A 71,259-nucleotide genomic window follows, 5' to 3' on the forward strand; every position below is an offset into this window, starting at 1 on the left:
TCCCTCACCTGTCAGATATCTCGGAGGGCTTCAGAGCCCCATCAGCTGCCTCACAAATGCTTCTTACTGACAGAGCTGACAGCCGGGCAGATGGTTGAGTCACATTTACTGACACAGGCAGAAAGAGGGAGAGAGAGGGAGAGAGAGAGAGAGAGAGAGACGGTGAGTGTGTATGTGTTGCTGCTAAAAATGACAAGTGTAGGTTCATTTGCATATCGCTCTCAGGCCTCTGCAGCTCTGTAACAAGATTGGTAGCCTTGTTAGTGTGTGTGTGTTTGTGTTTGAGTGTGAGTGTATAATCAGATTCTCCATGCCTCTCTGGAAAGCACACACACATAGACACACGCACACAGTTTATCCTCTATCTCCCCCTCCTGGTCCCTCAGAGTAACTGCAGCCCTCAAAGACATCAGCTGCTTTCAGAACTCGGAAGAGAAAACTGTAAAATTTAGATGCTTCAAATGTCCGCGTCCGGCTACAAGCTACCCAAGATCCACCGGGTCAGACAGGCAGACAGACAGTGATTGATGAAGCCCGAGGGAGTGCAAGACAGACAGATAGACCTAGAAACAAACAGGACAAAAGAGAGAGAGGACTGAAACCATGGTCTTAATGGACTGCTGAGTGACTGACCTTGATTCCTAATGGACACACACACACAATGCATTGACTTCCATTCATTCCCCAAAGGCTCAGTCCAGCCTGGACCTAAACCCAAAGACAGAAAAACGGACAAACAGCTGGACAACAACTGTACTGAAGACAAACTAAAGGACACAAATTTGTCTAAAACTAGACAAAATGACCCCTCTCAACCGGTCCAAGGTCCACACACACAAACAGGCGTGTTAGTAACAGTAATCCTTCATGTGAAAATGAAAACAGTTCACGATGACGACGGAAAACCAGTAGAGCCAAGAATTATTTAACAAGTGCATGAATTTACTGACAATTGTTTCACATTTCTGTCAGTGCTGCCGAGAGACATATCACAATAATTCTAGGGCTGTAATGATGAGAATTGCAGTTCCAGCCCCTAATGGTAAAACTAATCACTAAAATAACAGTGAAGCTGATTACTTATGACACAAACTGATCTGACACAATGGACAGATTATGAGACAATAACCCTGGGCACAGTCACAGGGAAAAGGCCCCCCGCCCCTCCAACACTGGATCATCTACAAACGAATCTCTCTGAGGCTATTTTGCGTCTCTTTTTATTCGTTTTTAGCCTCTTTAAACTTGCTTTGAGTCTCACTTTATTGATTATGACTCTCTGTGGTCGTTCTGGGTCTCCCTGTGGTCCTTTTGTGCCTCTTTGTGGGCACAAAAATCCCATACTCAGGAGTTTGGACTCCCGAGTTAACGTGAGTGTGAACTTGCTGCACTCTGTATTGGGGGGGGGGCTACAGTTGACTGCAGCAGAAAACAACTCGGTGCCTCCGTTTCTAAAATGCGCTGTTGGTTTACGGTTGCTCTGGCACATCAGAGGACATGTCGAAATTTTCTCAGCTCTTTTTGTCTTTTTTGTCTCAATGGGCATTTACACTGACTCGGTTTGTGTGAAAAAGGGGGTTTAGGGTGGACCAACATTTTCCTCAACCAAGGACAGCCTGCACTGTGCTGCTAAAATGTTGTTTCCACTACACCCTCTTCTACCTTACTCAAAAGAAGGACTTAACTGGCACAGACACAAACACATCAGTGAGATTTTGAAGGGATAAAATAGATCAGAGGAAATAATGGAAATACTCTCATCTCTCTCTCTCTCTCTCCCTCTCTCTGCAGGTTTCAGTGTCGGACCAACTGCTGGACTGTTAGAGACACACTGAGACATAGTGTGAGTGTGTGTGTGTGTGTGAGCAGAGAGAAGGTGTGCATTAATAAGTGTTTTGTGTTAGTGTGTCCATGCTGGGCTTATCCAAGTAGAAAATGAGTGTGTACGTCTGATGCCAGCAGCTCGGCTGTCCACCTGGACGCTGCCCAGGGCTGCGTGTGTGTGTTACTGTAGTTGTGTGTGTGCGTGCGATTGTGGTTGTGTATGTCAGGCTGTAACAGACAAGGGACAGTAAAGCAAATCCTGACACTGAGTCTGTTTTGTACTGAAGCATTCATGGATTTTGGTCTCAACCACCAGTTCTATTTGTTATGGTGACATTTCACTCGCCCGCTTCATTGTTGAGATCCTGAAAATGCGCTGGTGTGTTTACAGCAGAGTCCGGTCGGGAAACAACACAAGCAGGCTGTAAACAAACACTCCTTTGAAGCGTTTTGCCTAAGAGACTGAAAACTGAAAGTACCCAGAGTGTGATGTACTGTAATCCACTGCACCTAAAATCTACAACCTGACTGAGTAGGTTAAGCAAAGCAGACCAAATGATGTCAGCATATATACACGTCCTACTATAGTGTGCGAAAAAGCAAACGACCGAAACAATCGCTGCACATGTACGTTACATTTAATGCTCCAACAGTGGATCAAAAGCAGCTCTGCCACATATATCGGACACATTAACAGACAGTTTGGGGAAAACTGTGTCTCTGACTTTCACCTTGATCATCTCTTTCTCCCGATGTCGCTGCATCCCAAGATCAACAATTAACCCGGTGAGTAATGAGTAATGTTTTGTTGAATGATTAAACAAGACTAAGAGCCTCCAGCCATGCTAGCAGCGCCGCCCTCTTTCCTCACCCGGTACGGGTCTTTCATAGAGGTCATTTGTGTCCTGGTTAAGAGGGCAGAAGACAGGGTTGACGAGCACCGATGAATCTCTATATCTGTGGCTCTTCTATACATGTATGTATAGTGAATATATTTAGTTTTGTGTTTTGTGGAATTACTCTATAGAATCACTCTATGCAAAACATTTTTGATTCATTTCTGTGATATTTACTGTAAGGTAGCACAATTTATGCAGTAACGACATGCCCTTCTTTTTATTTTAATGGAATTTTGGTTTATGCCAAATGAATACAGGAAATACATTAATAAAACATACATCAAAACAATGGTGACCCGCATTGTAATGTTGTTAGAGTTTTTTTAGGTCACTGTGTAATGAGTGGCAAAGTTTTCTTGTTGGGAGACAAATGTTGGCAATGTTCAGGCACAACTTATAGAAATATGGATGAAGTGTTTTGGTTTGGCATCAGTGCACATTGGATGTGAGATTAGCTGCTGTAATTAGTGCACATAAAAAAAAAAAAAACTGCTCTAGCCAATGGCGTTGGAGTGACACCTTCAACCGCAACATATTCGTGTAATGTTCGGGCGTCCAAATACTTTTGGCCATGCAGGCAGCACTGCAAGACTGCAGCACTGTGTTGCCTTGTGATACACTATTTCCACACGCTTAAAACACACACATTTAACCGGATAAAGTCGGAGCGATATACACAATGACACATACACACAATCAGCAGTTTGTTCCACAGAGTCATGCTGAGAGAGAGACACAGACACAGACAGAGGAAAAGAGAGAGAGAGAGAGCGTCTCTTGGTGAAATGTGTCAGAGACGATAGGGATAATACATTAAGCTGAGGAAAATGGATGTACACTCACACACAAGCACACAGTAACAAAAAACGCACACACACACACACACACACACACACACACACACATATACAGTAACACACACGCACACACACACAGTAACACACACATAGTCAGGTCTGCTTCAATAATCCTGAGGACAAAGATGAGCAGAGTTCTGACATCAGCACCTCTTAAAGGACAGAGTGTGTGTCTGTGTTTGTGTGCGTGTGCGGGTGTGTGTGCGTATGTGTCGGCTGAAGAGGAAATGGTTTGGACGTTCTGTGTTACTGTGTGTATCTTGGAGTGTGTGAGTGTGTGTGTTTGTGTTTGAGCCATTTTCTCTGCTTCTTAGTTGAAAAGCTTAAATCGCTGGGATGATGTCATGCTGTCCCACACGCGCAAGCACACACAGACACACACTGACTGTAACATCCTACACAAAAAACGCTAATGTGCGTCACTAGTCCGTTGATTTTTACTGTATTTCATTTAAAACCTTTTATTTGGTACACCTGCACAGTCTAATGCAATCCAACTATTATGAATCCTATAATGTCCAGGTTTTGTTGAGACTGTCATGGAAGTGCAGTTCAGGGGCTGCAACTAATGATTATTTTCGTTATCGATTCATCTTCTGATTATTTTCTTGAGTCATCGTTCACTCATAAAATATTTAAAAAATGGTGAAAAAATGCATAATTCACAATGCCCGAGCCCGAGGTGACATCTTCAGATGTCTTGGTTTTATCCCACCAACTGTCCAGAACCTAAAGATATTCGGTTTATTGTCATATATGACAAAGAAAATCTGTAATTTCTCACATTTGAGATGTGTTTCTAATACATACACGAGGAGGTCAGAATATTAGAAACACTTCTCAGTATAACGCAGTTCAGCACAACACCACCTTCTGCTATGACCTCAATAATAAACATATGATTGAATTTACAACAGCGTCAGCAAAATCTGAACATTAGTAACAAGGTTGGATCACCTACAGTGTCCAGGGGCCCCAAACGCCATATTATTCGGGTCTACAAAATTTGATTAGAAATTTGCACCACTCAAGGACAGTATCAGCTATAACAGGTCCTCCATCCTCTATCTTGTGGCCTTGGTCTTGTAGAGGGACTCTATTTTTCAATTTGCTCATCTGTTGTAAAGCCGTGTTTTATCAAATTGCTTCAGTTTTGTCTGCGCGTCACGTAATAAACACACGCAACGCATACATCTAGGCTTCGGGTGTCACAGCTAATTCAATACATGGATTTTTTTCAAATTAGCTTGGCTACTTCACAATCTTTCCCTGTACCCCCTGGCAACTGCAGTAGTACCCCCTGGGGTAAAAGTACCCTTGTTTGGGCATCACCGAACTAAAGGATAAACTGAATAATTTACAGAGAATTGGAAGACTGTCCAATAAAAATGTCCCTAACATGTACAATATCATTCGAGCATCACTCTCCAGTTTTCCATTTCCAACCCTGTCTGGATGAAGGTGGCGTGTTTGTGGGAAGGACACTCCTGTCGAGCAGCAGACAGCAGAGGTCTGGCTGCAGCTCAGACTTTCTCTGTTGCCTGAAAGCAGACAGGTGCTGGTCCCTTCTGGACTCGCAAGGTAAAAAATCTGGGTCATGAACCCGACACTGTTGTCATCAGCATGCTGTGAAAACCTCCCCTCGGTGTCCATGTTTTCTTCGGAGTGGATTCTCAAGGAACGTTTTGAAGCCTGAACAAAGGAGAGTTTGGATGGAGCGCAACATATGTAATACTACTACTAATAATAATTATAATCAAAATAATAATACTATAAGCGTTTTTTGAGAGGGGACTTGAAGCTTGATACTGCCTTGGCAAGTTAACAGTCTAGACAGCCTTTCTTGGCTCATAACAGTTGTCACTAACAACAGAGTAAATTCATAACAGAAAGTAAGACTAATAAATGCAATATTACTGCTGAAACTATGCGTCGATAAATTAATTAGTTGATGGACCGTAATTTAATCAGCAACAAATTTGAAAATCAATTGGCGGTAGAATCAATCTTTTAATCGAGAAAGACAAAAAATCTCTAATCAAAAGGATGATTCGCTACTTTTCTTTGTCTTCTGCGACACGACAGAAAACTCAGTATCTTTGAGTTTTGGAACAACTTGGGTTCTGGAAATTATGATGGACCTTTTTCACTCTTTTCTCACATTTAACAGTGCAAATGATCAGTTAACTGTCAAAATAATCAGCAGATTAATCATTAGTTGCACCCTGATTCAAAATTTTTATCATTAAACAGAAAATGGAAAGTTTGGCTCATCTCAAACAAGATTAATGTCAGAATAAATTACCAAATCCACCAAAACACAGATTAGAATGAGTAAAACGAGCTGTTGAGTGTGGAAGATAGTTATACCCAGAATTAAAATTAAAAGAATAAATGAAAATCTATTTAGAGAAAATGGCAATTAAGCTAATATAATATAAGAAATGTTTCTCATTAACACACATGTCACTATTTTCTGTTGCATTGGTGTAGATGCTATTTTTCCACCTACATCTCCTGCTGCACCCCAGGAGGACAAATTTGAATTTCGTCTCCTGAAGTTCTTCTTTTTATTCAACTCGTGTTCAGATTTAATTTCTTATCTTCTTGGGGAGAGGAACTGTTGAAAAACCCATCGAAACATTGTATGATATCAAGCTATACAAATAAACCTGACATAGTACATTTTACTACAGTAGTATACAATAGTACACTGTGTCTCCGATGGTTTATCTATCTATTATTTACCTGTTATCTATTTTTACTCCCCTTGCCTTTGGTTTTTTGATGTGTTCTTCTTTGTACTGTATACACTCCCGTTTTTACATGTTTTGCTGCACAGCTCTTAATATTTAACATTTTAATATGGTTCTTTTTTTCTTGCATCCCACTGTGAAGGACTGTCAGTCCCCCTCCTATACTGGACTAGGGCTGCAACTAACAATTATTTTCAATACTGATTGATCTGCTGATAATTATCTCAATTATCAATTAATTGTTGCCTGGTGTAATGTCTTCAAATGTCTGTTTTTGTACAACAAACTTTCCAAAACCCGAATATACTGAGTTAAGTAACATTTTTGACAAAGAAAAGCTGCAAATACTAACATTTAAGAGGTTGAAACAAGCAAATGTTTGTGAGACAATGTTAAGACGTTCACGGTCCCCAGAGGATAATCCCTAATGATTTTGCTACTAGAGCGATAACGTATAGAGTGTGGGCCCCTAACACTTCGTAAGGAAAATTATTCCATCACATTGTGTCAAAAAGCTGGTGGGACTATGAAAAATAATGACGGTAGGGTTTTAAGGATAAGCTGCAAGAGCCTCGGTGGCTACAATAAAAACACTCCACATGTATATAATTATTAATTTTATTAAACACTTGGTTGTTTTTACAGTCTGTCTGAGTCCTTGGGCTCACTACTCGCCATCCAGCATCCCTGCGACTGCAATGCCTGTCATCTTTTATCACGTTGTTACATTAACAAGAACAGAAGTGATAACACAGTCTTTCTGGGGGACTGGCTGGACACTGGAGAGTCTCACTACTCTCAGATCAACAAACTGTATCCATCCCCAGCATTGCAATTAATCCTTAAACACCTGCCCCACATTTGGGTTTTGGTCTGCCAACACTAAAACAAATGTGCTATTTTTGATCGTTAGACCCTAGTGATGATATCTGGACATTCAGAACCAAATATCCTCACGTTGTCAGTTTGTCTGACTGCTGCGAAAGCAGAGAGACACCATATTTTTATGGTTTAAGTTGACTACTCTGTTTTGCATTATTATTATGACGTAAAAGGATACTCTAATCTACTGATACACGTGCTACATGTTGATCTTCATGTAACTTTACTTGCTGCTAGCAGGCCATTTTGTGCAAGACGAAATGAGAACACATATTTAAGTGTTTTAAAGGGTTAGAAGCAACCGCATCTCTCATCTGCCTTTAAAGTGCAGAATGTGTCCTCATTCTGTGGCAGCATTCATGTACAGTTTGTAGAGTTCAAGCCTTTTAAATGTGAGCTAAAAATGGTTTGTTGTAACTGACACCGCATGCAAAAGGAGAATAACTATCCCTCATGCAGTTTAGGTTATTGATGACATGTCTGTTTTTGTTCATCAATACTTTTCCAAAATCAGGTTCATTTATATGTTGCTTATTTTCTATGACTGTATATTTCCAAACAGATTTGCAATTTATTTGCAAGAAGATAAAGATAATGAATCTTGTTGTCTTGTAAAACGTTAAAAGTATGCTTGACAGGTTCATCTTCAAGGATATTTTCTCGGTATGTATTCATATGCAAATCATTTTATCCATTATTCAGTGAATCATTTCAAATATAATATGTCAATAAATGTTGTAGTCCATTAATTTCCCAAAGCCCATCTCTTATAAATCCAGTGATATTCAATTAAATATCATCGAAGACTAAGAAAACCGGCAAATATTTACATTTCAGATGCAGGAACGATCAACTGATTATTTTGATGGATTATCAAAGAATAATGGCTGATTTATTTTCTGATGATCAATTATAATTGTTTCAGATCTGAAGGATTTGATCCATTTCTATACTTGAAACAGTGGTAAGAGTGGTCATACATCCTGCCAAGTTTCTTCCGTTTACTTTTGATGAAGACAGCTTATCCTCCTCCGGCACAACACTTTATTTGTCTTTTTATCTCTTTAATTCATTAGCTACGCCTCTCCACTGTTTGACCACTTATCTTATGGAAAAGAGCTGCAGGACATGTGGACCAAAATCCATGTATAAACTGATTATTAACATTTACAGGCGCGATGCTTTGTAGAACACATGAATTGACGACTCTAACTTTTGCTTATGACTCACTAGATGTTGAGAAACTAGGGTGTGAGCCTTCATTATTTCATGTCATAACAACATCTATAAGTGCAGACATGATAGCCCGATTATAAAGTACTTGTTAATGGCTTACCGACATTTATAACAGCATTATTATTGAATAGAAACACACAGCCATGTTATTACCCAGACGTTAGATTTAAACGGCACACTCTTGCAAGAGTTGTTGCTAAAACATCAGAACGGCAACTTCTGCATTTAAAAATACCATAAAAACAGCTCTTACGTCAACATTTCACATTTACCGTGTTGTTCCCTCAAATCTGGACTATTTTAAGTTCACGTAGATCAACAGCCAGCCAAACTCTATGTATAAGTCAAAAAAATGGCCTGCAGTTGTTAATGTTAACAATAACTTTATATCTGACCCCTTCCTCAAGGTCAAGAAACACTGGACAGGAGACCTGGCTGTGGACATATCTCCCGCACACTAGAAGTTGTACAAGAAATTGGGTAATAGGTTTATTCAACTAAATATTATACGCAGATGCCATCAGACACCACAACAACTATATAAATTGAGCCTAATGCCAGTAGATTCTTGCTGGCGATTTGAAGTAAATGGTGCCACTATTCTACGTACTTTTTGGTCTTGTCCAACACTTTGGGACTGGTGGAATAATATCCAAGAGATTATGTTTGAAGTCTCTCCTCCTTCAAGAAGTGACGGGATTATTCTGGCTCTTGCAACAGCCAAACGGATACCACTGAGACGCTGCATAAAGAAACGCCCACCCCATTAAAAAGAGCGGCCCACAACAGTGGCACAGTTGGCTGCAGGTGAGAGGGTAAAAGACTGAATAAGCTCGATCAATACGATGTTTTCGTGGGGCCCTTTCGCCAACAGGCTATCTGTAACTGAGTGGTCAATTCAGCAATCCAGTGTTATCAGGGGACTGTTGTGCTTAACCTTGAAGAAAGTTTCAGTGGTCTGTGTTTTATTCATTCATTTGAAATTTGATTTGCCTTCCTTATGAGCGAGTGGATATTTAATTTCGGTGGCTCTCCGATTAATTGAATCGATTCCCGTCTGTCTTATTTCTGTATTTAAGCTTTCGATAAAGTGTTCATAACAAAATAAATAAATAATGAGTTTTATAAATAGATTTGGGTCCAGATGTCCTGGAGCCCTTTTTCCAGAAGATAAGTGGTCAAGCAGTCCGTGGGAATGAATTAAAGAGCTAAAAAGACAAAGTGTCGTGCTGGAGGAGGATTTTCCACAACCTGGCAACAGAAAAAAAAGTTGTTCGTTTTAATGCCTTAGGAGGCATTATTACTTAATGATTAATTAACCACCAATAAGTCCAATAATTACAGCTTATACACCCTTTATAAATGGTGCCTGATCAGAAACACCTCACAGTGAGGTACTAGACCACGAAATACTCCACCACGGAGAATAACACACAGGATTAACATGCAACAAAACCACACCGTACCGTGCCGTGTTACACCGGTGAAGACACTAAACGGTGCTGCTATGTGCTGCCAGAAAACGTTAGAGTCACAGATTTTTAACGGCGGTGAGCGGAAACCAACGGTGCTCGGGTCTGTTTGTGGAGCACCGACGCTCAACCTGTCAACGTTTAGTGCAACCGTCGGGAGCTGAAGGGTCAGAGATGTTACTGTAACACCGGTAAACGGTGGTCGTTGCCCGCACACACACGCACACACACACAAGGGCAGACCCTCGGTTGACCAGCACCAACCGTTGGCTCCTTGCCCGGTTTAACCGTTGGTTAGCCTGTTAGCAGCCCTGCTAACTTCGCTCCGCTGCTCGGTAGCCGGTCACCGGCGATTGCCCTTAATGATAAGCACGTTAGCAGCACACACCGTCAAAAACATAAATAATAATAAATAAATAAATATTAATAATCACTGTAACGTCACTGTAACCTCACCCGTTGCGTCAGATTAAAACACACACATTAAAACACACACATTCAGACGGTATCCGTAACCAACTTTAAGTAATTTCAGGACAGTCACAGTGTGCGCGAGCTCTACCGGCGGCGCCAAACCACTCTGCACGCGAGATTGCACCGGTGATAATTAGTACACGCGCTCTCTCTCTCTCGCTCTCTCTCTCTCTCTCCCAAACACACACACACACACACACACACACACACACACACACACACACACAGGTATGTACTAACACACTCACACACAGAGGTGGACACATTCGCCGGTTGCGGTTACAACCCGTACGGCTCGGTCCGGTCCGGTCTTACCTCCCTCCTGGTCCGGTTGGAGACAGGCCGGGATGTTTTTCTTCCAGCCGGGCATGATGCACCTCAGGGAGGATAGGGAGTCCAGGGCGGCCCGCTAGCAGACACACACCACCAGCAGCGGGAGGAGCAGCAGCGGCGGCGGCGGCGACAGCAACATGGCTAGTTAGCTTTAGCCTCGGCTGCTCCGCTACACGGAGATCCACCTCCCCCTGCGCTCTGAGTCTACCTCACTCTACCACCCTCTCTCTTTTTCAACCTCACACGGGCACGCGAACCTCTCTCCCTCGCTCTCTCTCTCCTCTTCCTCCTCTTTGTCTATGTCTCTCTACCCCCTCCCCCCTCGGTAACTCAACCCCTAAGGCCGAGCCTCGCTGTGGTCTCCGGAGGAGTGGGAGAGCGAGGTAGAGTGGAGGAGAGAGAGAGAGAGAGAGAGAGAGAGAGAGAGAGAGACGTGGGGGTGGGGGGGTGTGATGTGACGTGATGACCGTGAAGGAGCCCGCGCGGCAAGTGGGGGTTACGGGTACGGGTCGACCGCGAGCTGAAAATACACACAACAAACCTCCCGCTTCCCTTTCCCGACAAACTGCGCTCGAATCGCCGCAATGGTTCGCAAACATCGCCCGTCTTCGCAGCCGTTTAAGCGACTGGCCGGATAGACTCACGCCTCCCGCCTTCGTTCATTCATAGTAGAGAGAGGGAGGCGGCAAAGAGAGGTATCTTCTGGGATCAATAAAAGCCTCTCAGCTAAGCTTCCTCCCTGCTGCTGACATAAGGTGAAGATATGGGGATAAATCACTTCTAACTGTTCGGGGGATGCTGAAGGTATCCACCTTGTGTTGTGCGCATTTTCAACTTTCAAAGCCCCGAAAAATTTGAAAAAGTCTCGAAATATCATTAAAAAAAATGTTTCCATGCTAAGTTGGCGTGTCACCAAAAGAATAAAGTGCAATGGAAATCAGTTAGAATTCATGAAATATAATGAGAAGACTTGAAACGAGCATTACACCATATTTCCATCAAGTTTTCTACGTGTTTTTTCACCGTTTGAGGTTTGACTGGAACCCTTTTAATTACGTTATCTAGTTGCGTCCTCTTCTTCTGCAACGGTTCCACGTCACCTGCCTCGGAGAATCAGCACCAATAGCCGTTTATCTCAACAAACCAACTCCTAATATTTGTGTATTGGTTAGTGGATGGAAATGCGTATTTTCTTTCAAGCATTTTCTCGAATTTCTGTTGAAATTTGTGCAACGTTTGGATGGAAACCAAGCTTGAGACAAAGAAATCCAATACATACTGTGAGTGCTTTAAAATACAGTTAGAGATAGGTTCATCTGGGCCTGGCGCCATCCTTTCCAGTTCCAGCAATGACAAAAACAAAATAGACAAAATGCTTTATAAAGACACTTTGCAGATCCCGTCAAGCTACGCTCTGCTGACGTGTGTCGCAATAATAAGGAACCTGCAGACATATTAACCTGAAAACCACACACACACAGGTATTAGAAGTCTGGTTCCTGTCCTGACTCGCCTCTGAGGAATTCACCCCCTTAACCCCACCCAGCTGTGGATTAAAGGGGAATTTTGCTAAATTTCAGTCTTTAATTTTTCAAGTTAAAGCAGAGAACAAAGCAGTGGAGGTGAAGCCCAAACTGAAATTACAGAATAAATAATAAATAAACAGTCTATGACTGACAAACAGGTGACAAGATTGGTTGTTTACTGTGTGAGGCTGCTATGACGTCCAATCTTTGACTTTTTTGTCACTAGTCCTGATACAGGATGATTTTCCTCAGCATTCAACTAAGCAATAAGCAATAATTAAGCAATTTAAAGAGTTTGCAGATTGGTGTCTTTTTCTAGCCTTTTCAAAAACCAAAAACACAAGAACAAATGTGTAAGGAATGGATTTAACTTTGTATTTATCTTCTCTAACATAAGCTGCTGATGTTAGCGTATCCGGGCAACTGGCTTACTACGCATCTTTAGCTTCGAAGCCAAGCAGAATATCATGAACTGACAACATTGGTTTGTGGGATTACAGGTTACATCAAAAAAAAAAAAAAAAAAAATGTTCACGACTAGCACATCCACTGTGTCGAACGTGGTCCTGGATGCTATCAGAGTTTAGGCTAACGCTAGCTGCTCTGTCCTGCTCTTTAGTGGACTTGGACAAGTTCACACAGCTGACGACTATGAAAGCAAGCAGCCACACAGGGCCGTGTTACAATGAAATTAAATTCAAATCTGATTTTTTTTTTCCATCATCATACCCATAACACTGAGACTAACTAGCTCTACTAGCTTCTACACAAATCATCACCTGGTGAGGATAAGGACTTTTAGCCTCAGTCCTTTATCATGTATGTAGCCATCAAGTGCATTGAGACCCCAATTATAAGACTGTAGTTTTAAAATGAGTCAGCTGGTGGCATTAAAACATCTAAAATTACCTAAATTAGCTAACTAGCAGACTGTAACGTGTGCAATGCGACAACAAAATAAAAGATTTTTTGACATATCAGTACAGGATTTTTTTTTTTTAGGACGACAAGATTATTCTGCTGCTAAAAGACAGAAGATTAAAATGTAAAAGTTGGTAAAACTGGTTGTCACTCACAGAGGCAGAGCCACGTGTTTAACAGACTGGATTCTGTTTGGTGTTTTACATCAGACCGGACCCGATGAGAACCACCGGTTCCAAAAACAAATACGATCGAAAACCCACTGGATCTAAAACATCAGATAACCACGGCGATTAACTGACAGCCTTCAAACATGACGAGCAGCCGTTTTTCATCCCAGTGGAGCTGTGGAGAGACGGGTGGAGGAGGAAGAGGAGGAAAAGAAGCAGTGAAGCGGAAGAATGAGTCTCTGCAGGCTATGCAGGAAAAAAAGCAGACTGACCTCAATATGGAGAGAGAGAGACTCAGTGTGAATCCCTGCATCTTCACAGCCATTTTGACCAAATCGACACCAAATTACTATTATTATATCATTAAGTTGTCTTCATTTTGTCCACTGGTGGATTCATTTGTTAATTGATGATGTGTGGCCCAACACTGTTGAAACCCGCCCGATTTTACTTTAAATTCTAGTTAGGTGCCGACTTTTCAAAAAATACCAAACTTTTCCAAAAACACCAAAATATTTCAGAGCTAATTTTTTCTAAAACTAGGGATGCACAAGACATTCAAATTAACATTTGGTTCGAATGTGATCTTAAAAATTCCCTCTCGACCTTGGATTCATCAGTTGATAAATCTCACCTCAGTGTCCACACAGTAGGTGTTCTGAAGCTGTCAACCCCATCGCATGATCTTCATCAGCAGATGGATTTGGCTCTGTTGTCATCGAATTTCTATTTTTCCTGAGCACTTGAACTTAACATGTGAACTTCTCGTCCATGTTTGCTTAAAAGCTGAAGATCATTCAAACTAACCTTAAGTTGAAATGTGTCCACCAATGTTTCCGAGGTCAAGAATGAACTTTTAAGCTCGAATTTTAACCAAATGTGTGTTTAAATGTCTCGTGTATCCTTTTTTCTCCGAATCTGCTTTGAGCTAATGCTAACATGCTCACAATGACAATGCTATTGCTAAGCAGTTGTAATGCTGACCTTGTTCCCCACGAAGGGATACTTCTTATTAAAAACTGGTGGAGCAACAACAGCATTTGACAGACGCAAAACCAGAAAATTATCCAATTTTACAATTTGACATAATGCGCCATTTCACATTTTCCACAGTTTAATCCGGGTGAGAATCTGACAGAGCACATACCTGCCCTGCTCAAATTGCTATTATGCTGCTGGAACAGCAAAGTCACACTGGACACAAAAAACGCCTTCTTCCACAGCCATTTTTTTCCCAGAGAAAAACTCCACGTTAAATCTGATTATTTTTACCTGTGGTTTGGTTTATGATCATATCCCACTGCTGATGCACAGAGGACTGTAATCTCCAGATCAGATTTATGAATTTGTGCTTCATTCATGGTGACCGCAGCTGCTCTCTTCTTTAAAAGAAATACTAACTTCTGCAACTACGAGCAAATCACGAGAGCAGTATTCGGAAAAAATATCAAACCGCAGCGTGGAGACAGTTAGTCCGCCAGCAGGTTGCCCCAAATGATTTCCCAAATGATTTCGTCATGAACCAAAATATTGAACAAACTTAAAAGTGTTGACCTGATGATGGCTTTAGAGGAAAAGTCAGAGGATCAGCAAAAGTTATTACGGTTCATCCTGTATGAACATGAATGCGGTTGAGACACTTCACTCAAAACCACAAATCTCACGGTGGGCCTAAAGGAAAGGGGTCAGTCAGGGGGAATCATCAAAGTCGGTAGGGTTCCCCCTCAGGGGACCACGAACGACTGTTCAAAATTTCATGGCAATCCATCCAGCAATTGTTGAGATATTTCAGTCTGGACCAAAGTGGTGGACTGACCGACCACAGACTGAAGCTGCCGTCGCTACAGCCACGTTGCTATTGTGGCTAAAAATCTGACAACAATATAATGGCCACTAGCTTTTTTTTTAAGTTACTGTGTGTCTGTGAATATCTCTATCTGGAATATAAAGTCTTGAAAAGATTAAGTAGGAAATGATGTGAACACAGTAACTCTGATCACTCTCAGTCAGGGTGTCAGGGTTTAAAACAGCTGACATCAGCCTGCGGAGCCACAAAAGGGTCCAAACTTCAGACAAACCTTTAAACCGAGTTGGACATTAACATGTTACGACCTGCGACTCCACTCTGCCTTTTCCTGCTTTTTGTGAAGTTCTCGGAGATTTCCTTGCAGCTGTGTCCGAGCCAAGGCTGTTCTTCTTTCGCTGGCCTTGTGTGATGCTCAGCGCAACGCCCCAAGCTCAGTTTTAACCTTCACTTATGACAGCCCATCTGTTAGTTTGTATTAAACACACGCTGCACGCGGACGCCTGAAAACTACCCCCCCCTTCGTGACTGCCGAGCGTTCGCTCCAGAAGCTGCTAAGAGCAGTGGCTCTCAACCTTTTGACACGTACCACCCCCTTCTGAGGATGAAAGGAAAAGCGCGGAAAGAAATAGAAATTTGTCTCTTTTTGTACAGTATAAAGCAATAAAGCAAGAACGTAAGCAAAACAGCTGCAGAACATCCGATAAACAGGCCACAAATCACATTTAGAAAGGCGCATGCAGATAGAGTGAGTAGCGGAGAGACAAGAATAAGTAGAAAAACTGTGCAATAACTTGAAACTAGGAAGTGAAACACGGTGCAACGCCTGAGGCCAGTGAACATAAATGGGGTTTTTTATAGGCACTGGTGTAGAATCTGCAAAAACAAATCTTATTCATGTGAGATACTGAGAGGTTTAGTAGTATACAATACAATATATAGTAATACACTGCAGTGGAATATACTATAATATAATAACAATAAATAAATAAATTGATCAATTAAAACTAGATCAGTATTTATAATAAGCATGTGTGTATTACTATATATGTATAATATAAATGTAATATAACAATATAAATAAAATAAATGCTAAAATATGTATATTTTTTGTAGAAATAACCCACTAAAAGCCAAGTGAACTGAATAAATTGCCCAACACACCTGATCATGAATCAAATAAGATACAAACTAAACCTCATATGTTCAATTTAAAATCCCACAATATTGTTTCAGATTTGAAGAATTGGAATTTTCTCGCGCCGGGCTTCACAGGGTTGACCAGCTTCTTTCGTAGCTACGGTCGCACCTTCATCAGATTTTTCATCATCATCAGCGTCTCCATCATCGTCGCCGTCATGATCACGGTCGTTTCCCGAGCGACGTCTGAGGAAGGCTGTGTGTGTGTGTGTGTGTGTGTGTGTTTGTGATGCAGCAGCAGCCTCATTTCATAGATTACTGTCAAACGCTTGTCAATGCATTAAGTCTCTCTCTCACACACACACACACACACACACACACACACACACACACACACAGATATCCTAGTTTTACTTCATTCGTGGGGACCTATCGTTGACACACTGCATTCCCTAGGCCCCTAACCCTAACCTTCACCATCACAAGTGACCCCGACCCTTACCCCGACCCCGGCCTAAACCCGATTCTAACCTGAACCCTAAAACCAAGTCTTAACCCTCAAACAGCCATTTAATCCTGTGGGGTCCAGCATTTTGGGCCCGCCCCCCTCCCCCAAAAAAAGCTGTCGGACCCCACAAGTATAGTGGGCTCCCGGTTTTTGTACACGTCGAATATAGTAAAACAATCTCCCGCACACGCACACACACACACACACACACACACACACACACACACACACACACACACACACACACACACAGACTGGAATCGAAGCATGCATATGTCAGTGGCTGGATTATGTGTCAACACAGAGCGAGCGCCTGGGGGTTTGTAAATATCCCACTCAACTGATCTGTGACTCATCCCACACACACACACACACACACACACACACACGCACGCACACACACACACGTCCTTGTTTTACTGCATTCGTGAGGACCTGTCATTGACGTGATGCATTCTAACCCCTTACCCTAACCTAGTACCAGGTTGCTCAAACTAGTCCTCACAAAGATAGCCATAATGTAACACACACACACACACACACACACACACACACACACACACACACTGAATGCATTCAACCAGCATAAGTAAACAACTATAGCATCCTGAATATCCCCAATCTCTCCCCTGAAGGTATGAAATTACAGTGTGTGTTTTAATGTTCCCGTGTGTGTGTGTGTGTGTGTGTGTGTGTGTGTGTGTGTGTGTGTGTGTGTGTGTGAGGGGGTGATTCATTATTTAGCAGGGGATAATGTGCCCAATATAGCTCTAAGCAGACGCGGGCATAGAGACGTGGAGCTCTGCGCGCTTGTGTTTGATTCTCTCGCCGCCAACAGGAAGTCGCTCTCTCTGAGGCGTCCGAGTAAGAGACACCTGCCGCAGGTGGAGGAGGCGATGGTTCACATCGGGAGGGAGACGAGCGCGGTTTTTCCTCCGAGGAGCTTTTAGAAAACAGCAAAAAACGACACAAAAGAAATTTAATAAAAAGGCTGCAGCCTCTGTCTGTGCGCGGGGCCACAGGAAGAGGTCAGGCGCACCTTTCACGTTGTTCTCTACAGTCATTCATAGACCGGGATACTGGGGGGGGGCAGTTCTAGCATCTCCCGACGACTCGGGGACGAGCTCAGGCTCGGAGAGCAGCAGGGGACAGGAGCTCAAAGCGCGTGCACGTTCACGTGCAAGTGCACGCACTACTTCTTACACTACGTGCGCCGAATGCAGCGGCGGAAAGTCCGTTTGCCCAAGTGCCGTGCTTAACCTTCCAAAACACACCTGTGGGACGCGTTGGCCTTGTTCCTTCAGCTGTGTTGCGGTCTGTAGCGGACTCAGTCCTCACACAACCTGGACGGATTCTACCTAGTTTCAAAGCTCCGAGTCTCCCGACTCCGTCCGTGCAAAGCATTTTCGGATCCTCGCGTCACTGCAGCGGCCGTTTCTCATGTGAGAGCCGCTCCTTACCGTCTTCGGTCATTTGAGAGGGAAGAGACGCGACCCAGCGCTAAAAAAACTCCTCCGCATTTCCACCACAACGCTCTAATAAAACAAATAAAAAAAAACGCGCTCAAGCTTCGGTCCAAAACAGCCCAAATTCTGACCTTCGACCCCGCAGCGTCCAGTCCTGCTAACCCCGCCCCTCTGCGGAGAGAACGGGATCTCCATTCAAACACACCAAACTCCGCGCCCCAGGATGCGACATTCGCTGTAGAAGGAGAGAAGGCGGCAGCAGAACCAGAACCAGAAACAGAACCACAACCACACACACTTTACCTCAAAAACACAGACTAGCAGGAGGGTGAAGCAGCCAGCAGCAGACACAGCAGCCCGTCAGCCCGCAGCCGGAACACACTCCCTGAGCGCAGTCTGCTAGCAGGAGGCTAACGGCTAACACCGACATGGCGAGCGCCTCGTACCACATCTCCAACCTGCTGGAGAAAATGACCTCCAGCGACAAGGATTTCAGGTAAAAATAAAACCCTGGAAAAACAAACTAACTGCCCGGCTCGCATTATTATAGCTCAATCTGTTTTTATTAAATGTTAAAACAGTGGCTGGCGCTGTCAGGCCTCATGGTAACAGCTAGCCTGCCACCTGTCTGATCATCGTCACATCGCTAACCAGCTAGTTAGTGGTTAACGTTTGGTTTAAACTCGACGACAGCGTTAGAAACCAGCCACTGACGACGCTAAACCGACAGGTGAGTTGCCGGTGAACGCCGCCGGTTAGCGGTTAGCTCGCCTGCTAGCTGGTTAGCTCTAACTTCTGTCATGCCGCAAGCTAGCGTGATGTCAGCTAACGTCTGAATGTTTACGGTGTCTGCTGGCTATAGGGATTAACATGAGAAGTTAGCATCACAGCTAACTGCCTCTCCAGCCAACAATGATGTGGTGTGTGGCATGTTTCTGCTAACTAGCATGTTTTTAGGTGGCGGTGGGGGCGATGCTGGGGGTGTGGTAGCGTTGGTAGCACAGGTAGAAGCAAAGGTGAACCCTCCTTCGTTAAGGTGACAATGTTCGGGTTTTATTGAAAGTGTTTTATAGGAGCTGCTGATTCAACCGTGCGATCACCCTGGAGGATGTAGTGTGTGAGTGTGTGTTGCTGTTGAACTGTGCTGCATGTTACACGCGGGTGTTTGTGTTATGAAATAATAGAAACACCTGTCGTTACAACACGTTACACCTCGGCAGCGCCACAAACTGCAGCCTCCGGCAGGACCGTAAAGTTGAATCAACACCTCTTGATTAAGCATCTTTTTTATTTAAAGGAAAGGTTAACATTTCATAACATTTAACAAAAAAAAAACCTCTTAAACTTTACTAATACTAAAAAGGTTTTAACTTTGATATCCACTCCATTAAACTAATTTGGATATCTGCAGCCTCATGTTAGCTTCAGATAAAGGACTGTCCGAGACTGTGGATTTTGTCATCCATCACTTACAAGTGCATTAGGAAGGGATTGTTTAATGGTCAGTGTGAAGAGAAAGGATTATAGCAAGCAAAACCAGTTTTAATGTTCACATGGAAACCTGAAGATCAGATGAAGACAGACGACAGACTTAAAAAATGTTAACCTTTCCTTTAAATAAGAAAAGCTGCTTAATCTCGCACACCTTTCTCCACCTTTCTCTATTAGCCTGACTACGACCCTCATCCGGACTAGTTAACCGTCAGGTATGTTTAATTTGCAGCTTAGTGGGTAAAGGACAGGAGTCTGTTTGCCACACAGTGTACTGGAGTAAAAGCTAAAACATACACTCAGTTGTCAGTTTCCTGGGTGCACAGGGCTAAAACCAACGCAGGTTAATGCAACAGTCGTGCAATGAATCCTCCTTCGTGAATTTCACAAGGTTCAGTTTTTGTTGAAAGTCTTCTTCTCATTCAGAGAAGTGTCGATTCGGCTGGATGGACGTTTTTGTTGGCTGTAGTTTTTGTTGCTGCTGAGCTGCATTGCATTTAACTGAGAGACGTTTCTAATGGTCAGTCCCCCCTCACTGATGTACAGCGCTGTGCAGAAGTATTGGGCACTAATTATAAAGTGAGGATGTTTTTCAAAAATAAAGCCACGAATAGTTTTTATTTATCAGTGAACTTCACGCTATGGCTGCAATTCACGATTCATTATCTACTTATCGGTTTTTTTTTTTTAATTATTTTCTTTACTCGACTAGTGGCTCTGTATATAAATGAGAGTAAACACTGAATAAAGCCCATTATAATTCTCCACAGACCAAGGTGACAAGAGGTGTTGATTCAACTTTACGGTCATGCCGGAGGCTGCAGTTTGTGGCGCTGCTGAGGTGTAACGACAGGTGTTTCTATTATTTCATAACACAAACAACCGCGTGTAAAATGCAGCACAGTTCAACAGCAACACACACACACACACACTACATCCTCCGGGAAGATCACACGGTTGAATCCGCACCTCCTATAAATGAAAGTAAATATTGAAAAATGCCAAGTATAATTTCCCACAGGCCGAGGCGATGTTCTCAAATATCAAAAATATTCATTTTACTATCACGATAATAAATATTTTTACCATCATGCCTCCCTTTAGTGTGTGTCGGGTGGATAAGAATCTAAACATCTAAAGGGCCTTAGATCTGTGTTCAGTACTGTAAATGGAGTGGATGGGTTTTACTAGGTTGCTTTAGTGTTTGAGTTGATTTTTATAGAAAATAATTGAACTCGTTGGCTGCCAGGAAAGTACTAATCAATTTAAGAACTGATGGCATGATTTGGTAAATAGAAGACCTTTGTTAGATCATTATGTCGCTCTGTTAAATCGAGTTTATTGAAAGTTATGTGAACAGTGTGTGGAACTCTGACGTCTGCCTTCAGTTTGTTTTCTGCTCCAGCACCTGTCAAAGGTTTTTGGATGTGCACACTGGAGCTGAAACAGTTAGCTGAGTAATCGCTTATTTGATCGATAGTGAATTCGTGTGTGACAGCTTGGATCATCTGCGAATCCTTTTGGTCACTTTTAAGCAAAAATACCAAATAGTTGCTGGTTCCAGCTCCTCAGATGTTAGGATTTGCTGCATTTTTTTTTTTTTTAAACTGTACAGGAAAGTAAACTGAATGTGTCGGACAAAACAAAACATATGAGGGCGACGGAAATTATAGTGAGCATTGTTCACCACTTGCTGGGGGGGGGGAAATTAATGGATGAATCGAGAAAATAATCAACGGGTTTATGGATGGAAATGAAATGAAAATAATCATTGCGGCCCTAGTGGGTGCTCTACCTTCTTTCTGCCCTATGATTTGGAAAATGATCAGCAGGAATTGGAAGCATGTGTTGTTTCTATTTAATGACCTAAAACGTGCAAAGCCACTGGCAGGGTGCTTAGACTGGAGACACTTGACGGAGCTCTGTTAGGAAGGATAACGTGTCAATGTGTGATTTATCAGAAGATACAGAAGAAGGCACCATTGTAAGTATTACTGGCCAATGATTTCACGTTGCAGTTCGTTAATGCTCGTCATGATGATGATGATGATGATATCCCATCATGTTGTTGTTGATGCCAAACGAGCTGTAATGAAAAAGGAAACAGTTGTTTTTTGAAATTGTTTAATGCAAACGAAGAGTTGAGTCTCCTGTAATGCGAAGTAGAAGTGTTAATAGAGCTGGAAATATTAAATGATTGGCAGAAAACTAATCTGCAGCTAATTTAATATTGATTCAGCCCATTTAAATTTTTTATGAAGCATAAATGCCAAATATTCTCTGGTTTCAGCTTCTCACACTTGAGGATTTGCTTCTTTTCTCTGTCTTTTGTGATATTAAACTAAGTATTTTCGGGTTTTGGGCTGTTAAAACAAAAAAGACATTTGAAGACATCAGGTTGGGCTTTATGAAACGCTGATCATAAGAAATTATGTTGTCGTTTTTCTCACTATTTCCTGATGTTTTATAGACTAATCAATCAGGGCTTGTGAGTTGTAATCCTGGTAAAATCAAAGAAGATAACCAAATAGAGTCGCCCCAAACAGTTATTTTCATTGTTGATTTAAAATGTCACCTTTTTCCTGACTATTTGACTAATTTTTTGGTCTATGAAATGTCGGAAAATACTGAAAAATGCTCATCAGTGTTTCCAGAGCCTGACCTCATTGCTTGCTTTGTCCAACCAACAACCTAAAACCAAATGATATTTGATTTAATATCATATACGACCAAGATAAGCAGCAAGGGTATTTTTGGCATTTTAATGTTTTTTTAAACAATTAATCAATGATCAGAGTCAAAGAATTAAAACGGAGGCAGTGAACAGCAGAATTAGCTGGTTACATCCTTTAAAAAAATTTTTTTTAAATCCCTCATTTAACATAGATTCCTGCGCAAACCAGCCTCCTTTCTAAGCTGCTCGAGGAGAGCAGCCCCCTCGGTATGAGAAATCCTTGAAATCCTGGGACTTGTCAGTGTCCAGGCTCGTTGCTGTGGAAATTGCTGCTGACCTTGTGCAGGCAGAGCTAAAAGAGTCATTTCCCGATCTGAGTGCTTTAATATAGAGCGTGCATCAGCAGATGCTCTGCAGGAGAGATAAATACTGCTTCTGTTTAGGTGATGTGTCTCTGCTGGTGAGTTCAGTGCATGTTTCCCTTAATGCAGAGAGCTATTCAGATGTCACACACTTGTAAATTGGTTCTCTAATTTCGATGTGTGCTCTTTGCGGGCTGTGATACAGAGTAAAATGTAAATGTTGGATTGACATGGTGTCATCAGATATAACTCTGTATTAAAGCAGCAAGAATTTGATGAGGATATTCTCAGAAAGAAGTTTTTTTGTTTTCTGTTTTTTAAAAAGGCATCTAAGATTGATCCAGATTCCCAATTTTTTTTTACCACCCTCTAAACAAAAAGGACAGTGTTGAGAACCACACAGAACATTTAAATAAAGGTCAGCTTGAGGGCAGAAAGCACTCAGTATTTTGGTTGATACACATTTCAGAGGCTAAAAGCCAATAAAATAAATGTGGCAGCAGTGCCGCTAAAGTGGAAATCATCTTTTTGCCCTGAGCTCAGGCTTTCAGGCTGTGTCCAACAAGCTGTACACATCAAATGCATCGGATGGTGAAGGTTAAGCTGAGCAGATGCTGTATGGGTTTGCATGAATCACCCTTTGTATGTGGCCAAGACTTCTAAGCTCAGACCGACTGTGAACACTGGACCACGACACTGAACCTTCCAGCAGAGCAGAGGAACCTAAATTCCTCTTCAAGACTCTCAACATCATTGTCCATCTTGTCATCATCCTTTTACTTTAATAATTCCTAGTGTTTCCATGTTTGTTGTGTTTCTGTAGTGGCTGTAGTTACACTGTCGCCAAGATTACATGGATTTTCGTTTCCTTGACGTTGTGGTTTCTCTGCGAAATTGTCCGAACGACATGATCTGTGTGGTTGTGTGCCGGCATCCGGGAGAAGCGGGATTGCAGCCGGATTCAAGACTCGGCTAGCCACATAAAATACCAGTCCAGTAATGTTATTACAAGTCTTTACGGTTCAGAGCAGGTCTTTTGACAGCAGCCATGAGGGAAATGGGACCATGGAACTGCTCAGACTGAAGACAGTTGACCAAATATTCTGACACGTCAGTTTGAAAAAAAGAAAAAAAACAGCCAGTTGTCACACGGCCAGATTGTTAATTGTTTCGGGCTATTTAACCAGGCGTTGCAACCGCCCTCAACTTAAATCGAGCTGAAACCATTAACTGACCTTTCAGTCGACAGAAACATTATTTCCACCTATTTTGATAATCAACTAATCATCAAAGTAATTGTTCAAGAAAACTCCCGACTCCTAAAGAATCTGCTGCTTTTCTTCTTTTTTCCACTGACCCGGTTGATCAGACCAAACAAGCAATCTGATACCATCCCCTTTGGCTTCAGGAAAAAATGATGTGCATTTGTGACTATTTTCTGGCTTTTTTAATTGAGAAAATAATCGTTTACTTCGCACAGTGTATGTCCGGCACTTTGTTTCGAGTCCATGTCAACACATTTGGTCACTTTGGCTCAATGTCAATCGTGTCAATTCTGAGATTGTGTATGTATCACCACAGTGAATTGACTGTTTTGCTTTGTTTTTCTTTCTTTCTTTTTCCCTCCAGGTTTATGGCCACAAACGACCTGATGACGGAGCTACAAAAAGATTCAATCAAACTGGACGACGACAGCGAGAGGAAGGTCAGTTCATGCTGGTTTATACTGGTTTGTACTGGTCTATAGTGGTTTACCAAAGATGAGTGTTTCGAACTGTTTGTGTCTGGTACTCTGGTCCGTGTTAAAATGCTGTACGTTTGTCTCCAGGCTGACATGACCAATGAGAGTTTTTAAGAGTTTTAGTTTTTGAACAAATCCAGTGATTGGTTGATTGATTGACAGGTGGTGAGGATGATTCTCAAACTATTGGAAGACAAGAATGGAGAAGTTCAGAACCTGGCAGTCAAATGGTAAAAACACGCGCTGAAAAATTCACATCTGTTAGGTGTGTTTGTTTCATCTTCATTTATTTTAATTGACCATATTTTAATGAGCTATTTATATGAATTGTGTTTCAATTCATATTTTTGTTGCCTAAGTGAATTTAATTTAATTAAATTTTAATTTCTTCATCAGTTTTTTTGTTTATTTTCTTCTTAACTTCTATTTTTAATTTCTGTGTTCATCCTCATGGTATATCTGCTGTTTTTTACTGTGTTATTTCAATTCCTTTTTAAACCTCTGGGTGTATCTGTAGCTTCCTTTGACCCTCAGTGTGTATTTTTAAACCGTGGGTGCGTTTGTTTTCGTCAGCCTGGGGCCCCTGGTCAGTAAGGTGAAGGAGTACCAGGTGGAGACGATCGTGGACACTCTGTGCACCAACATGCTGTCGGACAAAGAACAACTCAGAGACATTTCCTCCATCGGACTCAAAACTGTGATCGGGGAGTTACCGCCCGCCTCCAGTGGTAAAGCTACTTCAAATACTTCAGCTGTCGCCACAAATGTATACAATGTACACTACTCGAATGGCACAAAAACTACAAATATTACTGCTGTTCGCTGTAGGACTGCCACCATCTTCTAGAGTTAAACACAGTAGTACAGCCAATACTAAAGTATACTACAAAGTACCGCGATGCCATGTACTGCCACCTTCATCCTGTCCTGTCTCATTCTTTAACCCGCCTGTCTGTGTCTCTTTCTGCCTGTCTGCGTCTCAGGCTCCGCTCTAGCTGCCAGTGTTTGTAAGAAGATAACGGGTCGTCTGACGAGCGCCATCGCCAAACAGGAAGACGTGTCTGTCCAGCTGGAGGCGCTTGACATCATGGCTGACATGCTCTGCAGGTACGGGACCCGTCGGTCCGTCCGTTACACAACTACAGAACTGGGTTTATTGTTGGGTGTGTTTTAGAGCTTCCAAACAGGGATGCTGCTTTTCAAGCTCGATTATTTTGGCCAGAAATATCATGATATAAACTGCAGCCTCCAAACTGATCATACAGTTGAATCAACAACTCTCTAAAACAGTTTCGACATAGACAAAAGATCATAACCTTCATGATGGGAGGATTTATTGGGTGTTGTATTAGACTGCATTAGTATGAACTAGGTGTACCTAATAAACTGCCAACTGGGTGTTCACCATCATGTGTTGGTGGGTTTCACAAGCCACGGTAGCTACGGCCAGACGGAAAAGCGCCTGGTTTGCTGATCCTCCTGTGTCTGCTCTCTCTAGTGGCTAATTAAAGATGAAACCGCTAATAAAGTCAGGGGCGTTGCGCTGCGTTCACGGTGCCCTATGAAAACAACGGCGGCTACTGTAATAATGGCATCAGAGATGTTGGTGGTGGTGTTGCCGTCTGAATGTTTGGCTACAGTATGTAATAAAACTGGCGTACCGACGCGCCTCCGCCATCAAACTGGATATTTTTGTCCTTTTAATTTGGTCTGAAATTAAATAAACCAAAACTGACCGTCTACTTCTCTGTTCCTTTTGCAGACAGGGGGGTCTGTTGGTGAATTTCCATCCCTCCATCCTCAGCTGTCTGCTCCCCCAGCTCACCTCCCCCAGACTGGCTGTCAGAAAGGTACGTCTCACCTCTTAACCCTTGTCTCATCAGATTAACCTGTGATAGGTCTTCAGCTATTTGTAGTTGCTGCCTTGTGACACCGGGAATGTGAATATTTCAGAGGACCATCATGGCTCTGGGCCACCTGGTGATGTCCTGCGGGAATCTGGTCTTCATCGACCTGATCGAACACCTTCTGACCGAGCTGGGGAGGAACGACAACATGTCGACCACCAGGACCTACATCCAGTGCACAGCCGCCATCAGCAGACAGGCCGGACACAGGATTGGTGAGACAGGGCAGCACGTTAGCCGGAATGCAACAGAAGAGAGAACTTAAAATGCGGGAAAAACACAAAATTCACATGAAGCCTTTCAAAACGTCAGTGTTTGCTCATCGTGTACTAACGGTGACTGTCCACCACCTCTGACCTACTTCTCTGTCCGTCCGTCTGTCTCCAGGAGAGTACCTGGAGAAGATCATTCCTCTGGTAGTGAAGTTTTGTAACGTTGACGATGACGAGCTCAGAGAGTACTGCATCCAGGCCTTCGAGTCCTTCGTGAGGAGGTAATTCTAGAGGCGACACCTACCAGAGTCCGTTACGGTCGCGCTTGTTCTCGTTTTGTTTCATCCTTTCCTTGTGGTTTAAGGTGTCCGAAAGAAGTTTACCCCCACGTTCCCACGGTCATCTCCATCTGCCTGCGCTACCTGACCTACGACCCCAACTACAACTTTGACGATGAAGACGAGGACGACAACGCCATGGACGCTGAGCAGAACGATGAAGACTACCAAGGTACTGAAATATGAGTATTGGTTAAATAGTTGTCCGTTTAATATCTCGGGGTGGATCAGTCCATTGAGGGTAATATTGAAGAAAAACGAACAGGACGGATTTGTGGCAAAATTGTATCTTCGTATGACTTTTGCATCAATTATGTCGATGTAGTTTTGAAATCGAAAATGGAATATAAAACAACATTTACTGTGATAGATGGATTTTACCCATATTTCCCACCCCTGGTCAATCGAGAACAGATCAGGCCAAGAAAATCCAGTTCAGACTGGTGAATGAAATGAAAACTCGTGAAGTACCAGAGGATAAATCTTTTCGATTTTGGTAACAAGATGGCTTCCATGTTATCTGAGCATATTATTATTATTTTTTTTTTTTTTTCTTCTCCAAGTATCTAAGAACAGCAAAGGTGTGACCCTCGAGATTTTTAGTCTTTTTAATCTAAGTTTTATTCCAAATTTTAATCTGTGAAGGGGCTTGAAGATTACAACGAGAGTCGTGACGATCTGTCTGTTTGTCCCTCCGTCTGTCCAGGCAGTGACGATGAGTACAGCGACGATGACGACATGAGCTGGAAGGTCCGACGGGCGGCGGCAAAGTGTTTGGACGCCGTCGTTTCCACCCGTCACGAGATGCTGCCGGAGTTCTATCGCTCTGTCTCTCCTGCGCTCGTCTGTCGCTTCAAGGTACGAGCCGCCTCCTCCATTGCTCCATCACCTCCTTGCTCTGATGCTTCGTGTCCATCTCCCAGCCGTTGAGAACCGATAATCGACCAGTTTGGACAGCAGCGGTTTTAAAAGGATCCCTACTTATCCTTACATAAACCAGGGAATACGACCAGTCTTCACCGACCAATTGATAACTTTAGATCAGGTCATCTCTTCCTGTTGATGAAACTAATTCTCAACTGTCAATCACACCAATACCTACCTCTTTATTAAACTAGTTTCTACCTATCGAGGAGGCGAATTGCAGTAAAGCCTTCTGTCAATTGGGCCGACTTTTGCCTGTGGATCGGGCCAATCCCCGTCCTCATAAATCAACCAAATCAGACAAATCCGTACCCAATGACCCGATGTGTCTGACCTGACATACCCGTGTGTCTTCAGGAGAGGGAGGAGAACGTGAAGGCAGATGTTTTCCACGCCTACCTGTCGCTGCTTAAACAGACCAGACCTGCTCAGAGCTGGTTGGCTGATCCAGACGCCATGGAGCAGGGAGACACACCGTTAACAATGCTGCAGAGCCAGGTGATGTTATAACTCCAAAGAAAAAAAATAACTGTATCAATTAATTAAGTAAAAAAATTCACAAATGGCTGATTTTTATTTGTGAGTATTTCTAGGTTTTCTTTGTCTTATAGAATAGTGAACTCCATATCTGTTGGTTAGACAGTCGAAAAGGAGCCATTTTTTTATTTTCCGCAAACAATTAATTTGGAAAATTATTTGTTGATTAGTTGATAGTGAAAATAACTGTAGTTGCAACCTTACGTATTAGTATTTGTATAGGTTGAAATATACCACATACTGCAATGATCCGTAAACAATCTGCTTCTCGTTGATTGCGGTATTGTTTTCATGCAGCAGATGGCGCTGCTGGACGCTTTGAGAGCTTAGGTTTGGTTGGATTCTGTTGTGACAGTGACAGGAAACCCCCAGCATCCTGCGCCATCAACCGCAGAAAACATCAAGTGCTTTTGGTGGTGGTCTCTCTCTGTCGCTCACTCTTTGTCCGTCTCTGTGAATGTGTCTCACCCTCTGCAGGTTCCCATGATAGTGAAAGCTCTTCACAAGCAGCTGAAGGAGAAAAGTGTCAAAACCCGTCAGTGTTGTTTCAACATGTTGACTGAGCTGGTGAACGTCCTCCCTGGAGCCCTGACTCAGCACATCCCAGTACTAATACCTGGTAATACTGCACTGCTGTAACTGCTACTACTACCACTACTGCTACCACTAGTACTACTCCTACTGCTACTACTAGTAATACTCCTACTGCTACTACTACTGCTACTACTCTGCTACTACTAGTAGTACTACTGCTGCTAATGCTGCTACTACTTGCTACTACTGCTGCTACTGCTACTGTTACTACTGCTACTCCTACTGCTACTACTAGTACTACTGCTACTCCTACTGCTACTAGTAGTACTACTGCTACTAGTAGTACTAGTACTACTGCTACTACTGTTACTACTGCTACTACTAGTACTACTGCCACTACTGTTACTACTGCTTACTACTACTGCTACTACTACTGGTACTAATGCTACTACTACTACTACTACTACTACTGTAGTAATCGTAAAAGTAGCAGGAAATAAAAGTATAGTGCAGGGGGTATAACAGGCAGAGTATTGCTGGTCTTTTTTTCTGCAGTTGTCTTGTATCTTAATGATGAGCGATAAGTGTTTAACGCTTGAGGTTTCGAGAGTGTATTCCTCAATAGTTCTTTTGCTGGGAGCGGCAATAATATGCAAATTAGTTTGTCAAGCATCAGTAGTGTCACAGTATCAGTGGTATCAGTAATAGCAATAGCAGTATCTTTGTTTTTCAGGTATCATCTTCTCTCTGAACGATAAGTCGAGCAGCTCCAACCTGAAAATCGACGCCTTGGCCTGCCTCCACGTTATCATGGTCACGCATCCCGCTCACGCCTTCCACGCCCACGTCCCTGCCCTCGTCCCACCCGTGGTGGCGTGCGTGGGAGACCCCTTTTACAAGATCACCTCTGAGGCTCTGCTCGTCACTCAGCAGCTCGTTAAGGTGGGAGTCGAACCTATAATTTCCGTAAACCCCCGTGAACACTTGATGTCACGTGAAGAGTTTACATAGGATTCTGCCGTTTCGGTCTTTTCCAGGTGATCCGACCTCTGGACAGCCAATCGGAGGGCTCGGATAGCTTTGACCCCTCCCCCTACATCAACGACCTGTTCACCTGTACGATCAAACGCCTGAAAGCCGCCGACATCGATCAGGAGGTGAAAGAACGAGCCATCTCCTGTATGGGTCAGATCATCTGTAACCTAGGTAACCACCGCCGGTCAGTCGCAGTGATACGCCAAAAGATCAAATGCTGATCTTTTGACTTTTGACCGACTTGTTACCTTACTTGGGGTTTTGTTGTGTAGGTGACCGCCTGCCCACCGAACTCCCAGGAACGTTGCTGATCTTCTTAGAACGCCTCAAGAACGAGATCACGAGACTGACGACGGTGAAAGGTAAGGGTGCATAACAGGTCACTACATTAAACATTGTGATTATTACATTTTGATAAATTTATATGCGATTTTGCATCCAGTATTGGTACAGTATCCATATTAATATGCTCTAAACTCAATCTATATATCTGCCAGCATTCATTCATTCATGTGAGGGTGTTAAATTTTCTTTGTTGAGGTCTGTAAAACATTACATTCGATCGAAGAATCTTCAGGAGCTGATTTATATGAATTCAGACAAGTATCCCAGCATGCATTTAACAGCAGCCGGCGGCGATCGGTAGAAGATATTTGTTACAATATGTGCTTTGTTATAATTTGTTATAATTTTCACCAGTCAAGGTTTGAGATCTTTTCAGGTGAGAGATTAACCGTTTAGATTTTGAATACTAGATTTAGATTTTATATTTGAATATAGACACTTTCCAGAGGTTTGCTGTCATTGAGTTTGAATTGTTTTTCTGTTTCCTTGAAGTAGAGTCACAGTATTTTCCACTGAGGTCCTGATTGTCCTCTTTGTGTGTGTTTGTGTTGCAGCTCTTACGCTGATCGCTGGCTCTCCGTTGAAAATCGATCTGAGGCCAGTTCTCCCCGACGCTGTTCCAATCCTCGCCTCCTTCCTCCGCAAGAACCAGCGAGCCCTGAAGCTCTGCACGCTGGCTGCTCTGGACATCCTGCTCAGAAACTACAGGTAAAAAAAACACACACACACCTGTAAACCAGACGCACAGCCATCAGCTCCACCGTTTCCTCCTGCCCAGTAACACTGTGAATGTGTGTTTGTTTCAGCTCTGCAGTGACTCCGGTCATGGTGGACGCAGTCCTGGCAGAGCTGCCTCCTCTCATCTCGGAGAGTGACATGCACGTGTCTCAGATGGCGCTGAGCTTCCTGTCTACGCTGGCGGTGACTCACCCGTCTTCGCTGGGTCAGCTGAGCGGAGGAAACATCCTGCAGCAGCTCATCGCGCTGGTCCGATCCCCGTTGCTGCAGGGCGGAGCGCTCGCCGCAATGCTGGACTTCTACCAGGTACAGCGGGGGATTGTCAGACTGGTGTTAGAGTTTGTAATCACCTGACTTCACGACTGGGTTCGCATGTCCAAAAGTCCTTTAACTGAGTGTCATAACAGATAGACGATCACATCTCTGGCATCAGTAGAAAAAAATCTTTTAAAAAAAAAAACCCCTTTAATTGAATCAGAAATATTATTGTGAGCTCCTGTTTTGAATTTTGGGGGCAGGTCATGGCTGTGCTTTGGTTTTCTTTACAGCCTGGGAGATTTTTCTACACGGCTGCAGTTATAAGTTCAGTCAGCTAGGGCTCGAATTGTCTGAGCTGCAAACAGAATCTCTGTTTTCTAATTTTGTTTTCAATGAAATATTTCTATGGTCTATAAGTGTGTCTATGGCCGAGCCTGATCCTGCAAGTCCACAAAATATAGTTCAGTTACGGGAGCTGGTGATAACGTGGGAATATTAGAAATAGGACAAATTAGACAGGTTCTTTCAAACGAAGGCCTTGGGGCCTGTTCCAGAAAGCAGGTTTAACCACCTCTGAACTCAAGTCAATAAGTTACTAACACTACTACATTCTATTCAGCGTTTTCCACTTGTTCATTATTTAGCAGACTGGAATTTCCTTAACAGATGGTTAAGTGCTGGATTCCTACTGCTGGTTGGATGAAATGTTTAAAGCTATTTATTCAGCTGTAACCTAATGGGGACGAAGTTCTGCTGACAGCAGAAGATGTGAAGATTATTTGGAGACCTGCGATCGTAACGCCGTCGTCCGACCCAGTAACGGCCTCGTGATTATGGTGATTTGCAGTTGAAAAAGCATCGAGGTTAAAACTGAGCGTAAAGTTTTCGGGCGTCTGTTTTACATTTTAAAAATCCTGCTCAACGGCATATTTTACGTATTATGTTTCAACACGTGGTGAATGTAAACACAGGAAAGTGAAATGCTGCTAAGACGAGTTAAGACTATACAGTATGCAGCCTATTTTCCAAAAACTCACTTCTAAACCACATTTAGTCCAGTTTTTAAATCTTGGTCTTTTCATCCTCCAAAAATATTCGCATCACCTCGAATATGATCAATAACTATGACAGGAACGTTCCCCCAGTGCGACCAATCACAACGTGAGAGACGATTATTCATAGATCGGAGTCTCGTGTGTCTAAAGCTTCACACGGGTCGTTTTATTCTTATTATTGACAGTGATTAATGTTCAGTAAATGTTTGAATGCAGGCAACTGACACGTGTCTTAATGTCAACACAGTCACAGTGTTGATAAAAGCCTTGGTTACTGTTTAAACATTAACAAAATGTGTGTTTAGACTTAAATGTGGTGTATCTGTGTGTGTTCAGGCTCTGGTGTCCACTGACACTCCTGGTCTGGGCTACATGGACCTGCTGAGGATGCTGACCGGTCCAGTTTACTCCCAGAGTGCCGCTCTGCCTCACAAACAGGCCTACTGCTCCATCGCTAAGTGCGTCGCCGCTCTGACCAGGGCCTGTCCCACCGAGGGGCCTGCTGTGGTGGGACAGTTCATCCAGGTGAACTACCTGTCCCACGTAGAGATACTGTAGCTCTGCCCAGGTTCACGTGAGTCCCCTCTGTGGCCGAAATCCTACAGCGGGTTTTTATGAAGGACGGTTTTTGTCTTGGCAGGATGTGAAGAACAGCCGCTCCACAGACTCCATCAGACTGCTCGCTCTGCTCTCACTGGGCGAAGTGGGACATCACGTGGACCTCAGCAGCCAACCAGAGCTCAAGACAGTCATCCTGGACGCTTTTTCCTCCTCCAGTGAAGAGGTAACACATCTGTCTGTCTGTCTGTCTGTCCAGGAAGAGAAGTGTATCCATCGGGCAGAATGTTTAATCCTGGTTGACTTTCATTGCTTTCCCTTCCCTGCTGTTAGCGTCTAGGGCTGAAAGTATTATTTTAAAATAAAATAGTTGATCATCAGAAAATTAAAAAGCAAATATTCTGATAATCGATTCATCATTAAGTCAGTTTTCAAACACTTTGCTTCAGCTTCTCAAATCTGAGGAGTTCTTGCTTCTCTTTATTTTCTGTAATAGCAAACTGGACGTCTTTGGGTTTTGGACTGTTGATCGGACAGAACAAGACATCTGAAGACATAGTAACATTTTCTGACATCTTTATAGACTAAACAATTCGTGGATTAATAAATGATTAATTGAGAAAATAATTGACAGATGAATTGATAATGAAATGAAATCAGTAGTTGCAGTCCTGTTACCAAGAACAGCTCCTTTTGTTGAGTGTGAGTTTTAATGCTTCTGCAACAGCCGTGGCCGGAGTCATAATGTTTGTCTGTCCTTCCGTCCCATTCCCAGATCTTGGAGGTCAAAGGTCCCTGTGACCTCACAAAACACAACTGAAGAATTCAGACGCTAATTATGACAAAATGCACTTAATACCTTTTTATTAAATCCCTTCCAAGTCTTCACTACATATATTATACGAGTCCGGACAGACATGGATCTAAACTGCAACTTGACTGGTTGGCGGAGGGATACGACCATGAGGAGGTCATTCTAGTTGTGGTTTGGTACAGGAACGTATAAGAATTTGTGGTCTTGCGGCGTTTTTGCAGTTGCCCCCCCCGGTGCAACTACAGTCTGTTGCTCGTTGTGTGTCTCTGTATGAACGCAGCTGTTCAGTTCCTGCTACTTTGACTTCTATGAAGACAAAAAAATAAAATAAGAAATCTGTTGAAGTTGGTGGAAACTGTTGGTTGTGGTTTTTGTCAAGTCTGTACAGGCTTCAGCTCGACTTACGGTCTGTCCCCAGTTTTAGAGTTTTCTTCTTTGATACTAGTTTGTTTAGTATCACAAAAGGAAGGAATTCAGGACTCACATTCAGCTGTTTAAAAAAGTCTAGTTTATTTTATCAGTTATATATTGGTACAGTGGATTTGAACCTGTCTCTCTCCCTGCCTGTGCATCTCAGGTGAAGTCGGCAGCCTCCTATGCGTTGGGCAGTATTGCGGTGGGGAATCTTCCAGAGTATCTGCCCTTCGTCCTGCAGGAGATCTCCTCCTCCAAGAGACAGTACCTGCTGCTGCACTCGCTCAAAGAGATCATCAGTAAGAGCAGTAGCGCAAACACTCTGCAGACGAGTCTGCGTGCGTGTGTGTGTGTGTGTTTGGTTTAAATCTGTGTGTCTGTGTGTCTGTGTTCAGGTTCGGCGTCGGTGTCCGGTTTGAAACCGTACGTGGAGTCAGTCTGGTCTCTGCTGCTCAAACACTGCGAGTGTCAGGAGGAAGGAACTAGGAACGTGGTGGCTGAGTGTCTGGGCAAACTGACGCTGATTGACCCCGAAACCCTTCTGCCACGCCTCAAAGGATACCTGCTGTCAGGTAATCAATAACCAATACACCCTGCTGCCACGCCTCAAAGGATACCTGCTCTCAGGTAATCAATACACTGATCAATTAATAATAATAATGAATTAATAATAAATAAACCCTGCTGCCACGCCTCAAAGGATACCTGCTGTCAGGTAATCAGTAATCGATAAACCCTGCTGTCACATAATCATTACTCTGATCAATAACCATAAACTCTGCTGACCTGCCTCAAAGAATTTTACAAGATCAGTAAGTTTCTGTAGATCTTTGAAGGGACACCAAACTGATTGATTGTATAAAATAATCAATAAGTTGTAAATTTGTAAGTTGTCAGCTAGTCAATCGTTGATCAATCAAAAAATCTATAAAAATTTTGTAGATTTATTGATCGTTAAAGTCTCATTTTTCTTCCTTGCAACAGGTGCTGACCTCAGGCAGACAAAAACAAAAACGCCAGCCAATAGGATTATTGCTTATCTTTAATAAATCCCGCCCCCATGCTCCTCCTAACCAATCAGACTGCCTCTGTCTCCAAAACACGTGTGTCATTGGTTAACAGGTTAGAATTTATAAATTAATGGATGAAACACCTGCTGGAACCGAAGCAGACACCTAATGATTGATGTAAAATATTGATTTATTGATTTTTGGGATCTGTTTCTGTGCGTAGGGTCGTCGTACGCCAGGAGCTCTGTGGTAACAGCAGTGAAGTTCACCATCTCTGACCAACCACAGCCCATCGACCCACTGCTGAAGAACTGCATAGGTAACACACACACACACACACACACACACACACACACACCTGACAGATGGATAGATCAATCAGAAACGAAAGCACATAAGTATTTCCAGAGATGTCGAACTGCTCCTTTTTTTAAAGTTGCGACCGTTACAACCAGCAAAGTTTTCATGGTTTTATTTACCATCATTTACGCACTGATGGACTGACTTCCCACGGTATCAAAGAAATCTGAAATCTGAATTAAAGTCCTAGAGCTCGAGGTTACTCAAAGTTTCTAGATTACAGGATGTTGAAGTAGTGGTAGTTGAAAAAGAAGAGGGTTGGAGCGTTTCCTCTGTTTGGATTATGGAAACAAACTTTAAAAAGCCTCAGTCTGTCCTCTGATTGGCTGATTTTGAATTATTTATTTTTTTATTCCCCTCCTCCTCCTGTCCCTCAGGTGATTTCCTGAAGACACTGGAGGACCCGGACCTGAACGTGCGTCGCGTTGCCTTGGTAACATTTAACTCCGCGGCCCACAATAAACCCAGTCTGATCCGAGAGCTGCTGGACTCCGTTTTACCACAGCTTTACAACGAGACCAAAGTCAGAAAGGAGCTGATCCGAGAGGTGAGACTCACCCGGAGTACACAGGCAGACCAGTGGCTGGACTGGGGTCAGGTGTTTGACTGCTGTCCCGTCTGTGCAGGTGGAGATGGGTCCGTTCAAACACACGGTGGACGACGGGTTGGACTTGAGGAAGGCTGCGTTTGAGTGCATGTACACTCTGCTGGACAGCTGCCTGGACCGAATCGACATCTTCACCTTCCTCAACCACGTAGAGGACGGCCTCAAGGACCACTACGACATCAAGGTCTTGCCACACGCCAAAAACACGCCTCTGCTACTGCTACTATCAGGGTATCAACACCCGGGTCTTCAGAAGTATATAGATTCATAGGAGAAGGATTGATACCAGATATAAACAAAACCAGTTTCCCTCCTTCTCTTTTCAGTTGCTCCTAAATCGCTTTCTATGCCTGTAGTCAAAGCTGAGACCAGCTGTCGAAGTGCATTTCAGACCTTTTCCCCACTTTACAGTAGCTTCCTCAACAGCAATGCAACAGACACACTCCCTCAAAAACCACTGGCCTCAGCCCTCAGTGCCTGCAGCTCATCAGCTGCACTCGTGACAGCGATCAGTGTTTCCCCGAGGAGTTTCTTCTTTTTTTTCCTCCCCCCGGCAGGAATGCCGGGCCCGTATCTCCTCGCGTCTGAGGAGCAACAGCTGAAAACAACCTTAGGATGGTTACACACAGGGGCTCTGATGTTCGCCTCGTCGAGTCTGCTAATTTACCGGGAGCTTTTGACACTTGAAGGACTCTGGAGGCCCAGATAGCTGCAGAAATAAATGGCACTTACACTATTTTTATTGAGCACAGACAGAAATACATGATATAAACTTAGACATAAAGCAATGTTTTTTTTAAAAACGGCAACCAAGGTACAGCACAGGGTATAAACATACGCTTATGTGCTACTACTGCTACTACTGCTGCTACTAGTGCTGCTACTGCTACTACTACTACTGCTACTATTGCTACTGCCACTGCTACTATCGGACCAGTTTTGCTGCTGTTGTTCCTGCTAATGATTCCCAACCGTGGACTTAAGCTGCCGTTGTGTTTTCAGATGCTGACGTTCCTGATGCTGGCCAGACTGTCGTCTCTGTGTCCCAGTGCTGTTCTGCAGAGACTGGACAGACTGGTGGAACCGCTGAGAGCCACCTGCACCACCAAGGTACACAAACAGCAGACCCGCTTCACCAGTATTACACTTTACTGGTAACGGAGAGCGATAACAGTTGTATAATGTCTTCTGAGGAGCTTGGTCAAGTTTAGAGAAAATGACTGAAGGACACTATTTGAGTAATCCTGCTCTTTAAATCCTGGAGGTGTGGAGTGGGAAAGACGTCGGTTTTGATCAGGCAGGAAGGGTCAAAAGAAAAAAAACTCACCATGATTTATGGTAGTTGTATTATCCATGTCTTTTGAAGCCGGTCCAAGTTTTAAATATAATAAAATGTAGGTATCTCTGCTTCTGCGGCACCGATTAGATGCTTCTTTTGTCAATCTGTCACTTTATGGACCTTCAGTTTTAAATCACCGGTGCGCCCCCTTAATTTACTTAATTTATTTATTATCTGTATCTTTTCAGTTGAGGATTTAATCTGTTTCTTCATTTCCAACCAGCCTCATACAAACCTAATCTTTACAGCTTCTATTTTTACTATTATGTTGTTTTTTCTTTTTTTTTGTGCTGTCAGTTCGGTAGCTATGTTTTCTCTGAATTAGTCCTGTTTTACTGTCTAGAGACTCCTGCTGCTTTTTGATTATTTTTACCAGCAGTTCGGTTTGTAACAATGTACCACGACTGGTGGCACTGCCGGAGTTTAATATCCGTTTTTTTTCTTCTGAAGGCAGATTTATAAATTTGAGCTGTAGGAGATAATCCACTCCGTTTCATGGTGACCGCAGCTGCTCTCTTCTCTGAAAGAAATACTAACTTTTGAAAAATGCGAGCAGGCGACGACAGCAGTATTCAGCAAATATCAAACAGCAGCGTGGCGACAGGTAGTCCGCCTCACCTGGCATCAAATATGTTACACCTGCTTTCATTACCAAAGACTTTGGACAGTGTATGTTATTGTTTCCCAACTCGGGGCACTTGAAATCTTGAGCTTGGGGCTGTCCCCACATAGAGAGACCCCGGAGCCAAGAGTAATTAAAACATCATTTTAAAAATATTCCCTCAGACACTGAGTTTAAACTGTAGAATAATGATAAATAACAGTTTTTCTCTGTCGTGAATTAATCTTGTATTATAATAATTTCTAATTTCCTGAGCGCCACTAAACACAAACTTTCTGCCGCCAGCAGGCAGCCTTTGTACCAAATGACGCTGCGCCATAAGGAAGGCGGAGCCAGAAACGTCTGTGTGTAGGGGACTGGTGCTCATGATTTAATTAGAAAAATAAATAAATAAGGGGGGAAAATGAGAGTGCTCGACCTGTATATGAATTCATTAGACTTTTGCTCGTGGCTGGTAGTGAGAGACTGGCTGTAAGAGCAATGATCAGAGCTTTTCTCCTTGCTTCGTTTTTTCTGTCTTCAGTTTCGGGAAAATAAATTTCTCTTCAACGGTCACATTTTGAGCAGCAGGCTGAAACGTTTTCGTCTGTCCGTAGGTGAAGGCGAACTCGGTGAAGCAGGAGTTCGAGAAGCAGGATGAGCTGAAGCGGTCGGCGATGCGAGCCGTTGTCGCCCTGCTGACGATCCCCGAGGCCGAGAAGTCACCGCTGATGTCGGAGTTCCAGTCCCAGATCTCGTCCAATCAGGAGCTGGCGGCCATCTTCGACTCCATCCAGAGGGACTCCAGCTCTGCCAACATGGAGTCCATGGACACCAGCTAAAAAGATGGACACAATAAGTTCCCACGATGCAACATGGCACCACCCCCGCTGCCGGAGCGCTAACCCTGCAGCATGTTTCCATGACAACAGGACGCAAACACGCACGCACGCACACACACACACACTCTCACACACACACACACACACTCTCTTACACTTGTAGTGACACACCCTCTCCTTGCGATTGATCGTTCCATGATGCATTGCACTAAAATCAGCTGTTGGAAAAGAAAGGAAGAAGACTGACTCACACACACACGGACAAAAAGGACAAAAACAAAGAACACAAAAAAAAGAGAGAAAAATAAAGAAGAAATTCAAGAAAAATAAGTTCCATATGAGGCTTGGAAGCTCCTCCTACTTCCTGTTTGTTTTTATAGCAAGGTCATCTGTTCAACATCATTCTTCTATTTTTTTTTTTTTTTTTTTTTGGTTTGTTTTCGTTATTCCAAAAAGTTCCACAGGTACTGTAACCTGATTGGCCGCTGCTGAGTGACTGACAGTTGGCGTGTTATCAAAACTGACCAATGGGGGGAAAAAAAACGGCCTTTCCTGCCTGAGGCTGTGGTGACCAATGGGAGAAGGGCTCGCTCTGTTTTTTTGCGAATGATGTAGGCAACCGATAGGATGCTTGGGGGGGTAACGGCGGGTGGGCGGGATTTTACTGTTTGTGGACCAATCAGCTTCGTTGTTTACCTTAATTCAATAGACCTGCCTTCGTTCCCCTCGTTCCTTTGACGAAAGGGAGGGAGGGAGGAGGAGGGATTATTGGACCAGGTCCCATCTGACCAGACCTGACTGGGCCGTGCTGAGGACAGTATCGTGTGGCTGTTGCCATGGTAACACTTTGCGATACAAAGTCACCGAATTCGGATGGTTCCGCTTGTTCCCACGAGTCCGGCTGCCCCCAAACTGGTTTCTAACCAGTTCCATCTGGTCAGGACCTGTTCGATTTACTGCGTCCTAGTCTGGTTTTATCTGGTTTGACAAACCGGATTTCAGTCTGGTTTGATCTGGTTCAGTCAGGTCTGGTCAGGACAGTCCACTGTTGTTTATCGCCCGAGAAAAATAAAAAAAGGTCCATTTCTGCCTGCCTTCATACTCCGACTGTCTCTTCTTTTTGTGTGTGTGTGTGTGTCAGTGTGCTTCAAAGAAACTTTTTTTCCGGATGGTCAAACTGGTTCCAAAGTGAGCTGATGTGAAACCCGAGTAAGAAAACCTCATTCAAAATCCCATTGACATTTGTGCCAACTCTACTAACTAAAAATCCCGCCTTGGAACGGAGCCTTTCTCAACAGAATGTTGTGTGGCTGACTTCAAATGTTTCGATAAGGACAATCTTCAGTGTTGTTTACGCCGTTAACAAACCCCAGTTCCCATGAGGCCGTCACGGCCCGACAGGGAAGGGCAAACCAGTGAGCGATTCGAGTGTCTGTTGTTAGATCACGTGTTCTTAATACCAGCAGGACAGAGACCGAACGCTGGGGAAGGTCTTAGACGACAGAGTTTAGAAAATAGACCGTTGGAAAAAATGACTCTAGAGGAAGGCGTTGGTCAGTTTAATGGACGAAACCAAGTAACAATGACATACTGTCAGTACCCATATCATCTTCAAGTCTGGAAACTGCCGTCAAGTCTCCAAGCCGTGCCGGCGGCGTGGCTCCGTGGATGGCAGCGTTGATCGACCCGATCCACCTCCTTGGTCCACTGTGAAATATCTTGACCGCTGGCTGGGTTGTTGTGACATTCTTTAGACATTCATGGTCCCCAGGTGATGAATCAGACTGACTCTGGTGACTTTTCCTACAGCAGCAGTGGCCGTGACGCAGTTTGCGGAGGATATTGAGCTACTTGAAAACTGTTTGCAGGCCAGTTGGAGCAGTTTGCGTCAACAAATTGCAGTCCTTCTCGGAGTCGTAACTCAGTCACACCTAATCACACACTTTGCGCGCACACATTCTTAGATTCACTGGGACTTACACTTTGTGAGGCCGGTCATTATCTCATTATGCAACGTGACTGAAGGTCCATGAATCTACTTTGAAACCAGAGGGGGGAAAAAAATGCTCTTTAAAACTCCAGATTTTGCCTGAGAATGATCACATTTTTAAGTTTTCTTCAGTATCAAAATATTCCAGTGCTAATAGCTAGCTTAGCGTACTTTAAATGGTGACAGTGTGTCAAAGTGTAAACAAACGTGGACTTTAAAAAAAAAAAAAAGAAAAAGAATGGGCTCAAGTTTTAGCCCAAAGCATTAACTGAAGAGTCTCCTGAACAGCTCCTCTCCTCAGTTTGCAGCTCTTCAGCAGAGGGAGCCAAACGCAGTATATTAGTGATGACCGTTGTCACCACTGCAGGAGAAAGAGACTGTTTTCCCTGAGTTTACCTTCCCAGGCCTTTAACAAAAAAAACCTGTTTACCTGACAACCTCAATTCAGGGTCCACTTAGCTTCCGTGATGTACTGAGGTCAGGTGGAAGAACTGTTCAGATACACAGGTAAGAATTGAAAGAAACCACTTCCTGCTCAGGGGACTAACTTCAGCTCCGATTGGCTGTTTCAATGAGGCAGAAAATCGTTAAGAGAGCAAACAGAGCGAGCGACACTCATTCATCTGGTGTCCTAGCAACAGTTGAATTGATGAGTTTGTAATGGAGTGAGTGTGTGTGTGTGTGTGTGTGTGTGTGTGTGTGTGTGTGTGTGTGTGTGTGTGTGTGTGTGTGTGTGTGTGTGTGTGTGTTGTCCTGGCTGATCATTGACATGCTGATGATTTTCTTAGTCTTTGAAGTTCTGTAACTTATTCTGCCCTGACGGACTGATGCGGGGCTTGAACAGAGTCTCCATGTCTGAGACCTCTACAGCGAACCCACGGATGGATTGCCGAACTGGCCTACCCGGTCCAGGCCCAGGTGACCCTAGGCTTTGGGGGCCAGGCAATGGCCCAGATCCTCTGTTTGACTTCAAGGCTCACGTTTCTGGTTTGAAAGTCAATCAAACGACCAGAGAGCCACAGAACGACCGCTGAGGCTGTTTGAGAGCGAAGGGAGGCCCTACCCAGTCTTGGTGTGGCGTTCCTAATAAAGTGCTCAGTGAACGTAAGTACTTATACTTAAGAAATACCAGATTCTTTACTGGAGTAGTCGCTCTCACACACACACACACACACACACACACACTATAGAGGAAGTGTGAGTCAGTGAAAGGGAAGTTGTATGGGTGTGGCTTCACAACACACTATCTCTGGTTGTGGTCAGTAGTGTGTCTGCGCGCGTGTGTGTGTGTGTGTGTACAGACATGCTGCCATCCACACGCTCCAACACGCTCTGCTGCTCTCTGACTCTGCAGTAACACACACACTTGGAGATGACGTCCAGCGACGCCTTGCTTTGATTTGCCGTTTTCCGTCAGAGCGGCGTTTGTCAGCGTGTCGACGCTCTCCCAGCCCACACGGCGGCGCCGGACTGTGAGATAGTGGCCACGCGTGGCACTGCAGGGTCATGTGACGCACACTGGCCCCAAGAGACTATTTCCAGTATATGTGCGATCATCGCGGAGGGACGGGGTACGTTTTCTGAGCGTCACATGACTCACTCTTGATCTGTCGGGTCCAATAAAATGGGAAAATTTGTAGATCGACTTCCTGCGATTCGTTTGTGCCCGGAACCAACGGGGAAGTCAGCTCAGCCAGACGAAGCCTCTAATGCTTATTTACTCATGACGTAGGCTGCACAGGTGCAGTGAGCCGCTAACATAAAGTAAAAAAGGCTGTCGGCAGAGGAAAAGCATAAGTTGAGATAAACTTTGCAGTCGCGCGAAGACAAAACCAAGTACAGAAAAACAGTAAAAGAAATAAATTATAAAATGTTATGTAAATAAATAAAGTTTACAGTAAAACCATGAAAATAAAAGTAGAAACTGTGTGAAAGTGATTGAATTACAAGGCAAGCAATAAACACAATGATCAACTCGTTGTGTAGACTAATAATGAAGCTCTGTCGCGGTCAGGTGACACTCTGGTGTGTTTAGTAGGAGCAAAGTACGGAACGGAAGGTCAAATGTATTAGTGTAGATGTAGAGTAACAGTGAAGCACTACAGCGTATCCTATTATATAAAACTGTATATCATTAGTATAGTATGTAATAAATAGTAAACCTTGTATAACATTTAAAACAACGTAATAAATATTATATTTTTTGAATGTGCAATATTTGCACAATCGGGCCATCATTCGGAAAATCAATCGAAAAGGTAAAACGTCGGTTCGTGATCAGGTCCAGTACCGACTACGCTCAAGAACGTCGGCTTCGCTGCGACACTTCACAACCGTGACCTTCGGCGGAGCAGCGCTGCGGGTTTACGACAAACTGTGCGCCAAGAAAAACGGCGCCGTCGTTCAGAGGCGACGGGATCGCAGTCCGGCGTCGAGCGCCGACTCCATCCAGGGCCTCGAAACTCCGATCTCCTGAGCGGGAAGCATGATGGGACAGTTTGTGGTGGTGGGGCGGGAAAATTTCAAACGGTCGAGCAGTGGGGCGGGAAAGTCACGCCACCTGTTCCTTTCTGCAAACGTGGCGGATTAAAAAAATAAATCGAACAAAAACGCCGCGTTTTTTAATCTGACCCGGAGCCGTTGAGCAAGACTGGGGCTGATGACGTCACCGAGCCGCCCGCACTTAAAAGCGCTGGAAGTGACGTCGTCGTCATTTTTAATTCCGGCAAACCAGAAACAACAGTCGACAAAAAAAATAAAAGAAAGAGAGAAAGACGAGAAGAAAAGCCGCAGAGGAGAATCTGATGTCCCTACTCTGCAGGAGGCGGGAAGCCGCTGGGAGCGAGGCCGAAACGTCGCGGGGCCAAAAGAGAGAAAAGGACCGAGCGGATCTGTGACGACGTTAGAGCGACACAGGAAGCACGGGCGAGCCGCCGTCAGAATAAAAGCGCAATGTCAGCGGCGGCGAGATCGTGACGAGGAAGAAAAGTAGCCTCAAGGTTTGATAGAGATCACGAAAACCACGTCCAACTGATCCTGTTTGTGACTTTGCATCTGAGATTTAAATAAATCTGACGCCGAAGTTATGCCTTTTATTGCGTATTAACTTAATAATTTGTAGTTTTATTTAGGTAAATATTTTCTTCTCGTTTTTTTTTTGCATAAACAAATGTATCTAATCTGTTCTCAAGACATTTAGCAATCTGTGCATGAGAGCTAATGCTTTAGCTCAAGTACTTCAACAGCATGATTTTTTAATCTTATAACCAATCAAAATTTGTTTTAATGTCTTTTTCCTCTTGTTGATGTTTTATTTTGAAAGAACTGACTACAGTAATTTAATATGAATTCATCCTTTTAGTTTTCACATTAATAAATTCATCTGTCCAAAGTCCTACGATATTGCAATAAACGGTCCTTATGGCAAGCATTCATCAGTCTTCATCAGTGTAATTTGTTACTATTTATACGACAATGGTGGAAAGTAACCAAGTACATTTACTGTACATAAGTAAAAAATTAGGGGACTTGTAGTTTACTTGAGCATTTCCATTTTCTGCTTCTTTATACTTCTACTTCACTAAATTTCAGGGGGAAATATTGTACTATTGCTCCATAATATTAATTTAATACCTTTTAGTTACTCCGCAGGTTCATATTAATAATACAAAATATAATCCGCAGATAAATTATGACCGATCCCATTATTATAGAGTAAGATAAGACTTTATTGATCCCTTAGTGAAGTTCCCAGGCTACATACAGTAATACTACATATAGTAAAAAATAAACCCAGCAATGTAATACACATTATTCTGAAATGGGCCATTCTGCGTAATGAGTACTTTTACTTTTTGTACTTTGAGTATATGTTGATGCTTAACATTTTTGTGCTTTCGTAAGATTGAGTAAACTTTTGAATGCGGGACTTTTAACATGTAACTGAGTAGTTCTACAGCGGGGTATTAGTATTTTTACTAAAGTAAAACCTCTGAGTGCTTCCTCCAACACCGTTGGCGACCAATCGCAGTTTTTTAAGTCAGCACTTTTATTTGTACCTTTATCTCACAGGAAATGGGCTTTTCTGTTTTTTATTATTATTTTTTTTTTTTTAACGCGTCTTGCCGGTTTTATTTTGAAGGAGTCGACGGAAACCGCGAGCCTTCACCGCCTCCAGCTCGACGTCGGAGCGCGGCGGCGGCAGGAGGGAGCGGCTCTGGTAGAGCGACATCCACACAGAGTAGCGGGGAGCGAGAGAGAGAGCGAGCGCGCAGCGGAGCGGACGGGTGGATGACTGTGAGTACCGCTTCCTTTCTCTCTTTTCTCGCTTTTCCCATTTTTCCCCTCTTTTCTTTTCTCGCCGCCCGGCATCGTGTGGATGTAGATTAACCCGGGACAGACTCTGACGCCCAGGCGTAGGCAGACGAGGGGGGAGGGAGACAGGCCGGTGCCGAGCTGGGCTGGGTTTGCGGAAGCGACCGACCGGCGGACAGACAGACGGGCGGACGGACGGAGCGGCAGACAGACAGGAGCTCCGTTAGTAATAATAAAACTGTTGATGTGGGATAGAGACAGACGGCGGGGTGGCATCATGGCGGCTGTCTGCCCGCCCGTGTGTCTCCGGCGGTCTGTGTGCTCCAGCCCTCAGCTTGTCTTAGGTCCTCCAGGCAGTGGGGCCTGCTGCCAGAGCTGGCCGGGCAGGGAGCGTTCTTAGGCGGCCACGGAGCTGCGGAACTCCCGCTGCTGCGCTGGAAAAAAAAAAAGGGAGGAAGTAACTTAGCACGAACTGCGGAGTTTAGGACTTTGGAGGAACCTGTCTGCCTCTCTGGCTGTCTGTCTACCTGTCTGTCTGCGTGCAGTGTATAGACAAGGCTTGGTTTTATTCCTCTGTTGTTGTACTGTCAGCAGCGCGCACACACACACTCTCACACACACACACACACACACACACACACACACACACACACACACACACACTTGGTATTGACAGGCCCCACCTAGTTGTGGTTGACTCAGGGATCTATCTCTGTTTGTGTGTCCATCTTTCTCCTGCAACAACTTTACTTTAGTAGATTAACATCGCGCTGCCTTCTGAGCCTTCTGGAAAAAGCAGAACCTCACACTGAGAGCTGATAACAGTGCACATAAAAATGCAGGTTCTGTCAAGATTCGTCTACGGCTGGGCAGCAGTGGAGGAAGTGTTCAGATCTTCCACTTCAGTAAAGCCACTGATACTGGGCCACGCCGTGGAAATGCTCCATTACAAGTACAAGTCCTGCACTGACGGTGTTAATTAACTAAAAGTGTGTGAGTATAATCAGGAAAATGTACTTCAGGTATTAAAAGTAAAAATATTCAGTGCAGTAAAATGGCCCCTGTGACTGTTGCGCTCATATATTATATCATTAGTTCGTTATTACTGAAGTGTTGAATATAAAAGCAGCATTTTACTGTTGAAGTGCTTTGACTGTTACTGTAAGTATTTTATATCGGACTGCAACTAATGTTTATTTTCCTTATGGATTAACCTGCAGATTGTTTTCTCGATTAACTGATTGATTGTTTGGTTTGAAAAATTCAGAATATGGTGAGAAATTCCCATCAGTTTTTTTTTTTCTTCATAATTGACTAAGCGGCTGACTATTAGTAAATAGTGATAAAAATGCCCTTCAGAACTTCCCAGAGCCCAAGGTGACCTCTTGAAATGTCTGAAATGTTTGTTCGTCCAACAGTCCAAAACCCAAAAATATGAATTTTGCAAAGCGACAGAGTAAAGCGGCAGTTAATCAATTACCGGAATAGTTGCAGATTATTTTGCTGATGATCGACCAACAGGTTCAGCTCTAATGCTCATCAGAGTTGAGTCCTTCTTAATGCTTGTTTTGGACAACCAATAGTCCAAGCTTCAAAGTTTTAAAAAAATAAAATAAACAGAAAGCAGGAAAATCATTAAAAGGAAAACCAGCCAATCTTCACATTTGAAAGGCTGGAACCGTCAAATGTTAGATATGTTGCATAACAGTATGTACAGTGACTTGTATATACTGGCGGGTAGGTTAATTTATAATAAAGCATCATATTTAAAAAACACTCCATATGTTTTGGATGCCAGAATCATAATTTGTAAAGTAACTGAAGCTTTCAGATAAATTCAGTGGAGTAAAAAGTACAGTATTTTACTCTGAAATGTGTTGGAGTAGAAGTATAAAGTGGCATGAAAAGAAAAGACTCAAGTTAAGTACAAGTACCTCCAATTTGTACTTAAGTACGGTATGCACTTGAGCTCTCATTTGTTTTTACAGACAAAGAAAAAAATCAGCAGATCAATCCATAATCAATCATTGGTTGTAGTCATGTACAAGATGGATAAAGTTAAATCCATCTCAACCAGCTCTTCCGTCAATGCATGAGTAACAAAAATCTGAAGATATAATGTGTAGAAGGATAAAAAGCCACTGGGGCCATTTTTCTGCATCAAGTACATTTACTTTTAATACTTGAAGTACATTTACCTGATTCTAGTTACATAGTTTTACTTAATTAATTAACACCGCTGGAGTGCAAGTAACTCAGAATTGTACAGTAGGTGAGTAGATGTAGTAGTTACAGGTAGGGCTGCGACTGACGATTATTTTCATGATTTATTATCTGATCATTGTTTTCTCATTAAGTTGATTAATCATTTCGTCCGTGAGACTTCAAATAACTGTGAAAAGTGCCCTTTATCGTTTAACACATCCCAAGAAAAACAACTGGCAGATTAACTGACAGTGAAGATAATCGGTAGTTGCAGCCCCACCAGATTCAGGTCTTCCCGATCAACTTGAAACTACGATTGGATGTCAAACAAGCTAAACTGCGACGTTCTGAAAACTCCGTCGTTTGCCCTCGGAAATTCCCAAACCGACACGGTGCGATCACCCTTTTCCGCAGGCTAAAAAAAAACGGTCGCAATCTGACGTAAGCGAGTCGCGCAGGAAGCAGTCAAGTTTTGTTTCTGTCGGTTGAGCTCGCAGAGCCAATAACTACAGCTGAAGAAATTCTCTACCAACTCCAGCCTTTGTAACCACTGAAAACAACAGTTGCCAGCTTAAACTTTCACTTGCTACAGCTTGTTAAGTTATAAATTAAAATCGCAGCTTTCGCTTTCGCACTATGAAAACTGCACTCATTGTAAATCGCATTTTTTAATATAGAAATGATCCATTGCTAGGCCTTACTTGGTTCTTTTACCGCTATTGCCCCCTTTTTCTGTGATGGTGTGTCGTGCATGCGGAGAATAGTTGCACATGTTGAGTAAAGGTATTGCATCATGGACTGTGAGGGGGAAAAAACCGGATCCAGGACCACTCAGGTAGAGACATAGGTGTATGAAGGAGCTTTGTCACCGTGTAGAGAGGGAGAGGCCGAGGGTTTTTCAGACGCCAGCGCGGTTGAAACAGAAGAATCAAAAGAAAATCAGCTCATTTAGCAGATTCACTTTCCCTCCTCTGGCCTCGCCTGCTGCTGCCTCAGTCGGTGACTTCCTGTGAGTCCGTGAACTCGCCCGGACTTGTTGCATCAAACTGAAGAGAGATATAGTGAGGCAGTATTTGTTCATATCTTCAGGCACTGAAAATCCGTCCCTGCTGAACCTTTCCCTCGCAACTGCACAGCCAAAACTCCAGCTGTCAAACGCCTGCCTACTCCTTTCCTTCATGCACCTTTAGCATCAGGACTATAGTTTGATTGGGGTCATCAACTCGTAAATTAAGGTGTAAAGGCACTAACGGTTCATAGACTTTCATCTTTCTGTATGTTCTGTTGCACTTGGGTCAAGTTGATAGTCACTGAGAAACACCATGTATGTATGATACTAAATTTTGTGACCTCGTTATGTGAAACAGTCATTTATTTGACTACGTGTCATCTGGGAAGTGGTAGCTAGGGTGCTGACAATTGATTACTAAGGTGTTACAATGTGCCTGCTGAGACGCGAACTGGTGTCTTTCAAGGGGGCTGATAGGTGTTTGCTTTGGCTAGAATTTTTATTGGTTGTATCAGCATGCGTTGCTGTCCGCCAGTTTCTTTTTTGATGCCACCACTGTGGGGCGCCAGAGTTTAACATTTTAAAATTCCGCATAGCAGCTTTTAAGTTTGTCCCACCAAATTACGGTTGGTGTATGTTTTACAAGGAGTAGTTTAGTGCCGAAATTATTACTCAACTAATCCAATAATCAATCAACAGAAAATTAATCACCAATAATTTCGGTACCTCGTTCATCATTTAAATAATTTTCAAGTAAAAATGCCAAACGTTTGCTTGTTCTAGCTTTTCTAACACAAGGTTTTGCTTTTTTTAATCTATTGTATATAATTGTAATTGAATATTTTTGGCTTTTGGACTGTTGGTTGACTTTTGAAGACAATACCTTGTACTCTCAAAAGTCATACTGGGCATTTCCGCTTTTTTCTGGCGTTTTATAACAAGATTAATCGATTGTTAGAGAAAATATTTGGCAGATTAACCGTTTTTAAAAAATCTGAAGTTGCAGCCCTAGAGCAGTTGGTTATCGTTGAAATATCAACCAAAATGGAATGGCGCATTAAACCAAACTAGAAAATGCTTCATTCAGATAAAATTGTTTGTTTCCGTTGGCCAAGTTCATGGTAGTTGCTTAAAATTTGTTAAGCGGCCGTTAGGGTGTTACTAGGGTGTTATTAGATGCTATTACTTGTCTGCTAGTGCGTTGCTAGGTGGTTGCCAAGTTGTTGCTAGGTGACTGCAACAGTGTGTCTTGGTAGTTCTAGAATGTTCCGGGTGGTTGCTAGGGCATTGCTAGGTGGTTGCCAAGTGAAGTGTGTTGCTTTGGAATACCATAGCAAGCAAACCAATGATGTAACTGTCAGTACTTAAAATCAGAATCGGAAATATAAATATCAGTACGGGTTGTAGCTTCTGTTGCTGCAGAAATATACATCTTACGTCGTTTAGTGAAGGAAATTGTATTTTTTCCTCTAAAACATGCCAGAATTCTTTTTGTCAGTAATCAGAAATAATTTTACTCCAAGAATAAAAAATATGCCAATCTTTAGTTGCAGCCATAGTATAGTAGTATTTAATGTGTATATTTTTCTAGATTTTGTTTTCCCCCCCTTTTTTTAATGTTATCTTATCATGTTATGTTATTGTGAATTTTCCCTCATAGATCCCCTATGTCACCATCAGTGGTCAGTTGTCAGTTTGTCATCCAGCACAAGGGGATTCTGGGTAAAACAACACACTGGAAATATGGCAGAGAGACGTTAATGTTTGGTTCTGACACCACCTGCTTAACCACAAATGCACGCACACGTGCGCACACACACACATACACACACACTTTTCTCATCACCACGGTAACCCTGGCAGACCCTTAACATACATGAGAGGCTCCGTGTGTGTGTGTGTGTGTGTGTGTGTGTGTGTACTTGTATGTCTATCTTTGTGTGGACCATTTTCATTTTTCAGACCTTGGGAGTGAGGACCTTTTCGGAGAGTGAGGACATTTTAGCTCTCACTTTGGGACAGACCATCAAAGGGCTGTCTGAGGCTTAAGACTCGGTTCTAGGGTTCAGGGTAGGGAAGGGTTGGGCTTAGGCATTTAGTTACGGTGGTTAAAGTTAGGATAGGGGGCTAAGGATCCATTATGTCAATGACAGTCCTCGCTAAGATACAAGAACAAGCATTTGTGTGTGTGTGTGTGTGTGTGTGTGTGTGTGTGTGTGTGTGTGTGTGTGTTGTCTCCGTCATGTTGCTTCTTGTTGCTGCAACGACACCGGGGGCCTGCAAACACACGGTGAAGCATGACTGGTATGCTCGCGCAAACACACACGCACACACACACACACACACACACACACACAAACACACACACACACACACACATTTGTTCCACTATCCCCGTGGGGACACTCGCTGACATAAGGCATTCCCTGGCCCTTTACCCTAACCTTAGCCATCACAAATGAATGCTTGACCCCGACCCTCACCCTAACCCTGAACTAAACCTAAACCTGATTCTAACCCTAACCCCAAAACCCAGTCTTAACCCTCAAAAATCAGCCTCTATCCGTGATGCACTTTTTGTCCCAGTGCAGTGAGTCCTCATGGGTTAGTGTGTATTCAAGTCCCCACTGGGATATAAGAACAAGTACACATACACACACACTCGCACATAACTACATATACACACACACACACACACAGTCTGTGTGTCTCATTTCCTGGAGAGGCATCTCAACCCTAACTACTGCTTGCCAAAAATTAATCCTCAACCTAACCCGTAAACCTAACCTAACCTAAACCTATCTTTAATCTAAACCCTAATCTTAACCTAAACCTAACCTTGATCTAAACCTAAGATTACCTTAAACCTCAGCCTAACCCTAAACCTAACCTTACACTCACCGTAGAACTAAAAGTTACCAGGTCTTCACGCTAAAATTTTATGATTTACCTTTTTGTCGAGTCATCGCAATGTGACTGTGTAAACAGATTTCTGTCCCCACAACAGTAGTTATAAAAGTACACACGCACACATACACACATGGACGCATAGCAACAGTAACCAAGAAGGATTCCACAGTTGTGACATCACCGCCAGCTGTGTGATCACATGACCTCAATGTTTTCTTCTACTCAACCAGATGCATGCCGGGTAATTATTACCACCCAGGAAGAGGGAGGAAATCTTCATCTGTATGTGTGTGTGTGTGTGTGTGTGTGTGTGTGTGTGTGTGTGTGTGTGTGTGTGTGTGTGTGTAATTGATAGTTACACAGCTCCAGGTGCATTGCACCCGGAGGCGGGGCATACTGTAATGCAGCTATCTGATTGGCTGTTGGGAAGTGATGTCCAGTAGTGAAGTTAGTAACCTGGTAACCTCTCTCTCTCTCTCTCTCTCTCTCTCCCTCTCCCTCCCTCTCCCATATCTCTGTGTGTCTCGGTGTCTCTCGCCCAGCAGACAGACAGTCAGAATGCGTGAATACAAACTGGTTGTTTTAGGATCAGGAGGAGTCGGCAAGTCAGCTCTGGTGAGTTACCAAATCCACTTTATGTGTCTCTACTCAGCTGTTGTTGTTCTATATTTTTCACACTGTCAACAAAGGCCATTAAAGACCAAAACCAACACAAGAGTGAATCCTAGGAACCAGTATTGTTTGTGTATAAAAGCCTGATTTATCTTACTCCTCTGAGCTCCAGCGACTATTAAAAATAAAGCAGTGAGCCACACTGTTGCACTGGATGTTCAATGTTAAACACATAAATACATGAATAAAACGGTATGAAATAATAATCCCACTAACCCTCCAGACTAACTGTTCGACCTTGTTATGGTTTGGGTCCCTGTTTTATTTACTCCAACCCGACCTGCCACGGTGGAAAATTTTCGCTCAAAATTCCTCTGAAAATTGATGCAAACTGATTCTCACTCTGTTTTTCTATTAATCGTCCTCCTCAGTCCTTCCGTTCAACACGCACACACACACACATGCGCACACACACACACACACACACACTGGTTTAAGTCTCACTACAATGAAGTGCTTTACTCCAGATGATATAATGGAGATGTGTCAGTGTGTCACATTAATTCCAATCGAATGACTTCCAATAGAGAACAGAACAGAGCTCCATTAACACTACTGCCCTACTTCCCTTTATCTCACTGCCGGTCTGTCTCTCTCTCTGTCTCTCTGTCTCTCTCTCGGTCTTTCTGTCCGTCTCTCTGTCTCCAGACTGTCCAGTTTGTTCAGGGAATCTTCGTGGAGAAATACGACCCGACGATAGAGGATTCCTACAGGAAGGTAAGACAGCTCCCACCCGTCTGCCTCTCCTCGCTGTGGCACGTCAGTGTATATGAGCTCGACCTGGGAAGTGGTTTGATGTCTTAGGCATCAGACTCCCTGATGTCTAAGACGTCTGATGAGCTTAGACAGACTCGGGGTCGTCTAAATGCCAGTGTTAGCTGCTAACCATCCTACCGAATATAGAGGAGGAAAAAGCATGAAGAGGCGGAGAGGAAAAGGGAAAAGGACAGAGGTGAAGACGAAGACACAGAAGCAGAAGGAAGAGAAGGACAAGGAAAAGGAGAGGAAAGATAGGAAGGGAGATTATCAGAAGAGAAGAGAGCAGGAAGAGGAAGACATAAAATGAAAAGAAGAAAGGAGAATACGGAAATCAAATTCTGCCAAGAAGGGAAAACTAATTTATGAAAAGTTAGCCACATAAATAATGCTGAGAGTAAGTCAAAGTGATAAGATAATAAGTGAGTACTATGAGATAGGAAGTCAAGATTGGACAATACCAAGTACAACATTTTGAGATAAAAAGTCAAATTTAGGTCAACAAATCACAGTCATGAGATGGTAAGCCAAAATTAATAAGTAATAATTCAACATTATTAAGTAATAAGTCAGATTTATGAGATAAGTAAGAGAGTTAGGACAAAGTCGGTTGAATGTTTGACTCTCAAAGTTATGAGAGTTATTATAGTTCATCTTGAGGGGAACACGAATGTCTGATGCAAAACATTCTGCCAAACCATGTGGTAGGTAACCTCGACCTGCCGGTGTCTCCAGAGGAAAAGTTAAGGGATCAGTGGGATGAAGAGATAAAGGTCGGTACAAGATTTCAAGTCAGTCCGCTCCGTGCTTGTTCGGGTGTTTAAGTCTGGACCAAAGGGTTGGACTGACCAAGGTCGCCGTCCTTAGAGTCGTGCCGTCTCACCCATCCGGTGTCAAACGCTGTTACATACAGAGCAGGTGTCTCTCTTAGAACAACGACCCAGATGTCTTAAGTTGAAAATCTGGCAAACGGTTTTTGTGAGTGATGTCTTGACGAAGTACTGAGGACACGGTCTCTGTCTCTCTTTCCAGCAAGTGGAGGTCGATGGACAGCAGTGTATGTTGGAGATCCTGGACACAGCAGGAACAGTAAGATCTGTCTGTCTGTCTGTCTGTCTGTCTGTCTTCCTGTCTGTCTTACCACCCCGAGCCTGGAACAGATTGTGTGTTTCTTTCTGTTCGTCCCCTAAGAGGTCTCTTCCCTGGCACCCAAGGGGGCTGGCGTCAACCAGGAAAAAAGACTCACAGACCCAAAGGATGCTGACACAGGGGTTCATAACCCGGGGGTCGCAGGAGAGTCGGAAGGGGGGGTCGTGGGAATGGTGCTGGAATAAATTGATAATAAAATAAAATCACACAAAAATACTTGCATAATGGCGCCACCTATAGACCGCCTGATAAAAACCCATTGACTCCTGAAACTAACTCCTCAGAGGGAGCACGAAAGAACTGTAAGAAAGAGAATCAAGGGGGGGGAATCCAAAAGCTTGAAATATGAGGAAAAGCACCTGGAGCGCACCTCAGACCCCGGACGGTGGGGATCCATGACCACCGCCAGCCGCTGTGTGGTAGCGAAGTCCGGTGGCTTTCCAGGGGAAGACCTGTCAATCTTTCTGAGCTTTAAAGGGAAGCGAGGCTCGTTGTTTTGGGAGTTAAAAAAAAACAAAACAACAAAACTCTCCTTTAGCCTCTAAACTTTCAGATGAAAATTGTCTCGCCCTCCTCACCTGCCTAGCTGATATTTTCCGCCACTTCGTTGGGTTGTGTAACATTTTCCGGCTCAAAGGAGGGTCGCTCACGTAGAACGGTTCAGAAACCAGCGCGCTGCTCGAAACGTGACCTCAACTTTTAATCGAGCGTGAAAATTGCTGCCGATTAGTTTTCTGTCAATCGACTAACCGATTAATCGACTAATCGTTCCAGCTCTACTAAATGGTGAGCCGTACAGTTTGCACAGTTTCAATTAATTACCGAAATTTCAACTGCTAGCGTGACCTAGAGAGTCTTTTAGTCAGTGTACAGCAGGTCAGATGAACATGGAAAAATGTGGAATTTGTCAACAGGCAAACGTACAATTCAACATACATGTAGAATAAAGTTTCCAATACTAAATTGGTACTTCATTAATATCTGTTTTTGAACTAAGCGGAACGTTTCATCAAAGGAAAGCCCTCTCGACATCAGCAAATGTTTATGCCTCTCCTTCCCCAGTTATTAGACCCAAATCGCAGTTCTTTCCAGGAAACTTACCGCAAAATTACAAACCCATAAGATACACGATGGTGTCCACATACTTTTGGCCATGTGACATGCATGTCTCTGTCTTCCTGACCGCCTGTCTGTCTGTCTGTCTGTCCATCTGTAGGAGCAGTTCACGGCGATGAGAGACCTGTACATGAAGAACGGTCAGGGTTTCGCTCTGGTTTACTCCATCACGGCTCAGTCGACCTTCAACGACCTTCAGGACCTCAGAGAGCAGATCCTCAGAGTGAAGGACACCGAGGACGTACGACACACACACACACACACACACACACACACACACACACACACACGCTGGAAACACCCATCAGTTTTGATCACATGCGTTTCAGAAACAACGAAATACCCGAGCAGCCAAAAACCGTCACAGCGGAGACTCATTCGCTCGCTGTTCACACACGGTCCAGTTTTCATTGACATGGGTTTATTATTGTGTGACAAGCGGATCAATACAAAGTATAACCAATCACATATCACATAGCTGGGTGGAAAGTTGTACCCCCACGAAATTAACGACATGATCAAAACGGGACGTATTAAACTTCTTAAGAACATGGCAGTGGCGTGACCTGAGCTCCCCGTCCGGAAATTTTAGGCGCAAATATTCGCTGTGTCGTTGCAGGTCCCCATGATCCTGGTTGGAAATAAGTGCGACCTGGAGGTGGAGCGCGTGGTGGCCAAAGAGTCGGGCATCGGCCTCGCGCGCCAGTGGAACTCCTGCGCCTTCCTGGAGACCTCGGCCAAGAGCAAGATCAACGTCAACGAGGTGACCGCACGCGCACGCATGCGCTTTGCTTGCATTCACATCAGAGGTCCGCACGGGTCCGGGTCAGGAATCCAGCCCAGGACCCGAGCCGTGCCGGGTCCAAAAATAAGCTCAGTCTGTTTGTGCCAGTGGCGGAAAGTCACTAAGTGCATTTACGCGAGTACCGCGCTGAAGTGCAGTTTTGAGGTTCCTTACTTGAATATATATATTTTATGCCACTTCATACTTTTAATTTCAGAGGGAAACACCGAACTTCCTCCTCCGCTACATTTATCTGACAGCCGGAGTCACTGGTTACTTTTCAGATCATTAAAAAAACATACGATAAGCTTCTAAAGTTCACTACAACAGTGACAGCGTCTGCTGAGTTGGCAGCGGTTTCCCCCGAAGAGACGTTTCCCCTCTAAACTTCTCAAATGGTTCAGTAACAGTTCTCAGGCCTGCAGCTATTGCCCTGAAAAAGCGCCGGACGTCAGGGTCGCCGCGGCACTAGCTTATGATTGTCAACCACCGGCGTCGCATCGCAAACAGACGAAACGCATCATGGAATACACTGATACCGTAAAAGTCAGAGAGTGCGGGCTCGGACAACGCATGAAGATTGAATAGATGAAAGGCAAACTGTTTTTTCTGTTCAAGTAAATCGCGAGCGCGTCATTCTCTTGTGGGTCCAAGTGTGAAGAAGCGCCGTGAATTTGAAAGAGAAGCATTTGTCTGGTTTTAGAGGAGCTGCTGGACATAAGAGGCCGTAGCAAATTAATGGTGCAGAAAATAGACAGATGGACATCCACGGTATCTGATGCATCATTTATGAGCATTTCAAATAGAACATCACAAAGTAAGTATCATTCAACCCGTATGTGTTAAGTCTGTATGTTGAGATCCGTCTCTTCAGATTTTGCTGATTTGACCAGGTCAGCAGCAGCCGAGTCTGTCGCAGGTTTAAATATCTTCCATCGTGGGGACAATATTGTTTATCCTGCTGCAATTTTATTTCCAAGCAAATTTCAGATTAAACTACAGAAAATGCACTGTATAGGTGAATTTATTCTAAACATCAGCATGCACGAACCCGGGGAAATCCTCCCTGCTGAAAACACGCTCCGACGCACCTGAGATTTTTGGCGATTTGCGAGTGAAAGACACGTTCAGCTGCCTGTTGGTAACTGGACTGAATTTCGTTCTGCACATTAAAATCACGATTTCAACAGTATTTTGATGGTTATATTTCCTACCTGTAGCAGGTTCTACAGGATCTATTGGACGTATTTCTTGACAAAAGCAGTTAAGAAGTTAAAAAAAAACAAAAAAACAACTGCAGTGATAGCAGCTTGTTTACTTCTGCCCTTGACCCAGATCAGTCTGTACACTCAGCTGGCAGTTTTTTTTAGGTCCACCTAGCCTAGAATAATGCAGTCTGATAAATCCTCCCTTCGTTGTGGTTACAATGTTTGGTTTTTTTGTTGAAACTGTTTTAGAGAAGTGTGGGTTCAACTCTATGATCATTTTAGAGCACAGGGTTTGCGGTGCCGCCGAGCGTCGTTGCATCGCGGGGGGCAGGTATTTCTATTATTTTGTCCACCCCATTTATATCGGTGAGGAAGGGGGTAAGTGACAGAAACACCTCTGTGTGTAAGGCAGTGCAGCACCACTAACCACATCCTCCGAAGCGATCACAAGGGTGGATCAACACCTCTTACGCAGTTTCGAAACAAGCTGAGCATTATAACCGTCATGAAGGAGGATTTATTACAGGACTGTCGGATCAGACCAGTTCTTGTAGAAAAAATGGTTTAAATCTTCGACTCCTTTACTTAAAATTTCGATTTCAGCCCCCCCCCCCGAATTCTGACTTCTGCATCTTTGTGTTTGTGTGCAGATCTTCTATGACCTCGTGCGACAGATTAACAGGAAGAGTCCAGTTCCGGGGAAAACCCGCAAAAAGTCCACCTGTCAGCTTCTCTAATGACAGGTAGGTGTGTGGTGCACGCTGACGTTATCCCGCGCGCTCCATCGTACATGCGGGTTATTTATACGCACTCTCGCTCTCTCCCTCTGCAGTTTTCTGCTCACCTGACCGACAAAACAACCAACCAACCAACCAACCAACCAACCAACCAACCAACCAACCGATCACAGGACATCTTCCAGCTGGCCACGCCCCTTTAACACAGCCATGTCATCGTCAACATCAGCCACCTCTGACCTCTGTTTCCATGACGACCGCATCTCCCATCCCCTCACCACACTGTCTAACGGAGAATGTTGCCTTGGAAACATTAAAACCAAACATCAAAAGACTGCGGCGGTGGCGGCGACGGCAACGATGATGATGATGATGAAGATGTTGTTGCAGGAAATGGGGGGTGGGTGGGCGGAGGGGGGAGTGGGTGGGGAGGGAGGCTGTCCAAACAACTGCCCAAATTTAAACTACAGTTCCCATCATGCTCTCTGCTAGGCCATTTTGCGCTGGGGAGTGGCTTCTTGCTTTTTAATTTTAAATGTTTCTTTCCTTATTTTCCGGCAGTACCGAGCCGTTCACACGCAGCTCGACCACTTCACCGTCAGCCATGTTGGTGCCACGGTTACCATGGTGATGTCGCGTCTAACATGGCTGTCTCTGTATGTGTGGCTCTGGTCGAACCTGTGGATCCATACAGTGATTATTATTATTATTATTATTATTATTATTATTATTATTATTATTACAGTGGTTATAATTATGATTCTGTGTGAAAAGATATAAAAGTCATTTAATGTTTTTGTTTTTGATTTTTGGGGTGGGGGGTTGGGGGTGCAGCAGGTTGCGGGGTCCGCTCACCGTGTTGGTAGGTTTGAGCTGACTTAAGTTAGCTGACCACTATGTGAATGACTCGGCGAGATTCAGAGAAAATGCTAAATGCTATTTGCTGGGTGTTAGCTTTCCTAGCATAGGTTTAAAAAAATCAATGTGTACTTTTAGCTTTGGGTTACTTCATTAGCCTAGCAGCTATTAAAATATATTAGAAACTTTGTGAGCAAATTATGCTGTTTTTTAATGTTAGCATTTTTAGTATATCCCCAAAGAAAAAGGTGGTAGCTGTGCGCTAGCTGCTAGTCCAAGTAGCTAATGAAATGCACTTTTTCATTTGTAAAAGGGAATGCTAACTATGATAACACACTGTTTGTGGCCTTTTGTCGTTGTTAGCATATTCTTAAAGAAATTAATGAGCTTTCGGGTGTCTTGTTAGCCTAGCAGCCATTAAAATACATTAGATAATTGACATTTGTTGGGGTATTAGCATTATTACTATACACCCAAAGAAAATGGTCGTAGCTGCTAGCCGCGGGCTAGCTACCAGTCCTATTAGGTGATGGAATGTCTTGGCAGTGTTGTGATGAATGCTAACAAAACTAAGACGCCTTGGAGTGCTAGTGTTGTTAGCATATTTTTAATGAAATTAATGTATACTTGTGGCTTTGGACTACCTTGTTATGTATGGGAGCTGTTTGCTTCAGGCTAGCTCCTGGTCCTAGTAGTTAATGGAGTGTACTAGCAGTGTGGTGAGGGAATGCTAACAATGCTTACATACTGTTTGCCGAGAGTTAGCCTTGTTAGCATATTCATAAAGGAAAAAATGGGTTGATCTGAGTTACTTAGTCAGCCACCATCTTGACCACTGTATTAGGATTATTATTAGGAAAAGCTAATGATGCTAATACTTTACTTGGGAACAGTGTTGCATTTAAAATATCAACAGTGAAACTTTTTGGGTGCTATAGCAAAAGTCTTAGAGTGCATTACAGTAATGGGTGCTGTTAACTGGGCGCTAGCTCGTTAAGCCAATAGCCTTCGGAATATATTTGCTATATTGTGGGGGGATACTAACAATGCTACACTCCCAAACAAACAAATAAATGATAGTAGCCGCGGGCTAACTCGTTAGCAGCACGGTGAGCTGACTTCAGATCTGCTGCTCAGGGCGGACATGTTGCCTTTAGACAGCAGACTCACACTGGTCCAGTACCTTAGCTCTGTGTGTGTTTGTGAGTGTGTGTTTTGTGTGTTTGTGAGTGTAAGTGACCTGCATAACAACAATGAACCAGGCCGGTTTCTGTAATGACCATTTTGGCCCGGGATGGGGGGGTTGTGTGCGTTGGGGGTTCAGGGTGGGTGTTGTGTTATATTTACAGAGCAGGACAGCCAGCAAATGTTGTTTCTGTATTATTAACCATATTATTACCTGATTATTAATATTATTAACACAACACATCTGAGGGAAACACTGAGTTATTGGTCGAAGGTCCTGTTGGTAACGCTCCCTTTAACTGATGGGAATATATTTAACTATGCGGGTATGGCGGTCCAAACATGATCAAAGAAAAAAGGTTAGGGTTGGTCCTTCATATCCTTGCATGCTCAGATGATCGGGTGCAGCATTTAATACTGGGTTGGGCAGAATGTGACTCAGGCGTCATAGTCCTGAGATTTGCACGCCCGCCGCCCGCACCGACATCCTCCTGGCGACTCCGTTGCCCTTAGGGAAGTGTAATGCTTCATTCAAACGAAAAAATTATTGCCTCTGAACATAATCCAGCCAGCGATTACTTTTGCCACCAAAACCTAGTTGGGAAATCAATTTTGTAATATAGACTCAATGGCACTGGAAAATGATCACCATCTGTTGTCCTTGATGAACCAACATCTAATATCTAAATAACAGTAGAGGATGGAAACTTGCACTAATTCGAATTTTCTTTTCGCAGATTTTCCCAAAATTTGGTTAAAATTTGCAGTACATTCGGACGGAAACCCAAGTATAGTAGCTCAAAGTCAACACGTTAGAGCGTTATCATAGAGTACGGCGGACGCGTGGATGGTTTCAGCGTCAATGTTCCCATAAGTTAAAGAGGAGAGTTGAGCTAAAATCTCAGTGTTTCTTTAAAAAACTATCACGGCTGAAGTTGAGAGAGGGTTGGGCTTGAAGCTGAAGCCCCGCCCCAGTCCCTTGGGGGGCGTGGCCTGTGAAGCAGCAGCCAGAGAAAGCCTCTGAATAATCTGTCTTCTGTTTGAAATGTGAGAGTGGTCAGCTTACAGATACAGTATGTTGGACCAGTGACCTCTGTGAGTACTGCTGTGCACAGTGTTGTACTACCAGGAGTACTGCAGTACAGTCTGGTAATGCTGTCAGTATTCTGGTTCTCCTCCAGTACGTTCAGTCATGTAGCATGTTGATGTTTCTGTCAGTACTCAGTCTGACCTCCAGGAGGTGCTGCGACAGTTTGCATGCCGAGCAGAAGCTTTCCAGAAAGGAGTCTATTTGCGGCCAAGGCGGGGCATATAAGTAAAACGAGTAGGAGAGCCAGTGGTATGGTAGCTGCTGAATGATTAGGAAAGTGGCTGTGCAAAAACTACTTACGACAAAGCATAAATTTCACCTTCGTGTGCCTTGTTTAAGTTATTTTTCGAGTACAGTGTTTCTTCGCTGTATTCTTGTATGTCAAGCCATAATGGTCTCATTACTGCTCCCTGCCGGCGGATTGCAGAAAACATCTGGCAAGAACCACAGTCGTAATGGATGTTTCTTTTTTTTGATTTTTGTTTTGTTTTCCCCAAGCCACAAGCGGCAGCAGTGAGCCTATTCCATGCTCAAAAACAAACTCGGGCCAGCCACGCAAAGGTGAAATTTCTGCCTCATCAGAAGTGTTTTCACACATCTTTATTTTCTGGTTTTACAAGAGAGGAAAAAAGAAAAAAAAAATCGTTTGGCAAATGCAAAGGTTTTCCGGTACACTTTCTTTAAACCTGCCCCTTTTAGCATTTATAAGCAATATACAACCACTGACTAGATGGTTTATAACAAATCATAATGTCATTGTGAAGAGAAACAGTCCATTTATCAACATTTATAACTTTATACAAAGTTTCCAAAACTGCTGCATAAACAGTTAATGAATGATTGATAACCCAGTACAACATAGCAGTAATATTTAATGATTTATAATTTTATCACTGTATTAAGTAACGGTTTCTAAGCGAGTGCAAATTGTTTAAAATTGTTCATAAATATGTTATGAACCAATGACATCGTGGTTTAATCTTCGCCTTGGAAATAATAATTTGCCAAAAATGAAAAAAAAAAACTAAACAACTGACTAGCTTTCAGCTGCATCTCCAGGCCTTCATCAGTGAATTTATGAATATATAAATACCCCATTAATAAATATAAACAGAATGATAATTCATTTTTCATAGAAGAGAGACTTCATATTATACATTTTAGCCCATTTGATCACAGCTGTGTTATATGTTGTTATCATTCATTCATTAAGAAGTTATGAATCCGTCACAGGAGGAGTTGTTGACAATTAGATTGATGAAGACTTTAAAATGTCCTAATACATCCTTATATATATCAGCATTCATAACTTTGTACAAAGTCCTTTGTAACGCACTCTAGAGTGCATTATAAACTTTGATTGAACGTGTGTGTTTATAAATGCTAAATAGGTGGGGTCGAAGTGAAATGTTTCCAGATTTTTACCCAGTGGATGACACAGTCCCAGACACAGTTTTGTGTTATGATGGCTCCCGTGATGACGATGCCCGTTTGGCACAGTGGCTGCTGAAAGCGTGGGCATGTCCCACCTGTGCTCTCAGACAGCGCGGCCCGTCAGATGCAGACCTGGCCGTGGCTGCAATCAGACCTTTCTGGCATCCAGAGTCACAGAGGCTGCAGTAGCATTCGTCATTTCATGCAACCTCTAGAAACGTAGTGTTTGACAGCTCGGGCCAAACTCTGTGATCAGATACTTTTTGTCCTGGACTTTTGCTAGAGCTTAAATATAATCGCCTAAAAATGGGCACGACTGTCGGAGGGTTACAAAAACTGTCAGATGCGGCCCCCCCCCCGACTCTGCTGATGAAAAGAGACACTGTTAGACAATCTGACAAGCACTTCTTCTGAAGCATACTGAGGCCTTAACAGCTGTGGTAAACCGGGGTTGTTAAAAGGCATGGTTTGTCCCTTTTGATCGAGCTAGGCTTTACGTTTAATAAACGGTTTATAAAAATACTAGAATGCAGTTGTAAGCAGCTATAATTGTTTATTTATGTATTTGTCAGCACATATAACTCCTCCTGTGGACTCCCCTAAGTATAGGCTGGTGTGTAACCCGATAGTGAATGACAATGTAGTAAAAGACAGGTGAAATACTATAAAATATGTCCTCGTAGGAGATGTTAAAATTGCTAGAAATTACTAAAAAGCACTTAAAATGTCCTTATATCTGCATACAGCTACACCATAGTGTTTTATAAACTCTTTATTACATGTTTATATACGGCTGGTAAATGCTAAATAGGGGGACCTAAAATAAGCAGGTTTGCTCTGCTTCTAGTCTTTGTGCTAAGCTGGGCTAAACACATTGTGGACCTATCTCTGTACTGGACTCAGATTAAACTGATTACGATCTTCTCATCAGAGCCTCTGTAAAATGACAAACAAAAGGATTCTCAAAATGTCAGACTGTTCCTTTAATATGAAGACGTGGCATCGAAGAGACGACTGCAGCTGCAGCCAACTGGAATGATTCATTCACAACAAGAAGAAATTATTTTACATTACTGAAATAAATCTGCTTCTTTTTTCTCTGTATGGCATGATGACCAGTGAAATGTAAAAGAAACCAGTTCAGCCAGTGAAGTATCAGGTTAAAATCCCATTTCGGTTCAGCTGTAGGGAGTTTCGAAAACTGGTATAAAATCGGTCTGAACTGGTTTCTTCCAGTACAGAAACCCAGAGCAGCAGCGGGAGGTAGGGGACAGGGATGGGGAGGCGGGTGTCGACGGGGGGGTGGGGGGTGGGGTGGTGGGGGGGTGAAGCCAAATGTAAAGTAAAAACTAAAAAGCCTTAAATGAATAAAAGTGGTGCAATTTTGTAACAGCAAACTGCAATGTGGAGTCATTTGATAGACAGATAGACTTTTAATTTCTTTTCAAATTTCATATTTCTATATATTTAATTTATATGTATTTTATGTGGAAAAAATGTCAAAGAAAAAATATAAAGAACTTCATTGGAGGGAAATTTAGCATTAGAGCAGCACAATAAACAGGACGGAGATTTAGATACGAAAAGGATACAGAAAAATATCATAATAATATAATTTATGTGATACAACAATAATAATATTTATATAGTAATAAAAGTTGAACTTTACAGTATGTAGTAAGTTTCCCTAGATCAATATGTATAACTAAAATTTAAGTGTAAAAAAATTGTAAAGTTTCCCAATATTCCAGATCAATCTGACATAATAAATGTAGTATATTCAAAATACAGATTTATAGTTATGCACAATTAATGTAAACCAGCATATGACAATACATTTTAAAAAGAATGATCAAAACTGACACTGCAGAGCCAGAAGTATATGTAGAGGTTTACCTCGTAAATCATGACACATATTTCCCCATATCTCTCAATCAATCAATCAATCAATCAATCCATCAGTCTATAGTGGTGATTCTGGTCCCGGGATTACTCAAAACCAAATTTTGTGGTGCTTCCCACCCCCAAGCAAGTGGACCTCGACTTGAAGCAGCCGTGATCAACGGTTCCGTGATGCCAGCGTTTGAAGTGACAATGTGAAAAAACACTGTTCAGTGTCCAGGAGCCTGTGGTGATGATGGACCTCCAGAGACCCGTCAGCTGATCAGCTCCGCTCGGCTTCACGGAGCTTTACAGCGCGTTTCAGCTCAGTGTTTATCCGTTCACCGCTCCGGTTGGGCCGCAGCAGGCCGGCGCTTTCTCAGGGAAACGGCTGGAAAGAGCCACCGTCCACCACCTGCCCAGCAGCAAGACAGCAGACAGACCCAGGCGGAGACCGGCCGGTGAGCGTGGTGGAGCGTTTAGCAGCAAATAAGCAACTCTCCATATATATGATATATAGATTCCATATATAGAGAGATAAATTTAAGCAGTGACAGTGACACAGAAAGCAACAGAACTTGGAGTAGCTCCATGAAACCGTTACCGACGCCACAGGAGATGTTAGACTACTGGAAAAAGAAGAACGAGGATGAGGAGTTTATTTACAATTCACGTACCGCACAGGCACCGTACATTACCGTACAATACCGTACATTCTTGCTTACCACAGTTACGTCCAGATCTACGCACACGCATCGGAGACTTTAGTTCATAAGATAGGAGCAGCGTTTGTTGTTCCAGCGTTTTTCATATCAAAGTAAAGGGAAAAGGATCAGTGTGTGTGGGGGGGGCTATCCCTTCACACAGGAGAAAAGCTTCTAATATTATCAGCAGGGCAGTGGATAGAGGATCCCAGACCATCGAGAGCAGTCCTTTGCTCGGACTCAAGATCATCCCCAGCCAGTTTAGAGCACAGTCACTCAGACGGCAGAGCAGGCATTTTACTAGAGGCACAACAAACGGTACACGGGATTCAGATGATGGGTATTGCAGTAATATTCTTCGGCACGTATCGGCATCAAAGGAAATGAAATGGCGGATACGGTTGCAAAGGGGGGCCATAAAAAAAATAATAACATTGATGTGGCAAGTAGCTTCAGCAGGACAGAGATCGGGAGCATTAGGAAGCAGAGACGGGGGGAAAGCTGGCAAAAGCAGCGCGGAGCAAGAGAGGAAAGGACGATGATTCACAGAGTTCAGAGGAAAGAGGGATGAATGAGAGATGAGGCAATAATGCCGAGACTCAGATCTGGACACGCCGGACTAAACGGTAGGCAGTTCAAAAGAGGTAAACATAACACAGGCAGATGTGACCACTGTGGGCAGGAGGAACACTGTCAGAAACACGAGGCAGAAAGAAAGCCTGCGATTCAAAACCTCAGAAAGACTGAAGTGCACTTTGATCGAATAGATATTCTACAGAAGAACTCAGGGAATGAGTCTCATCCAATCCCTTCTCAGTTTCTTGGCCTTGATTAGATTTGAGGGTTTTTTTTCGTAATACTGTAAATACTAGACATTGTGACCCCCGCTCCACACCGGTAGATGGCGGTAAGGCATCAAATTATTGTTTGGCAACCGCCAATAATTTACCTCAGAAGAAGAAGAAGAAGAAGAAGAAGAAGAAGAAGAAGCGGGCGTCGCTTGTCGGTCAACCGTTTTGTTGCTGACGCGCCTGCGCATGACGCTGAGCTGCCATGGCAACGGTGGCAGCGCCTGAAGCTGAGCAGGATCTTAGCCGCCGGTTAGCGCGCTGGCGTTAACCGGTTTAATAACTAGTCGTGCGTTATTAAACCAGCCAGGTAACTAAACTCGCCGGGACCCGTAATAACTCATCGCGTTTGGTCAGCGGTGAGAGCGCCATGACTGTCCGCTTCAAGGTAAACGACGGCAGGTGTTAGCATTAGCAACAGGTTAGCCAAACAAACTGATGCCAACGAACGTAGCCACCTGACGGCTAACTCGCTAACTGAGATATTTGTAACATGGTTCAAACTAAATTACCGACAGTTTCAGTTTTAGTGAACCGGTCTGGTCCCAGGTTGCCGGACGAAATCAGGCCCGAGACTGCAGAGTCAGGATCAATGAGATTAAATCTGATGCAGTCAAATAATCCAGGCAGTCAGACAGGTACATACATACATACATACATAGACAGACAGACAGACAGGCAGATAGAGAGAGACATATAGTAGATAGACAGATGGAGTGCTTTATTAATCCCAATGGAAAATTGCTGTGTTGCAACAGCCTTTTCACATAAATAATAATAATAATCTTTATTTCTAGAGCAGTTTTTAAAAGTCAAGTTACAAAGTGCCAAGTCCTAAAAAGATAAAACCAATCCAGAGATGTAAAATAAAAGAAATTATAAAATAGGGATTAATACTGAATAAAAAGGCAAATAAAATAGAGTAAAATTAAGATAAAATCAGAATTTCATGTTTCATTTTCCCAATTAAAGAATTTTTTTTTTTATCGGCAAGGCTGTCATGAGTTCAAAGTAGAAATATTGAACTCGTGATTTTACCCTGAGTTTCCTTTTCAATTCAAGACAAAATGATTCTCTAACCTATGTCATAGAGTGTGTACACTGTGTAAACTCTGTATCAACTTGTTTGATCATCTCACTGAAGTTAAATGATGCTTACAATAAGTCAAACATTCAAACCTAAGATTCTTTGCTTTTTTTATGGCTTCACCATTTCAATAAGTCAAGTATTCTATATTTCTTGTGCATCATTTTATTAACTCAGCCACGGAGGTTATGTGATCACCCGTTCGTCTGTTTGTTTGCAGGAATGATCTTGGTGAAGGGATGGGAATCCATTAAATTTTGGGGCAGATCTGTAGCATTTACTATGAATTTGATTTCTTTTCCCTCTGAAGTCTGGTGTATGTTGTTTGACACTGGCCTTGGCGGAGGTCTGCGCTCTACTGAGCACATTTTCTGGTTAACACATAGTTTTATTTGAACAATGTTTGGTCACACAACTTGGATTTATGAAGATCCACCGAACACTACTATCTTTGTGTGTTTTTTGCACTTGTTTCAGTGTCAGAGTGAATACCAGAAGAGCTACGGGGTTTCCAGGTCCAGGAGTGTGTCTCCTCAGTGCTGCGCCCCATTGGCTGGCCTTCGCTCCGACCAGATGGGTGAGAACCCTGCTTTGAGCTCTGAGCGGACAAACTGAAGTCTGAAAATGCTGCAGATACATTCTTAATAAAATTTTATCATCTTAAAATTGTCAAATTTACTGCACTTCCTTGTGCACCACCATCAAATACTCTCCTCTCAGTTAAATTGATTCTTTAATTGAGTCAGATTTTTAAAGCTATAGCTCTGAAATCAAATTGCTCATGCTTCCGATAAAAATTTAAAGATCCCCTTCAGGCATGTTTGAAGATTTATAAAAATAGTCTGCTTTGAATAATAATTTGTGTCTTATGTGGTTTTTCCATAACAAAGTTCAATTACCTAGTTAGAAATTCTCAAAATTACATCTATGTTTCCTCCATCATTAAAAAAACCCAGAATGTATGAATATCCAATTTTTTTATTTTCAAAAGTTTAACTACTACTACCCACACCACATCTCAATGTACAGTATGTGCAATGCCGGCTTTAAGTTTCCACATCACACTTGTGTAAGATGCCTGATGGACCAGGATTGGCTTCTTAACCAGTATTGATGTCACAAATCATGCCTCAAACTCAGATTTTAGGTGAGCAGAGAGAAAATTCCTACTTTTAGCAGATGAATTTGAAAACATCTAGGGTCAAAGAGAGTAGCAAGAGGAGTAACATTGACCAAACATATTTTTGAGTGGAGAGGGACTGAGACGTTTGTTGAACCCCTCAATGCATAAAATCTTCATTCACAAATATCAGGGCTGATTTAAAAAAAATTAAAAAAAAAAGAAGAGAAAAACAAAGAATGTGATCATTATTACTCTAAAATTCTAAAATGAAAGCCTGTTTCTTTGACATATGTCTCTCAGGTATCACCAGAGAACCAGGTCTCCAGCGTCGGAAGAGGCTCGGTCTTGGTGGCCTTGCTCAGTCCTGCACTTCTCTGCTCTGTCCATCAGATCCACAGCGCTCCCTGGCTGAACAGACTGTCCATGCTCACAGAAAAGTGCCCTCTGCTGGTAGGCCGTCCATGCTGACAAAATACATATAATGCCGTATATGTAACAAGAAACTGCAGGACAGAAATGGCAAACTGGGCTTGTGGTACTTAAGAAACGCTGTCACCATTACATACTGTCATTTGTCTATTAGTTGATTTTCAGCTGTAAACTGTCCCAGTCAGTATGTATTTTGGTCGCAATTCTTAAAAAAAACAAATCTGTCAGATCCTAAAGCATGTTGTAAAAAAAAGTACGTTTCTGTGTTAACATGCTTATGATTATAGCTACGATTGTCAGTATGTTAAAATATGTTTGGCATGTCTAATGTTACTTTGTTAACATGAATTAAATTGGCTTAAGACGGCAAAAAAGCTGCCATTTAGCAGGTTAGCATGTTAGAACCTTCCTTCTTCTCCACCTCTTCATTACCAGCCTCTAGGAGTCGCTCAGCCCACACGAAGCAGTCTTCCCTGGACCCAGAACCTCCAGTACCTCCTGAATCTCGAGCAGAACCTGAATCTCCTGCACAAACAGCAACTCCGGTAGGACCACGAACTGCTGCAGACCAAGGACCTCCAGAAAGGCCACAACGTGCTGCAAACTCTGGACCATCAGCAGAGCCAAGAACAGCTGGAAAATCTAGTAAATATACATCACATACAGGCCAGACTGCTTCAGTACATTCAATTTGAAATAAAATAATGGAGACTGCATTAAAGAGCCAAGTCTCAGCTTTAATTTGAGCAGGTTTACATTAGTAGAGAAAGAACTGTGTGGGAGATAGACTGTAGCTTTTAAAAAGCCTGTGTCTGAAGCGTAAGTGTAACTGTCCAAATACTTACGGTCTGGACGTTAGCGCAGCTGTCATTATCTTCTTACACCAATCTCAATTGTATTTTCAGTGACTTTATTTTTAGGAATATGATTTTAAATATTCTGTCTGGTCAGCAAAGCCCCACCCCCCCCAGCCTTACAGCCAATTACAGCCCAGTCGCCCTCTGACAGCAGCACCTGATGGACAGCAGCCCTCGGCCAATGAGGTGAGCAGCCTAAAACCTAAAACCTAAAACCTAGTTTTGTTTTTAAAAACAAGATCTTAATGGAAAATAATAGGACGAACAGGATCTCCTTCCTTGTGTTGCAGGTTGAGCATGCTCTTCGGCGGAGGGCGGGGCTGAGGTCGTATGGTCAAAGGTCAGGAGGTCAGAGTTCAGAGTACCACAGACAGTTCAGCTGGAAGAAACCTGCAACTGCTGCTTCACCCATACTGACTGCAGAACAGGTAAGATGCTACCAAATACAACTTGTGCTGTTAAGTACTATAAAATACTACCACACATTAATCACCCATACCGACTGCAGAAACGGTACGCTAAAACTTCCAAATACTACTAAATACTAGCACGTATTTCACCTATGTATAAAATACTACCAAATTCTATCATTTAAACTCATACTAATTACAGAACAAGTAAGATACTACCAAATACTATCAGATGTTACCACAGATTTGCTAATACTGACTTTTGAGAAGATAAGATACTAAAAAATAGTAGCTACCAATACTACCAAATTTAAAAAATGCTTCAAAATTGTACCTAAAAGTAAATGTTACTGTTTTCATCCTCAACACAAACAGAAGCTTTGTTCTGATCAATACTACTAATTACTACTCAACAACATGTGTGCTAACTAGGAAATGCTCTGGTCTGACACGCTGCATTGGTATCTGCCCTTTATACTGACCTTATTAGAGGATTTAGGGTGAGAGGCGAAGCGTCTTCGGGAGCCTACAAGAAGTCCAGTTGCCTTTGATTTAACTCACACAAATAAAACAATATTAAAAAACCAGGTGACAGTGTATGAAGGCTCAAATAAGCTAAGAACAGAGAGAATGAACAAACAATTGTCAATAAAATGAGCTAAAAAGAGGGACAATTAGTAAAGCAATTGTGTACCATATACTGTAGTTTACAGTAGCCTTGAGTTTAGCCTGGGATACCTAGTTGTTCAATTTAATTTCCCTCTTCAAACCATTCCAAGTGGCTTTAGCAGAAAACGTGAAAGCTTTCGTTCCCATCTCGGTCTGTACGCCAGGAACAGACAGCAGATATGCGTCCTGTGATCTAAGATTGTGATTGGAAGATGATGAACTCTGTGAAATAATAAGTTTTGTCTAGAATAGCTTTAAAAATAAAAATATACAAGTAACTCAAACGACGCCAAATAATCGACAGATTAATCGATAATGAAAATCACCTAAAACAAAACTTTGAAAAAGCTTTTTACTGTATAATATATCAGCTTTAACAGGGGTAGTGCAGAGTGTGCAGTTTAAAGACCTGCAGTCCGGTTACATGTCCACTAGGTGGCAGTAGACTGTTTGTTTGCTCGCTCATCTTTAGTGAAGAAAAACTTCACTGATGAGTTTACTGGTAACACATTAAGACCTTTGACCCACTGCAGGCGCTGTATTCCAGCAGCAGGTCTGTCCCTCCCTTTAAGAAAAACCCCGTCTCCATGGAAACAGAGTATCGTCGGAGCTTCAAGGGTCTGAGCCCCCCCGCCCGACCCCGCTTTCAGAAACATCTGGAACATCAACGAGTCCCACTGTTCCACACACACATGGTATATATACATAAATATATAGATATGTATATTAGCCACCACACACACTTATTTCTGTGTGAGTGACAGCTGCCTCCCTCCCTACACCCTGGTAATGGAGGTTTGGAGACTTGAAGATCTCTTTTCCTGTCATGACAGTTCAGGATGTCTGAGTTGGTACTTCACATATACTGTA

The 71,259-nt window shown here is 43.1% G+C and overlaps 4 protein-coding genes across 11 annotated transcripts in view; 3 read left to right on the top strand and 1 right to left on the bottom strand.

Moving 5' to 3' along the window:
- Window positions 1-10,990, bottom strand: part of grip1 (glutamate receptor interacting protein 1) — a 59,215-nt gene extending 48,225 nt beyond the window's left edge. The window contains exon 1 of the mRNA XM_040141571.1: window positions 10,716-10,990. Within this exon, the coding sequence (XP_039997505.1) occupies window positions 10,716-10,770 (55 nt within the window). The 5' untranslated portion in view covers window positions 10,771-10,990. The remainder of the gene's footprint in view (window positions 1-10,715) is intronic.
- Window positions 10,991-18,011: 7,021 nt separating this feature from the next.
- Window positions 18,012-40,065, top strand: cand1 (cullin-associated and neddylation-dissociated 1). The gene is made up of 26 exons (XM_040152036.1): window positions 18,012-18,764; window positions 24,425-24,500; window positions 24,699-24,766; window positions 25,110-25,264; window positions 25,520-25,643; window positions 26,299-26,386; window positions 26,490-26,658; window positions 26,831-26,936; window positions 27,020-27,165; window positions 27,700-27,851; window positions 28,275-28,415; window positions 28,932-29,073; window positions 29,722-29,930; window positions 30,026-30,194; window positions 30,296-30,385; window positions 30,923-31,076; window positions 31,175-31,412; window positions 32,756-32,944; window positions 33,060-33,203; window positions 34,369-34,504; window positions 34,601-34,777; window positions 35,439-35,534; window positions 35,953-36,122; window positions 36,202-36,366; window positions 37,185-37,292; window positions 38,740-40,065. Exons 1-26 carry the CDS (start codon window positions 18,697-18,699, stop codon window positions 38,962-38,964), a joined length of 3,705 nt encoding a protein of 1,234 aa, XP_040007970.1. The 5' UTR covers window positions 18,012-18,696; the 3' UTR covers window positions 38,965-40,065.
- Window positions 40,066-45,114: 5,049 nt separating this feature from the next.
- On the top strand, window positions 45,115-58,207 carry LOC120803527 (ras-related protein Rap-1b). 3 transcript variants are annotated; one of them, XM_040152055.1, is made up of 8 exons: window positions 45,115-45,250; window positions 51,935-52,007; window positions 52,713-52,781; window positions 53,853-53,909; window positions 55,186-55,326; window positions 55,705-55,848; window positions 57,728-57,820; window positions 57,910-58,207. In XM_040152055.1, exons 2-7 carry the CDS (start codon window positions 51,951-51,953, stop codon window positions 57,812-57,814), a joined length of 555 nt encoding a protein of 184 aa, XP_040007989.1. In that variant the 5' UTR covers window positions 45,115-45,250; window positions 51,935-51,950; the 3' UTR covers window positions 57,815-57,820; window positions 57,910-58,207. The 3 variants fall into 3 exon arrangements, with proteins under 3 accessions (XP_040007989.1, XP_040007982.1, XP_040007999.1); XM_040152048.1 differs by having other exon boundaries at window positions 51,938-52,007; XM_040152065.1 differs by lacking the exon at window positions 45,115-45,250 and adding an exon at window positions 50,187-50,204.
- Window positions 58,208-65,975: 7,768 nt separating this feature from the next.
- mdm1 (Mdm1 nuclear protein) overlaps window positions 65,976-71,259 on the top strand; it is a 16,989-nt gene continuing 11,705 nt past the window's right edge. For 5 of the 6 annotated variants that reach the window (XM_040140943.1, XM_040140971.1, XM_040140953.1 and 2 more), the window contains exons 1-7: window positions 65,976-66,202; window positions 67,379-67,478; window positions 68,325-68,474; window positions 68,889-69,098; window positions 69,405-69,496; window positions 69,601-69,738; window positions 70,923-71,084. In XM_040140943.1, coding sequence (XP_039996877.1) covers window positions 66,185-66,202; window positions 67,379-67,478; window positions 68,325-68,474; window positions 68,889-69,098; window positions 69,405-69,496; window positions 69,601-69,738; window positions 70,923-71,084 — 870 coding nt within the window. In that variant the 5' untranslated portion in view covers window positions 65,976-66,184. The remainder of the gene's footprint in view (window positions 66,203-67,378; window positions 67,479-68,324; window positions 68,475-68,888; window positions 69,099-69,404; window positions 69,497-69,600; window positions 69,739-70,922; window positions 71,085-71,259) is intronic. The other variant, XM_040140980.1, reaches the window with a different exon arrangement.

The sequence above is a fragment of the Xiphias gladius genome, chromosome 2, assembly GCF_016859285.1.
Source record: "Xiphias gladius isolate SHS-SW01 ecotype Sanya breed wild chromosome 2, ASM1685928v1, whole genome shotgun sequence".
Lineage (NCBI taxonomy): Eukaryota > Metazoa > Chordata > Actinopteri > Istiophoriformes > Xiphiidae > Xiphias > Xiphias gladius.

Bases quoted from the DNA above. Each gene is read 5' to 3' on its own strand.
- cand1 (XM_040152036.1), top strand. From the start codon at position 18,697: ATGGCGAGCGCCTCGTACCACATCTCCAACCTGCTGGAGAAAATGACC. The intron at 26,387-26,489 runs GTACGTCTCACC...TGAATATTTCAG, and splicing joins CCAGACTGGCTGTCAGAAAG to AGGACCATCATGGCTCTGGG. The intron at 29,931-30,025 runs GTGGGAGTCGAA...GGTCTTTTCCAG, and splicing joins TCACTCAGCAGCTCGTTAAG to GTGATCCGACCTCTGGACAG.
- LOC120803527 (XM_040152055.1), top strand. From the start codon at position 51,951: ATGCGTGAATACAAACTGGTTGTTTTAGGATCAGGAGGAGTCGGCAAG. The intron at 52,782-53,852 runs GTAAGACAGCTC...CTCTCTTTCCAG, and splicing joins TAGAGGATTCCTACAGGAAG to CAAGTGGAGGTCGATGGACA. The intron at 55,327-55,704 runs GTACGACACACA...GTGTCGTTGCAG, and splicing joins GAGTGAAGGACACCGAGGAC to GTCCCCATGATCCTGGTTGG.